Source organism: Rosa chinensis, chromosome 6 (genome assembly GCF_002994745.2).
Source record: "Rosa chinensis cultivar Old Blush chromosome 6, RchiOBHm-V2, whole genome shotgun sequence".
NCBI classification, from domain to species: domain Eukaryota; kingdom Viridiplantae; phylum Streptophyta; class Magnoliopsida; order Rosales; family Rosaceae; genus Rosa; species Rosa chinensis.
In genome coordinates this window covers 42,480,580-42,552,474 of record NC_037093.1, presented here as the reverse complement: position 1 = coordinate 42,552,474, position 71,895 = coordinate 42,480,580, and the positions used below count along the sequence as shown (strand labels likewise).

The 71,895-nt window shown below is 36.7% G+C and overlaps 5 protein-coding genes, 2 long non-coding RNA genes and 2 other non-coding genes across 13 annotated transcripts; 6 read left to right on the top strand and 3 right to left on the bottom strand.

The window, feature by feature from the left end:
- Positions 1 to 36,934: 36,934 nt before the first annotated feature.
- On the top strand, positions 36,935 to 44,422 carry LOC112171885 (transcriptional elongation regulator MINIYO). The gene is made up of 10 exons (XM_024309012.2): positions 36,935 to 37,226; positions 37,323 to 38,088; positions 38,741 to 38,835; positions 39,074 to 39,261; positions 39,603 to 39,708; positions 39,808 to 40,068; positions 40,676 to 40,864; positions 40,985 to 43,240; positions 43,346 to 43,555; positions 43,970 to 44,422. The coding sequence occupies exons 1-10, from the start codon at positions 37,017 to 37,019 to the stop codon at positions 44,159 to 44,161; spliced, it is 4,473 nt and encodes a 1,490-aa protein (XP_024164780.1). The 5' UTR covers positions 36,935 to 37,016; the 3' UTR covers positions 44,162 to 44,422.
- A 445-nt stretch (positions 44,423 to 44,867) lies between these two features.
- LOC112174928 lies at positions 44,868 to 45,019 on the top strand. Its single transcript, XR_002926239.1, has one exon. It is a non-coding gene; the product is annotated as a U4 spliceosomal RNA (small nuclear RNA).
- LOC112171368 lies at positions 44,921 to 46,976 on the bottom strand. Its single transcript, XM_024308566.1, is given in 3 exon segments — positions 44,921 to 44,981; positions 44,983 to 45,027; positions 46,945 to 46,976. Coding segments are annotated over 3 exon segments (138 nt in total).
- A 5,374-nt stretch (positions 46,977 to 52,350) lies between these two features.
- LOC121050020 (uncharacterized mitochondrial protein AtMg00810-like) lies at positions 52,351 to 53,196 on the top strand. Its single transcript, XM_040508553.1, has 2 exons — positions 52,351 to 52,446; positions 52,528 to 53,196. The coding sequence occupies exons 1-2, from the start codon at positions 52,351 to 52,353 to the stop codon at positions 53,194 to 53,196; spliced, it is 765 nt and encodes a 254-aa protein (XP_040364487.1).
- A 2,930-nt stretch (positions 53,197 to 56,126) lies between these two features.
- On the top strand, positions 56,127 to 57,018 carry LOC112172983. The gene is made up of 3 exons (XM_024310522.2): positions 56,127 to 56,286; positions 56,373 to 56,494; positions 56,608 to 57,018. The coding sequence occupies exons 1-3, from the start codon at positions 56,215 to 56,217 to the stop codon at positions 56,732 to 56,734; spliced, it is 321 nt and encodes a 106-aa protein (XP_024166290.1). The 5' UTR covers positions 56,127 to 56,214; the 3' UTR covers positions 56,735 to 57,018.
- Positions 57,019 to 57,208: 190 nt separating this feature from the next.
- On the bottom strand, positions 57,209 to 58,479 carry LOC112172986. The gene is made up of 2 exons (XR_002925419.2): positions 58,063 to 58,479; positions 57,209 to 57,885 (listed from the first exon to the last, which is right to left on the bottom strand). It is a non-coding gene; the product is annotated as an uncharacterized LOC112172986 (long non-coding RNA).
- A 184-nt stretch (positions 58,480 to 58,663) lies between these two features.
- LOC112172982 (acetylserotonin O-methyltransferase) lies at positions 58,664 to 60,541 on the top strand. Its single transcript, XM_024310521.2, has 2 exons — positions 58,664 to 59,566; positions 59,835 to 60,541. The coding sequence occupies exons 1-2, from the start codon at positions 58,787 to 58,789 to the stop codon at positions 60,072 to 60,074; spliced, it is 1,020 nt and encodes a 339-aa protein (XP_024166289.1). The 5' UTR covers positions 58,664 to 58,786; the 3' UTR covers positions 60,075 to 60,541.
- A 61-nt stretch (positions 60,542 to 60,602) lies between these two features.
- LOC112172984 lies at positions 60,603 to 64,497 on the bottom strand. 5 transcript variants are annotated; one of them, XR_002925414.2, is made up of 10 exons: positions 64,338 to 64,497; positions 63,889 to 64,239; positions 63,716 to 63,781; positions 63,495 to 63,565; positions 63,262 to 63,380; positions 62,858 to 62,901; positions 62,338 to 62,493; positions 62,049 to 62,223; positions 61,568 to 61,696; positions 60,603 to 60,851 (listed from the first exon to the last, which is right to left on the bottom strand). It is a non-coding gene; the product is annotated as an uncharacterized LOC112172984 (long non-coding RNA). The 5 variants fall into 5 exon arrangements; XR_002925413.2 differs by having other exon boundaries at positions 63,716 to 64,239; XR_002925415.2 differs by having other exon boundaries at positions 62,338 to 62,472; positions 63,716 to 64,239.
- A 4,250-nt stretch (positions 64,498 to 68,747) lies between these two features.
- Positions 68,748 to 68,864, top strand: LOC112174940. Its single transcript, XR_002926250.1, has one exon. It is a non-coding gene; the product is annotated as a U5 spliceosomal RNA (small nuclear RNA).
- Positions 68,865 to 71,895: the final 3,031 nt, after the last annotated feature.

Genomic DNA, 71,895 nt, shown 5'->3' with positions numbered 1-71,895 from the left:
ACTGTAGAGTGACTTTGGGAAGCTACACCCTTTACATATCAAGTTATTTGGAGCTAAAATTTTTCAGAGATGTGTCTTCATATGTCTTCTATATACAGCAGAAACAGTTTTTAATTTGAACCTTCTTAGCTTCAGATATAGAGTTCCAAGTAACAGGGGCCAGAAACAGGGCACAGCAGAAACTGCAGAACAGATCAGTGAGTTTGGAGGCCAACGATGTTTGATTCAGATATGATACTTTAGTGAAATTTTACCTTCAGATATATTCATGAGTCTACTTTCGTATCCAGTTGGTCTCACCCTATTTGCACCTCTGGAGCTTCAGATATTACAGTTTTGGTGACTGAGGGTCAGCAGAAAACTTCATGACAGATTGGCAAGTTTGACTAGCTTTAATTTTCATTTCAATTGGAGATGGGTGGCTAACTTTATATGGATAGAAAGCTCTATGAGTCTACTTTCCATTTCAAGTAGCCTCACCTACTTATCACTTTCTGATTTTGAGATATGGGCATTAAAAGACAAAAAGGTCATTGCTGATAGTTTTCTGCACTCACTAGTTTTGTTCACTCGGGTTGGTTGGACTTCTTCGCACTTCATTTCATCTTTGGAGGATAATCTATGGGCAGCTATGAGTTATTTGGGAGGTGGTCAAGGTCATGTGCTTAATGGAGGACCTTATCCTTATTCTTTGATGGCCTATTTATGACGCATTGCTCTTGGACACTACATATTTTTCAATGGAGTTGATCTTTTCACGAGCACCTTGAGCTAGTATGGAGCATACATAAAGGAAGTCAAGGGCTTGTGCCTTGAGGTTGGTGTCTCATGTTAGTCTTCTCCAAGGATCGTGAGCAATGGAGGGTCGACAAAGGGAGTTTTCCGTAACTTTACTCCGCATTTAGATTTTTATTTTCATAGTTAATTTTTGTGTGCCTTCGCCCGAACTTCACTCTCATGCCTAAATCCGACACGGATTTTAGCTTTCGAGCTCACTTTACAACATTGAGGACAATGTTGGTTTTAAGTGTGGGGGTGAGGGCTCGGGCTCGGGAGACTAACAAAAAAAAAAATAGATTAGCTTTATGTAATTATATTTTGGTGGTTAATGCCTTTTCCAACCCCAATGACGAGCCATGGACTTAACTTGTTATGATTGTGGATAGATTAAGCATGATCTAGGACTTTGAATTTGTTTTGTGATTGAGTGTATATGTGATCTATGCTTGATTATATGTGTGCACATAGCCTATGTTAGGTTCGTTTATCATAGTTAGAGAAGCATATAGATTATTTGATTAACTTGCATGCCTTATTTGTGAGCTTTTGAGCCTAATATAGTGTATGCATTGTTCATTCACTTTTTATTTCATGTGTGTACAATTTCATGACATTGCGTATCTAGAACTTGCTTGAGACCTCTCGAGGCTACTTTTAGCTTGCGACATGATAGAAAGGATGGAGGCATTAGGACTATATAACACCATGGCCAAAGAAGCATGTGCCCAAAAATATTTACCACTAGATTGCCACTTTGAGCCTATGTATATATTTTAGCCTTTTTGTTCATTACCACCACAAATCCCTACCTAGCCTAAACACTTTTATCCTACCCTTCCATGGTAGTTGGTGAAGCGATTCGAGAGAATGACTTTATGTTTGAGTGCTTCAAAAGAAAAGAAAAGTCAAAAGTGTGAGGTTACAAAAGAATAAGTGTGGGAGTGAGTGTTTTGTTTAGAAAAGAAAGTTCTCAAAAAAAAAAACAAAAAAAAAAAAAAAAAAAAGAAGAAAAAGAAAAAGAAGAAGAAGAAGTTGTGAAAATAAAAAGAAAGTTGAAAAAAAAAAAAAAGGGGAGAAAGAAAAAGTGTAAAAAAAAAAAAATAGATAGTATTATTTTTGTTTATAGAATAGTGTAGTGTGGGTTGTACATTGGGTTTAGAGTAAGTGAGTTAGCATTCGAAAGCAAAAGTCATATATCTCTACAAGAGAGAGTTGTTTCACGAGCTTCTATGGACTTTGTATTTCCTTATCCTTCATTTCTTATAGCCACTTGCCCTTAGCCCCATTACAACCAAATAAAAGACCTCTTAATCTTGAATGTTGTGGGTTACCTAGCGGAGAGGAGATCGAAGAGCAAGCATATGGTGACGCGTGTTGTGAAATTGCTTTTGAGTGAAACACATATAGCCCCTAAACACTTGAGCGGTAATATGTAGTGAACCTATGTGAGTTTAGCGGGTTATATCGGGTCTTCTATGTGCCTATTTGATTGTGGTGAATTGATTTGACACATGGTCAACACATGCATATACTTGAGCATTTTTCACATGTGCTTCTTAATTGCCTCACAAATTCAAAAATCTTATGTTGTGCTTACATCTACTTCATGGTCATGTACATAATTAGTTCTCCGAGGATTATGGTTGGAAAGGCTAATACCACACTTTCTTTATGTTTGAGCATTTGTGTTTGAGTTAATAGATTTTTGGCAATTAATTTACATTTAGTTTGCTTGGGGACAAGCAAAGTTCAAGTGTGAGGGTGTGATTATACGCATTTATATGCGTGTAATTATATCTAAAACACTATAAATAAGCAAATCCCCATGTCAATTAATATGTAATTAATCCATTTTTATTTATTTTGTAGAAAATAAGCGGAATTGCGGAAACGAGAGGAAATTGTGCGAAATTTGAGCTAATTGGAGTTTTCGACAAAAGGACGAAAATTGTCGACACGGTCAACCTTGATCAACGTCAACGAAAAGGCGTAACTCGATGACCCAAAAATAGTGTGTGCAATTATGTCCTGATGGGAAGGAGATTATGAAGAAAGAAAGAAAAACAAAATAATAATAAAATAAAAAATTGTAGAAAGAAGCTGCAGTTAAGCTTTGTTTAATTAAACTTTGGTTTAATTAAGGGAAAAAAATACAAACAGTACCCAACCTAAGGCCCATTCCGAATTTCTATACCTAAATTTTTGAAACTATCACAATGGTACCCAGAATAGCTAGCTCGACCCAATATTCGTACCTGCCGTCCATGACGGCGTTAAACCGCATGCCACGTGGTGTGTTTGATGGATATTTGTGTCATTTACTTACCCAGTCCTGTTCCTGAGTCCCCTTTCTTTCTCCCTCTCTTCGTTTCTTTGCCTCTGTCGTCTCTCTCTCTCTCTCTCTCTGAGCATGAACTCCATCGCTGTCTACACATACTTAAGCTCCTCATCATATTCTCCTCATTCCAAGCTACTTGAAACTCAAATCGAATCCATACATTAACCAACAATATCCCATCAGCTTTTGAATTACTATTACTATCAATCTCTCTCTCTCTCTCTCTCTCTCTCTCTCTCTCATATTACGAAACAAAGAAAGAAGCAATGGCTCTAGACCTTTATTGATGAACACTTCTTCTCTCTTTGAGTTCTTCATGTTATATTAGCAGCTTCCAAGAGAATTCATTACTTCATATTTATGTTGATGATGCTAATCATGAACCAACTGGCTCAGAGAGAATTATGAATGGATCTGTGGCTATATCAACTTGCATCTTAGAAAGGAATTGAAGTGGGTTCTTTTGGTGTCAGAATCTGGGTTACTAGAGGAAAATCCCATTAGCCTCTCAATCCAATCCATAAATTACATTCATACACTGAACCCACTTGGATTTGCATGTCCACAGGTCTAAAGAGAAGAAGAGCAGGACTTCGATCTACCATTCTACCAGATTTCTTTGACCAACAAAAAAATCAACCAGATTTCATGAATCAAAACCCATCACCCAAATCCCAGAATCCAAACCCGAATTTTATAAAGATGCACAATAACCTCATAATCTGCTTCCGGTCTGAACCTTGAGCTTGAATCTGAACTCGTAGATCTTCTTAGATAGGTTTAGGAACAAGAATGTAAAGCAAACAAAGCCTGACCCAGAACCCAGATTCAAGAACGTGTTCTCGGCGAAAGAAGGTAATAGTAGATTTTTGGGTTTTGAATTTCTCGCTGACGACGCCAAACACGGGGAGGGAGATCATCGGAAGTCCGTTCGGGAATTTGGGGAAGAAGAAGAGATAGAGAAGAAGCTGATTTCTTTCTTTTTTTTTTGAGAATAAAAACTGCCGGGCTTAAAAAATAGAGAGAGGAAATTTTTTTTTAAAAAAAAGTCTGAAGTGACCAAAATATCCCTTAAAATATGCCACCTATCACAAGAGTTGACGCCATCATTGACGGCGTGTACGAAAATTAGGTAGAATTGGGAACTCCAGGTACTAATGTGATAGTTTCGAAAATTTGGGTATAGAAATTCAGAGTGGACCTTAGGTTGGGTACTGTTTGTATTTTTTTCCCTTTAATTAAACTAAAGTTTAATTATTAGCCATATGAGCCAACCATGCACGTTGGTTTAATTGCCCCATTTAATTAACCTAACTATTGGTTAATTAACAAAACCATGCACGTGCAGATTGGTTTAATTGGTAGGCACCAATCCAAGCTTGACACGTGGCAGCCAATCCCTCATCCTTTTCTCTTTCACGCACACTGCATCAGTTTCATTCTTTCTTTCCTAACCGACACGTACCACTAAGACCACAAGAGCACAAGGCCTTATCCATCTTTTCACACATGATACAGTAGCCGACCACCCATTTTTTATTTATTTACCTCTTCCTCACCTGCAGCGGGGGCAGATCCATTTTACTCTCCCCAGATCCATTTTCTCTTTCTTCCTCTCAACAGCCGCACACTCCACTAACACCCCAGACCCCAAAATCCTATCTTCCTTCTTCTCCAACAGTGCCGAACCCATCTCCATCTCTCTTTCTCCACCATTTTTAAATCTCTTACCATTTTCACTCACCCATCATCTCACACTCTCTCCTCTTCCCTTCTTCATTTGGTAATTCCAATCTTTTGGGATTGGACACTCAAGACCTCAAGGGAATCATCATCAAGAGTACCACACCTTAATTTGGGTAGTTGGGTGAAGAAATAGCTTGATTCATACTAGCTCATAGCTAGAAGTGACCAAGCTAACTCTCCCCTCTCTTCCTTATTATCCATTTCATAATTTTTATATACTTTTGTTGATGAATTCTTGTATGGGTTGTGAGTAGTTTAATTTTGGGAGTTAGAGTTGTGAAGCCCTAACTCATCTTGTATAAATATTGATGCTTTAATTTTAATAAATGCAATTTCCATTGTGTATGCGTTAAATCCAAATTTATTGGTCCTTAGAAGCATGTTTCTAGGTTTTGTCACCCTTTGAAATTATGTTGTGGGCAATTGTGATGAATAGATTGATAAATTGACAACTTATTAGTCTTGTTGCATCTAGGATTTAAGTGTGGTGACCATTAGCTAGCTTAATTTAGCTAAGCTTGCTTGGGTCTCTATTATCTTGCACTCTAGGCCTCTAATTTTAGATATTGCGGCCTTAACCGGCGTAATGCCTAAATTAGAGAGTTGATTGTGGCCCTAACCGGCATAATCGATACACCGAAAGGATAATTGGTTTAGTAGCCTTGACCGGTACTAAATACGGGACTTAACACATCTAGGAAATGCATGCATTTGTGAAATTGGCGTCGATATTTGCAAGATAGTTAGTGTGAATCACCCGACACTCCCATGTTCCCATTAATTTGAAAATCTAAATTTAATTTCTTGCTTGATAATTAGTTGTTTGCTTTTATTTAGTTTGCATTTAATTTAGTTAATTCCCAATTCAAAACTCCCAAACAAAATTCTACCTTCCATTGTGCATAACTCATTTGGGCTACAAGTTAGTGGCTTTGATTAGGCTTAGTGTGAGCTAAGCCGAGCATTGCCGAGGCTTGGTGCCTTGTGAATAATCATTTTACTTTATTTTATTTTTATTTTTCATTGTATGCTTTTAAGTCACTCTAGCGCCAATTACCTCGGTTAGGTCCAACACCTAATCCCCGAGGTACGATAATCAAGGTTTTAATACTTCCCTTACTTGACAACGATTCATACGCTTACGAAGAGTTTATGAACCAAGTCATGCATCATAAAAAATCTTGAGAAATTTCACCAACCTAGCAGCCTTATCCCAATCCTCATTTCTAGGCAGCCCGACCCTTTTTCCTCCCCCAACCCTTTCCTGAAAGTAGTTTTCGTACTACTGGTCCTCATCTTCCAACCTCACGAAGGCCTGCCTATACTTCACAGCTATGTCTAACATGAAATAGGTGGAGTTCCACCTTGTGCACACATTTAAAGGCACAATCCCCCCCTTGTGTTCAACCTTCTCTCTAGATGCACACTTCCTAAATTTCTCGAGCCTTGCAGGTGAACTCCTAATAAACTTAATAGCGTTCCTAATTGCATCGATGGAGGAATCAAGCTCCTCCATCCCATCCCTCACAATCAGATTCAAAACATGGCATCAACACCTAACATGCAGAAAACTCCCACCTAACACTAACTGCTTCCAATTCCCAATCTTCTCCTTCATATACTCTATTGCAACCTGATTACTCGATGCATTGTCAACTACAATGCTGAAAACTCTCTCAATACCCTAATTAATCAAGCATGACTCCACCAATTTCCCTATTGTCTTAACCTTGTGATTCGGAATAACAGTGAAGTTTATTATTCTCTTGTGTAGTGCCCAAGTCTCATCTATGAAATGAGCTGTCAAGACAAGGTAATTGATATTCTGGACCGAAGTCCAGGTATCGGTGGTAAGAGAAACCCTTAGATTGTTCCTAGCTAAAAACTCTCGAATCTTTTCCTTCTCAAATTGGTAGATATCCCTAATATCTCTACCAATTGTCCTCCGAGAGGGAGGATCAAACCTTGGTGATGTAACTTTCATAAAATCAATAAAACCCTGCCCCTCTACATGACTAAATGGCAGCTCATCCCTCACAATCATTTTAGCACAAGCTCTTCTACATTCATCTGGGTCCCAACCCACCCCTAGCAACTAATTTACCACCACTATCAGCAAAATCAAAAGAAAGAAACTTTTGCTTCTTAGCCGATTGGTATGCCGGAGACTTCTTGTATTGGTAAAGCATATGAATCCTCATGGATGTCGTCCCATTTGATCTTGAGTCGCAAGCATACGTGGTGGGACAGTACTTGCACTTAGCCCTTGGTTTCGCCAACAGAGTACCATCCGGATTCTTCATCTTCTCAAAATGGTCCCATGCTGCAGATTGGTTCTTCCTCTTCACATACTCAGCTTCACGAATTGGAGCAGCAGCTGCAGAAGGTGGTGGGGGAGGAAGCATAAGCGGTGCAGCAGCTTCACTTGTAGCAGTTGGTGTTGTTCTGGTGCTGGACCTAGTTGGTGTCGCATTGGGAGTTTGCGATGCTCCACTTCCCTGATAAGAAAGTAAGAAAAAATCAAATCAGTAAAGAATAAGATACAAACGAAAACAACAGAGCAGCTCAAAAATTCTTTCAGACTAGTAAATCGAAACAAAAGTAATCAAACCACAATTCTCAAACAATCAGTAGCACTAATAACAAAACCAAACTGATCATGCTCATTTCAAAATCAAATTGATGCTCTCATGCTCATTAGAAGAACTGAAGAAGCAAGCAAGTAAGAAAGGAAAGATCACTTCGAAACAAGATGAAGTGCTGAACCCAAAATCGAACTGAAGAAGCAAGCAAGAAACTTAAGATCAAATCGAAACAAGTTGAACCCAAACGCATATCAATCCGAAACTGATGCTCCCAAACAAGCTGAACCCAAAATCAAACTCAAAATCAATTCAAAATCGAACTCCAAAAGTGATGAGATGAGATGAGAGCTGATGCTTTCCATACCGATTCCATCTACAGATGAGATAAGAGCTGAGAAGAGCCTTGGCGTTGTCGATCAGCTGAGAAAGTGCAGCAGATGAAGGAAGAAGACGTACTGTAATGAGCAAGAGAAGAAGAGATCAAAAGGAAGACCAACACAAAGAAAAAGATCATGAAAGAAAAGATCAAAGCACCAACTTCCTCTGATGGCTTTGAATCGATTGATTTCGACACCAAAGTGTTGGGGTTTGTCAAGATTGAGAGGCCACCGGCTTTTGATTTTGTCGATCGCCGGGATTCACTTGCTTCGAGTTGGGATTCAGGTTGGGACGGGGTGGGTGCGGATCGAACAGTTGGCTTTTGATTTCAGCATCTGTGGTTAGCTGTGTGTGTGAGTCGAGAGAGATGAGGGTTGGGAGAGATGAGGTTGTCGAAATGAGAGGCTGACTAAGTCAGCTAGGTTTTCTCTCATTGAGAGTAATCCAGTGCAGCAAGGACTAGCCAGGGAGTACTGTAACCTGATTTCCACCAATTAAAATTCGACACCCATTTAAAAATATATAAATAATACTAAATTAATTAAAATAATAATAATTTAAATAAATATTAAATATGGGAACCGGTTCGGTTATTTTCGGTCGGTTCTGAAGCTAAACCCGGTCCCCAACCGTTAAATTTCGGTCCGGTCCGTTTTTTTTTTTGCAGTCTTGTTTCATCCGGTTCGGTCCCCGAGCCGGTCTTCCGGGCCGGTTCGGCCTGTTTTTGATGTCCATTTCAGTTTCTGCTCTCCCCTGATGAAATCCTTCATACGAACCATAACCCCTCTTGATAAAACAAAGAAAGATCAATAAGAGCCATTCCAACTGGTCAACATTTTCTCACTTCATGAAGATTGAGTGGAAAATAAAAAATAAAAATATGTTGGAGAATGTGGGAGAGACTCCCACATCTAAGAAATGGTTTAAGGAATATGTCCTTTAATAAGGGTTCTTAAAACACTTATTAAATGGACAAAGAGAGGCAATGCCCAAAATTGGGAGGATGTAGACCTATGCCCTGTTGTAAATATATATATATATATATATATATATATATATATATATATTTAAATATCATAGATGGGCCTTGGGCCTTGGGGCACTTGGGACTTGGGCCAAACAAGGAAAATTTTTTGCGTTTGTTTCTGGTTCTTGTTTGATTTTCGGATAAATATCAAACAACAGTTATCAACAGTTACAACTGTTCATTGAGTTTGAAATTGGAACAAACAGTTACAACTGTTCGTCTGAGGTCTATATATGGAACGCAAGAAGAAACAGAATGCACGCTTCTCCTCTCCCCTCCTTCTTCTGAAAAGAGAAACACATAGTAAAGTTTGATAGGATTCAAGTCGAAGTGCTTCGACTTGAATCAGATAGTTGTATCCTGCAAGATAGACGTCCAAGGAACTACAAGCACAAGAGTAGGGACGAATTTCTGTCTTAGGAGATTGCTGCAAGCAAGCCTCTATCTATTATCAAGTCAGTGATTCAATTCTCTCTTTGTTTAATTTCAACAAAACTTATTCATTTTGTGTGTACATATATATATATATATATATATACATATATATTAGAATTGTTCGTGTATTAGGATTGATTTACTTTGGTCAATTGATTTCATAATTATATCAATATCTATATACAATTCTTTGTGGTATACGATCCTTTGCTTATTGTGCATTGTTCTAACAAAATACACAAGCAATTTCTCCTTCTGGGTTACTTTGTTCTCTCTCTATTTCCTCAGCTTTTATCTAGTGCTTTTAAGCCATGACTGAGAATCATGCAACTAATGAAAACCGTATTCTCAATGTTAAAGATGACAAACCTTGCTCCAATACAGACTAAGAATCAAGCAGTAGCTTTTTTTGTGTACCCATTATGCAGAAAGTGACATAAATCTTGTTATTTTCCCTTACTTTTTGGTTCAAGCACACTTGGAAATGTGATTTTTCAGTTTCAAAACCATTTCATCAAATGTTTGAAGTTGAAAACTTTAGATATTTTTATTTTCAGGTGATTGCTGAGATGTTGGGGACATACTCTTTGATATTTACAGATTGTTAGTGTTGGGGACATCATTGAATATGAAAATGTATGCAATTTATGAATGATGTGCCCTACTCTCAAGTATAGGAGGTCAAGTTTTATTAAAGGGAAAGTGAGAGTATCGTATCCAAAGGATTGAGTAACTCTACCCCAGCTAGATTACCGTGAAAATAAACCTAGAAAACACATGCAAGTCTACCTTTTTACAAATCAATAGTCTCGGCCATTTGGAAGCCAAAACTACCAAAAATGATATTCATAGTGGTAAAGTGGTGAATCGGATTGATTGATTTTAGAGTTTACGCAAACAAATTAAACTACACAAAAATAAAGTAAGCAAATAAAAATAGAGACTTTGATGTAAGAGAGAAATAGAGACTTAGGCATCACACCTAACCTTACTCATGCACATAATGTAACCCCAAATTAATGTAACAACATACTTTGATAAATTCGCCCTTAGTGCTTTGATGAAGCTACCAAGAAACCAACTAGTCATGCAATTTAACAATCTCTTCCGAAGCAAAGCTACAGTACACAATCTTTATACCATTCAAATCTTCCGGATCCTAAATGGCCTATGGTGTCGTGAGCCTAAATTCTTCAGGAACCTAAACTCATAACATCATGCTTTAATTTCAAGGTAAGAAATTCAAGCAACTTAGTTCTTTCCGTAGGAATAAGCTAAGCCACCACCTATTTAGCTACACATGCTCACGGAATCAAGAATTTATCAAGTTCATGTTTCCAATTCATTAATTTCCTAAAGCATGCTTCTCGGTGATAAATCTATGAACATACTTAGGATACATGAAAGTATAGTGGCCAAAAGATTCAAAACATGCATAAACATTAAAGAACATAGGAATTACATTATTTTGTGCACAAGTTAGCCCTAGCCCCAAATTCAACTACTCACAACTCATATTTATACAACTACAAGCCATAAACATCATAAATAACAAATAAAAGAGAGCAAAGAATGGAGAACAAGTGATATACCCATGGGTTTGACTCTTTTTGGAGCCAAACCAAAAGCACAAGATGTCTCCCTTGCCTCCTAGATGCCAAGGACTAAAAAATCGAAAGTTTCGGCAATATTTCGTCTAAATTTTCGTTTTGTTTGGGTGTCGATATTTCCGTGATCATCCAAGTATATTTCGACGGATATTTTAGAAATTTCCCGAAATTTCGAGAAATTGACGATATTTTTCGAAATTTTGGGTAATTTCCGAAACCTTCCGACTCTGCCTACCCTTTCTCACATCAGTCACACGCAAAGTCACCACCACTCGACCACCCTTTCTCACATCAGTCACATGCAACATCAACATCATGTGGTTGACATATAGTTGGCCAAAAATTCCAATAAAAAAAAATCAACAAAGTCACCAAGGCTCAAACCTTGGTCACTTCATTTCTCTTTGAGCAAGAGCCTTAGCCAACTCTGCTGCACCTACACTTGTGTTATCATTGCAACATTCTAATATATATTCATTTTGCCTACGAATCTGAAAACTTAGGTAAATGTTCAATCAATAACTAACATAGAACAATCAATTACATTTTGAATTTTGTACCTCATAAGTCTTCTACGTGATTCTAAGTTACTCATGCAATTCAAGGTGTAATGTATGATATGTACAAAGAATGTATATAATATGTAATGGCCTAGCCTCCCATTGGATTTCCGGCCATCAAAAAATTATTTCTAAAATTTTCAGAGTTGTAGGCGATTCAGCATTTACCGTTTCATCTTAAATTATTACAAATCACTATATAACAATGTTTATTAAGGTTTTCTTTTCATATATAGTAGACAATTGATTAAATAAACATATCTAAAAGTTTTACTTAAAATTTCCATGTTTTTCTTCAAATTTCCATCATTTTTCTTGATTATTTACCGAAATCGATATATCCTCGATATTTCCGTTTCCGGAACCATCGAAATTTCCTCGAAACTCGATATTTTGGTCCTTGCTAGATGCTATATGAGAAGAGAAATGCTTCAAAGTATAGGGATTTCGGTTTCTAGAACCGAAATCACTATACAAATCCACAAAATCTCAAGAACAAAGTAAGAACAAGGCTTGAATGTGTGAGAAACAACATAAGTGATTAATCAAAGTGTGTAGATACTTCGGTTTTGGTGAAACTCAAGTGGCTACACACTTTTCTCTTACACAAAACTCAAAGAACTATGTATATGGTATGAAAAACTAACCTAAAACCAGAGAAAATAGAGATTTTGATGCTCCAAAATGAGAGAGCCAAGGGGGTGCATGGTTTTGAGGAAAGAGAATGAGCTATTTAAAGGCCAAAGTAATTCAAATCAAGGGTGGAGATAAAAAGAAATGAAAGGCTAGATGTGATTGACAAATTTGTAACCACAAAATGTGGATTTAGTCTTTAACTCCACATAGAAATGACCTAGAAAGCCCATAAATATTTTTGTGATGGAGAAAAAGTAAGGGTAGAAGGGTCACTGTGTAAGGGAATAAGGTAATAAATGGGAGACAAAGGTGTAAGGTGTAAGAATCGGACCACTTGTCATCTTTCAAATTTTGAATTTCAAAATAACCTAGACCTAAAGTCTCTAACCCTAGTAAGCTCTTCCTTATCCTCCACACATGTTCTCAACCGGCCAACTCAGCCGGAAATGTCCGGATTTCTGCATTGACCACAAGTGACCCATTTTTTTGTCCGTTTGCGCACTTTCTTCTCCTTTCTTCTTTCAATTGAATCTCCACCGAGAGTTCGGAATTTGCCTTTGACTTCTTGATACCAATATTCCTCCATGAGTGTAGATCATCTTGGTAAAATTTCAGAGCTTAGTTCACAGTGGTTTGGCTAGAACTGCTGCCGGAATCCATGCAGGTCTGGTTTTACAGTTTTTATCTTTTAGTCAGAAACTTGGACCAATCTTTTGAAGGCCTTGCACTCTTCATACAAAATGATCCTTAATTAGGATGTCTAGAACAGATCTGAAAAGTTTCAACTCATTTGGAGTTCATTTGTTCAGTCTACCGCTCTTCCTTCCTTGTCTAGCTCGGTTTCTCCTAGACGGAGTAGGAAAATGTGCTAAAAGACTTTTTAGTGCATTTCCAAGATTCTCCATCATTTCCTAGTATGATAAGGAAAACATAATAAATATATATATAAATAAACACAAAGGTTAAGCAAAATTGTAAGATTAGGGGAATAATTACTAGGGATTATAGACCTAATAAAATACCTCACACTTATACTTTGCTTGTCCTCAAGCAAAAACATGAACTAAACTAGCACAAACAAACTAAAAGGCACACTTGCATCCTCGATGAAAATTTAACCATTTCCCTTAAAGATCCATGACTTTGTGGAATGACTTTCAATTAAGCAAGCTTAAAAACCAAAATTTCAAAATGCAAAGCTAATAATTGGATTTGGAAAGTCGTGCTCGACAAAATAGATTGAATGCATATGCCATGTGTGCCACCGTAAATGATTCACATGGGTTTAACTTAAACCGCATTTGTCTAACCATCAAACTCACATGGATATCACTTATTTTCACTCTAGTGTTTAATGGTTAGTGTTTGCACTCAAAAGCAATTCAATTGACATGCTTTCCATAGGCTTGCTCTTTCATATTTTCTCTACATGATCATAGCATGAGTTCTCTTGGATCACAAGGTCTTTTATTTAGGTTGTAATGGGGCTTAGGTGAGGGGTTAAAGAAATGAAGGGAAGGGAAATCATAAATTCTAAGCGTCCTAGTAAGCAATTCTCTTGTTGAGTTCATTTTTCTTTTGGCTCTAAGTGCTTGTAAAACCTGATTTTCTTTTCCACAAACCCAAAAACTAAGGGGGGTGTATTCAATCTTGATTTTAAATGATTTTGTCAAGCTTTATAAAATCCATGGATTCTACATAATCCACGGAATATTTTAATTCCATATGGATTTCAACAGATTCTAATGTATTATATTAGCAAGATTTGTTTGGATTATAATAAATCTATGGATTGTCTTAATAACAATAATAGTAAAGACCAAAATAAAATAATAATACAAGGTTGTGGAGGAAGAATTCATCACAAGACTGTTACAAGGTTGCATTGCAGGAATTGGATGGGATAAATGCATTACTGAAGATTGTGCCTTGTAGTTATAAAATTATGAAGAAAATGATGGTGCAATTGATCCACCTCCCAGAAAAGATTTTGAGTAAATAGTTAGATCCTTTTGCTGTAAACTTAAACAGAAAAAACTATTAAATCGCTTCACAAGGAATACAGATACAATTGTATAAAAATAAGAACAAGAAATAAATTAGAAATGGATCATGAACCTTTAAACTGAATGGTCACTCAATCCAAGCCTAAGTCTTCTGCACTGCATCTCAATATTTGGTATTCTTTGTATGGGGCAAGAGACTGTATTACCGAGAGCATATGAGAGAGTGCAGGGACCCAAGCTTTATATAGAGAATTGGATATTCTGTAACCTCCCATAAAGGAAACAATTCAAGTCCAAATCTCTATTGTAATTGCATATCATTTTAGGTTAACTTAATAACCATGTCATATTAGATTTCTCCATAATTTACGTGGATACACCATAAATAAAATATCGGATTAAAGTCTCAAGATTCTCCAATTACTTATTCTGCGTAAATTGGTAAGTTGTTGATGACTCGATGTAAACTAATGATAAAGTCCATTTTAGTCTTACATTCTCCCACTTGGACTATCATAAGTTTACTCAACAAGAATACCATTGTGATCAGATATAGTAATCAATTCTTTAGTGCGCACAAGAGAATCATGATCTTTTAAAATCTAATTCAAAACTCTGTCAAAGAACAACCACAACATAGAGCCAAGGAGGAGCTTTATGTTCAACAGAACACAAGACCTTCATAACTACTAATGTTGCAACTGTAATCTACATGAGTTACCAAACAAAAGATATATCCGTAATGTACAAAGGCTCCTCCATGTATCAAAACTTTATGCCTTGTACTTGGTCCTCTTAATGGTTTTGAATGATAAAACCTCAAAGAAACACAAGTTTCCAATGAAACTCAGTTGTATGTGTTCCTTACCATCTTGATAGATTCCATATGTTGCCTCTGCAATACGAGAACAACTAAAATCAAATAGCTATTTATATTTCAAAGCACATAATGCTTTAGCCGAAAACAACACTGCTGCAGCAAGAAATAAACATAATACCATGGAATTTTAATCATGAAATCCTTGGTAGAAAACTTCATCATAGAGCAGATATCCCAAACCAAATCTCAACAAGAAAATCATCAATCAGAAGAAGTTAATAGCTCCAGCTGAGATTATGAATTATCTCATCAGAGAGTTCTAACCTTAACGTTGCCTTAAAAATTCAAAGACAACATGAACAAAGAAAAGACTTTGAATATTCATAATCTGTGGATAATAACCAAAACCTTCTGGCATAAGAACTCGAGTCCATGGAAAAACTTAATCCAATAAATCTGGGAATGCACTTTCAAGATAATCGGCAACTTAACAAAAACAGTTGCTAAAGGAAGAACTGTAGGTCAGTAAGAAAGAAAGTACTCCCACTAAACCAAGGAAATTTAGAACTTCCACTAAAGAACATGAAAACAATCTTTATTCAGTGAAAATGGATCATAAAACAGACCACCAATTTCTTGATTTATCCTTACTTAATAGCAATATCTAAATAAGAAAATTTAACTTGTCCAAAATCTATAAGATTGGGAAAACTTCATAGGCTATTAAATAATGTCAAAACTTTAATGGAAATTTTTTTTTTTTTTGATAAAAGAATCAGGAATATCTTTTCTCATGAAAACTTAACTTGTGAAAGTAAATCCTTACTCCCACTGTCCCTTATCAAATCCGAGCATCCATATGACCATGAAAAATGGTGAAATTGTGAAACCATAAATTACCAAGTAGTAGATTTTAAGCAATCAAGTGATAAGCCACACAATTCTTTTACAGTAAACGACACACATATGTCAAATACTTTCCCCTGTGGAAAAAAAAAAAAATTGTTGTCTAAAAACAAAACTTTCGTATAGACAATAAGACACATAAACAAGGGAACTCTGTAGCCAAATGCTCGTTAGGATAAAAGGTGGTGATGCTATTTGAAATTTTCATGTCAATAGGCAAATCAAGTATCATAATATAAACATGCTCCTTATTGCAATTTGCATTTAGATCAAGTAACTAAGGAACTTAAACCATGTTTATACCTTGAAAAATATACCAAAACAACCTTGTCAAAACATGACAGCAATTTTCTTGACAAAAAAAAAAATATCAACATATACCAGATATATTGAATACCACTAAGCATCACATTAAACATGTGAATGATTCAAACAAATAGGTTCACACTCCAAGTACTTGGAAAATTTGCTATTGTAAATTGCCATGCTCAACTTAAACCATACTGATAATTTCAACATCCATGCCAACTTTAACGTTTCTGTAGTTTGCTAGTCTCACAGGCAATGGAAAAATAACAGACAGCTTAGCAAACAATATAAATATAGTGATCACATCAAACAAGATGTACCGTAGTAAGCCCCTTTAGACAATGTCAAGCAACACCTGTGTGGCAAGAAGACATGACATTCTGAAGTTTCTTATTCACAAAACCAAAATGGATAAAAATGCTATTTTGCTAAGATCAGTCAACACCTTTAATGGCAAGAGGAAAAGATCTAGGCAAACCAAATGCATTTGTATCAATTTTGTGATGTGCTGTATGTGCAAGTTAAAGCCATGTAAAGTTTGAACCTCCTTTGGGAGATACAGTCATGAAATTAAAATGCACAACACAAGTTTCTTGATCTTATAACCTTTAAAATCAATGAGAGATCCTAGTGGCGGTTTGCTGTGTGCAACATGTACCACTAAGACACCCCAGAGATCTAAGATCAAAGTTGGTTCCCGAAGTTTCGTCGAGCACAAGGCTTGATGAAAGACACCAACTGTGCTTACGGTAAAATTTAACAAGACTTATTTTGGGAGATATTTTCTTGTTATTTAATTTTACACCAGCAAATTGTACACAATGATTATCAACATATGCAAGATATTCCAGATCATACAAGAGCACTAGAGATAACATATTCACTGTAGTTATTATATGATCATCACATAATATATATCCTAGTTTTAAAATATTCAGGGTGCATCCCTGATACACTTTAAGCAATCACTTGATAATCAATGATAAAAATTTTCAAGAGTTCTTGAAAACATACCTTAATTGTCTCAAATCATGTTCAGCAGATGCATAGATATAACCTTCATAGCATCCAGAAATCTTTACAGTCTAATTTCAAGGAAAACTTATCAAAACACTTTTCTTTCAAAATATATCACTTAGTCTAAGAAGATATTGACTAACAACGTAGAGTAGTCAAGTTCTCCTTTGCAAGATAATTCAAAATCAGACATTAACACTTTTATGCTAAACTTGATTTATTACACAACAGAAAATGAATAGAACATATCTTTATCCAAGTTCATGATATAAATTCATTAAAAGGACTTCATATCATACATCAAAAATAGCCTTAAAATATAATTCCACGACAATAAACTCATTCATATGATTAGTCATATGAATCCTTCAGCTTATAACAATTCTTAGAAGGAAAAACCAGAGGATATGCATTGAAGGAAACTGATGCATAATCATCTGAACTTCGTGAGCCCAACTTGTGCACCGCACAATAACAGATGTGTATCCAATAACAGATACATTCATATGACATATTATAAACTTCATGAGCCTAGCATTTGTACCCATTTGTTGGCCAAATAAGTCATAAATTATAAACTTTTAAGTATAAGATAGAGACAAGCGTTAACCAGATTTTGGTTTTATTTTCAGCTGAGAGCATGTAAAGAGTAAAAAAAAAAAAAAAAACACATATGCAATATAACCCCTGAATGTATGTATATGAATACGTACGTACATAGCCTGACCAAAAACAAAACAATACATATAAGGGGAATATGCATACATATGCATCACAGCTTGCCATGGAAACATATTCGGCATGTTCATTTCATGGTAGCAAACCCTTCACATTGGTTCTCAAAATATCATGATCTTCATTTGGGATCATTCCTTCATGTTCTGTATTTCCAATGGAATTAAGCTACCATTACCCTATTAACTAGCACTTGGGTGACGTACACTTCACTCAAATAGCCGGCAATTTTGAAGCAAGCAAAAACAACTATACTAGTTTCTAGTAATCATGCATGTAACTTACAATCATGCTCACTGTATAAAATAACAAATATTTTTACCAACAACAAAATAGAATAGTTCGGCCAAGTTTCTGCAAACAGTAATACTATTTATCATAAATAGTCCAAGTGCCTGTTATGCAGTCATCCTCTATAAAAGTACATCCACTGCCATTTGCAGTTTCACGTATAGCAGAACTCAACATTGCACAAAAGAATTTTCAGAAATCCTTTTAAATGTCTAAAAACATACTCTTGATGGTAAAAAAATATCGTCATTAGTCTTGAGGAAATGTGGTTTCTTCGTTTTGTAATATAACAATTAATCAACAAGGAGAACCTCCACAATCAATTTTTCAAGACACTATGAAGGAAACCAAGAGAGATCCAAGTTTCCTTACAACTACATCATAGAAAGGAAGCCTGACATGCAAACTTTATCATGTAATTACCTCTAACAGGAGAATAAATAACCAGAAGATATATATTTTACTCATGCATATTCAAATGTACGTTGGATTGCAAGTTCCACAATGATCCTCGGTAAATACATGAAGAATTCAAATTTGCAGTGGGTAAGAACATGTCAATGATCTTATAATTTTGATTGACAATTTATTTATGTCCCAACCCCGGATATAATCATGTACAAGACAAAATTCAATGAAGTCCCAAAAATTAGTAATTTCAGCAGCCCCAGTTTCAAGAAAACAGGACCTAGATTTGGTCTTTCTTATAATGCGTTCTTGATAAGACATTACTTCCTCAGTTACCAAGCTATCAATTAGTCCATCTATTCAGTCATACACATTTGCAATCATGCTTATAAACAACATATAATACCTGAACAGAATATTCATGTGTAAAAGAAGCAATCCCTATGCAATTGCAAATACACAATGGCTGTTTGCCCAGATTAAGATGATCAATTCGTACTGTTTGTCAGAAAGTGTAAAATGCAAATATGCGAGTATTGGCATGAATATACTATATTAAAAGATCCATAGTCATAAGCCTTGCCAAAACAAGGACATGGCCTTATGTACGATTGATACATATATAACTCCTGCGTTCTTCAAAATAATGTAGGATTGAACTTAGGCCAAAATCTCAATCAACCAATTAGTTACTACTGTTCTCAGTAATAATCAAAAGCATCAACAATCCGTATATCAATATTGATACAAAACTAATGTTTATATTAAACAAGCTGCTTTAATTGCAAGATACGATTGCATCAATAACAATCAAATACACAGCATATAAATATTTTCAATCGGTCAGAAACCAAATTAGGATACTTAGCCTTAATAATTATCTGATAAGGAGAATAAAAAAAAAAAATCTAGGCTTTCACTGATATATATTCATAATGTGAAGTAATCAGTAGCATATTTTTAAAAACACATTTCATTCTTTCCATGCTGAAAAATCATTTAGTATGTGCAAATGCAAGAAACAAAGAAACAACCGTAAGAACACATGTTCTCAATTGTGTTCTTGATCAAGGACAAATGGTTTTCCAATTGCAAATAGTCATTTGCTGATCTCAAAGATAGACTCATACCCCTGATCATCAGTTAATTCAATAAATTTATATGCACAGACACATGTTTTCCTTCATTGAGGAACCACAATCCAAAACCAAGCTTGACAATAATAAACTGTGCAGAATATCTCAATATCGGCATTTTAAAGAGTATAAGACTTCAAAACAAAAGCAATATAAATTTGCTTATCTGTTCATTCCAGCTTTCTGAATTTGGGATTGCATGACGTTTCGACTCATCATCGTTGTCAGATCCCGCATAAGATTTCGATCACACTGTCCCCTTGACATTAGTTTGTTTCCATCACAGTCCACGGGGATAGTATTGGGTTTCATCTGGTTCAACTCTATATCCAATTATAGGCTAGATCATCTACTTCTTTGGTTCGTTGTGCAGAAATAGAGTCGAACCAGTTTTTGGTTTCCTCGCATCAAAAGAAGAAATACACATTAAAATTAAAAAGAATATATATATAATGACAAACTCAATCTGTAGTTAGTTTCCAGGCTAGGGTTTATGTAAAAACCATTTTCTTGTTACTGTAAAAATGAATATCGACAATGATCTATATTTTGTGAAGGTGGCTCTGATACCACATGTAAACTTAAACAGAAAAAACTATTAAATCGCTTCACAAGGAATACAGATACAATTGTATAAAAATAAGAACAAGAAATAAATTAGAAATGGATCATGAACCTTTAAACTGAATGGTCACTCAATCCAAGCCTAAGTCTTCTGCACTGCATCTCAATATTTGGTATTCTTTGTATGGGGCAAGAGACTGTATTACCGAGAGCATATGAGAGAGTGCAGGGACCCAAGCTTTATATAGAGAATTGGATATTCTGTAACCTCCCATAAAGGAAACAATTCAAGTCCAAATCTCTATTGTAATTGCATATCATTTTAGGTTAACTTAATAACCATGTCATATTAGATTTCTCCATAATTTACGTGGATACACCATAAATAAAATATCGGATTAAAGTCTCAAGATTCTCCAATTACTTATTCTGCGTAAATTGGTAAGTTGTTGATGACTCGATGTAAACTAATGATAAAGTCCATTTTAGTCTTACATTTGCTCCCATAGTTCTCATGAGTGTAAAATGTGAAAGAAACTACAAGCATGTTAGAACACCATATATCAAAATGGTATGGCATATAGCTCTGTAAGAGATCACTGTCTCCGACTTCAGTTTGAACACATGGTTCGGATAACATACATCCACTCTTTATGTATTCATGTTAACAACTAGTAACTTTCTTGTTGCTAATGGTACCTGGTAGGCAAGTTATAAGCAGAAAAATGAGCGAACAATGACAAAAGGAGAAAGCCAACTCCACTTTTATGAATCACAATGTACCGTCATAAGAGAGCATGTAAGTTATGAACATTAAACATGGTCTACAACATGATTGGTAAAATAAAGCTCTACCAGAATCATAAGTAATTTTTCTAGACACATATCATATAGATTGACTACTTCCAAGTTCTAAACTTGAGTAGATATGGTAAACCCACCAAAGTCCTTTAGCTGACCCTTGGTTAATTACAGGAAGTCTCCACTGCATACTGATAAGTATTGCATATAGCTCCGTAAGAGATCACCAACATGCCTCATCCGATCCACAAAGGTGATGAGATTGGTATGTCTTGGATTACTGTGATTTTGACCCTTGGTCTCAAAGGTAATTAAGGAAAACACGATCTTTGTGTTTTGTAAGCTTCTTTGCTAATTTAATCTGTAGGCAATTGGCTATTGGCCCATTTCCAAACTCAGTACATATGCTGACACTGCTACGAAGAGCATGGTGCAGAAGAGAAATGTCTAGTGTAAAGGCAATGCAGTCGTCATACCGGCTAGTGATGCGATAGTCATCTAAAAGAGCTTCTTTGCTAAACTGAGCAACGGATTGAATTCCATTGCCATTGAGAAGGTTGTAGAGGAAGAAAACACGGTCTCTGTTGAGGAAGAGATGGCATATCTTTCCCATCTTGTCTAGTGTTATTAAGAACCTCTTTTCTAAAAGATTCAAACCATTCTCTGTAGTTAAGAAAGGCCTTGAACTTCATATATATCTCTATATCTGTTTGTTTCTGTCTATCTTGTCGGCAAAACAATTGGAGGCAAAACAAGGAGGGGTTAGTATATGTATTTGCAGTGAAATGAGACTATTTTGAAATCCTAAAATGGTTCTTTAAAGCATCATTTTGGGACATAGTGCTAACATGTCTAATTGACAACAGAAATCACTATATGTTCAATTATCCTCAAAGATGGTAAACTTTTTCAACTTCTTTGTGAATCTTTGTATATGAGAACCATTCACTGTCAATGCCACTATTTCCTCAGTAATCAACATGACTATAATAATAGGATAAATAATTCTGTAGATTCCATTAAGCATAGTCCTCTTATACTTCAATGAGTTTACATATCTGGTATTACTCCTATCTGTTGTTATGTCCAAGGAGACACCCAACATTTCTCTCCAACAGATTTTCTCCTTCTATGTTGTTTTTCTGGGTTTTAGGTTTTCTATAGGCAAGCAGACTTCTTTATTTTCTTTATTCAACCATTTATATAATGTATTAGGATTTATCTTCCTGCAAAAAAAAAAAAAAAAAAAGATCAGTGTATTGATGCTAAACTGAAACCAAATTTCATAGGCTAAAACCATACTTAAACCAAATCCATAAATCTAATGATGCATTGTATTAAACTATTTGTAATTTGATGAATAATCTACCGACATATAGCATATGCTCCCATAACCATGACCAGGAAAATTTAAAGTTAACTTGAATCGAACAATTCAGCTAAATAAACTTAACAAGGTAATATAGAGGTAAAGTTTGACTTCTTTAACATCTATTTGGGTTGTGAGAAATTAGAGCAGTTTTTCATCTCGTTTCTACTTTCTATGATTTTAAATTGGGGAAATCCATAGATTCAACACGGTAGGGATCAACACGTCTAAACCCCTTTGCATTGGAGTTCTTTTCACCTTTCATTTTTCCATAATGAGCCTAGGGAATTTTCTTTGTCCCAGTGGGCCTGACATTGTTGTTCAAGAGAATCTCATTATGTCTCTCAGCCACTTGCAGTAGGCTTATCAACTTATTGAAGGTTGTGATTCTTTTGTTGTTATAATCCAACTGATACTGGTTCGCTAGTATAAAAGCTGAATTAGAAAAGGTGGTAAGAGTTTTGTAGATCATATCATCTTCTGTGATTTCCCTTCCACAAAAATTGATACGTGCATTTAAGCGCAACATGTCCTTGTTGAAGTCACTGACCTTTTTATAGTCAAGCAAGCGGATTCCATTCCACTGAATAGCTAGTTCTGGGAGTAAAGTGTCATGAATGTTCCCAAAACGTCCTTTAAGGGCATCCCACAATTCTTTGGGTGTCTTCAACTGAAGGTACTCCCAGCGTAGGCTAGGATCAATATGTCGCCTCAGAAACATTAAGGCATCTGCTTTCACCTTATGAGATAGTTCATCATCTTTGGGGTCAGTAATGGTGGCAGTGTAGTCTTTTGCCACAAAGGCAGTTTCCATATCGGAAACCCAACGATGGTACTCAAGTCCGTCTGAGTCCAAAATGTCAAACTCAGGTCGAGTTGGATCAACCATCTACATAAACAAGAGAGAAGAAATAAATTACGCAGTCATAAAGACATCCGCGTGAATTATTGTCCAAACGTATGAATTAGATTTCAAGACCAAGATTCGTAATGGTCACATTTTTTTTGATACTATGTGAAAATACTTTATCACAGTAAGTGTGTGTATAATGCGCATGAATTTTCATTATCATGGCAAAATGGAGTTTATATGTTGTATAGCATTCTAAAAATAAGCATAACACATTTAAACATAGCATATATAAGAAATAAACTACATGGCATGCTCAAATTTCACACATATACAATAAATTATATACTACACATAATAATTAGCAATAATGTATCATACATAAAATAAAATAAAAACAATAGCATAATATGAAGGTATGCTTAGGAATAATTATATGAGCGTAAATAAAATTCACAAAACATGCTCACAATTGCATAAATAATATATAATAAAATATATATGGCATGTTCAAAATAAAGTATAAACAATAGCATAACATGCTTAAATATAATTATGTAAAACATAAATAACAAGTCATGCTTCAAAGAATCAAAATTATCTAACTAAACATGCTCAAAAGTTCTAATTATAAATAATCAAATATATCATAGTATGAAATTAAATAAATAAAAGAGAACATACTTGGTTTGGAGAAAATAAAACAATCCTAGTACACGCGCGTGTTGATGCAGGCGTGCGTAGCAATGTTTTTGGACTTGAGAAAAACTGGGCTGCTTACTTTTTTTTTCAGCAGTGGGCCTTGTTTTTTTTTCTTTTGCTTTTTTTTCTTTTTTTTTTCTGGGCTGCAGGCCTATTCTTTCTTTTTTCTTGTCTGGGCCGCAGGGCCTCTCTTTTTTTCTCTGGGCCGCAAGGCCTGCTTAAGCAGTGGGCTGGGTCTTTTCTTTTATTGTTTTTTTTTTCTAGGCCGGGTGGCCTGTTTCTATATTTTTTTTTTCCTCTTTTTTTTTTCTTGGGCCGCAGTTTTTCTTTTCTGGGCTGGGTCACAGGTTTTTTTTTTTTTTTCTTGTTTTTTTTTTCCTTCTTTCTCTTTCTTTTTTTCCCTCTTTTTCTTCGTGTCTTCTTCTTCCCTACTGGTCTGCAGCAATGGATGTTTTGCATGGAGGCTGAGGCCCGTGTGGGCTAATGGGGACGGGGGACGAGTGAGCTGCTATGTCGTCGTCGATGTGGGTGCTGCAATAGTGGGGAGCGGATGATTCCGATCTAGGTGCTACGACGGTGGACTGATGCGGTGATGCGGGCTGGTGTCCGGATCGATCTGGAAAGGCAGCAGGCGCGAGCGTCCGGTGGAGTGATGTTTTCAGGCGGATCGACCTGGAAGGGTAGCAGTGCGCTGGGATGAGCGCGCACCGTGGCAGTGGATCGAGCGCCTGGGCTGGGCAGGGGCGCCTGGGTTGGGCAGAGGCTTGTGGAGGGGCGCGGTGTGTGCGCGCTGGGTTGGCGGTAGGGCTGGAGGCCGATGAAGTGAAGCCGGAGGGGTGAGACCGGTCTGGACGGGGAAGAGAAAAGATTTTTTTTTTTGTGTGTGGCAGAAGGGAAAAAAAAATTTAGGGTTTTTTTCGAAAACTAGGATTTTGTTTTCTCGGCTATTTGCTCTGAGCGTGCTGATAACTTGTAAAAGTAAAAATGGATTGGAATTGGTCTACTCATTTCATTCATAACCCCTTTAATTATATAGGGATAAGATTACAACGGAAATATCAATTACATTGATGATACTAAATGCTGATTGAGCTATGATTTGTAATTGCTTGATTCCCTCTTCGTCTGTTTCTTTGACGAAGGCACATAATGTGCTTTTCCTTTAACAATATATATATATATATATATATATATTTTTTAATTTTCTTTTCTTTGGTGACCCTAGTCCATATTGACTTGAATAATTCTTTTGATATCTTTGAATATGTTTCTAGGGTCACCCATTTTCTTTTCTTGGCTACAACCCGTAGCTCACACAGACAAATATTCTACCACACCTCACACTTATTCTTTTGTAATATCATCCAACCCATTTACAAGCACCAAACTAATAATAGGACTCACATTGCTTACCACTTGGCTTAGAAAGGGTAGGAAAAGTGTTTAAGTTTTTAAAAGGTAGACATTTTATGGTGGTGAAGAAATGAAAAGGCTAACACATTTTACAAAGGCTCAAATTGGCTTACTAATGAATTTTCATTTTAAAGGACAAAAGCTATTTGGCCATGGTGGATTCTTAATGCCTTGGTCTTCCCCAATAATAACTCATGCTTGATATAAAATCTTGAAAGATTTGGAGCAAGTTCTAGATTACATATGCAATGAATTGATCACACAATGAAAGAACTAGTGCATTTTGACTATGTATGCACTCTCTTAGGCTCAAAAGCTCACATAATTAGGCATAGATAGTTTCAACAAATTTGGTCATTATTTTTCCCACATGAATGCATCTAAAATGACATAGGCAATATGAGTTTAAATGCACGTGAGCACAAAATGCCAAATTCATTTATTAAATAAGCATTGATCTTCAATCGATTGCTAAACATGCTCAAAATCAATCAAACCAATTAGACATAAGTTCGGTTTCATCCTCAGGGGTTATTTCTCTATTTTGGAACTATGCAACCAAGCCAAAATCCTTTTGGAATTTTCAAAATTTTCAATTTTTATGGATTTTTCAATAAGAAAATGAAAAGAAAACAGAGGATTAGGAATGGAATTACTTAGCCTTACACCTCACAAATCACACATTGTCCTCAATGTGCTGTTATGAACAATTGTGAAACACGTACGAAGCTTAGGACAAAATAAAAACTTCCTAATGCTAGTCAACACAATTTCTTAACAATTAACAATGGCCAAACAAGCACCTCACACTTAAAACATCATATAGTCCTTAATGTATAATGAAGCTATTAAGATTCTATCAACATTTTGGGGAGCATGCATCATCAAAGGCCAAGACTATCATCAAAACAATTAAACTAACTACATGGCAAGATAATATGGGTAGCCACCTCACACTTGAACTTTGGATAATCCTTTCAACAAAAGCTAAATCTTTTGTATCTTATCCTTTGACCAAGGGTGAAATATCTATCCAAACCTCTTGAAGCCACAAATTTATTAACATAAATATATAAACACACAATTCATACTAGGAAAGATAAAAGTGAGACGCTAGAAAGCGCAAACTCTTTGAAGATCCCCTTTATGCTCCATAATGCACATTTCCTATGGTGATAACCTTACAAGGCCATGTTTGGCACTTGCCATCCATTAAGCTCCATGCATCAAGAACCGAAGGAACCTCACACTTGGATATTTGCACACTAGCATCTTCTCGGCCAAAACTCCTAACAATCCCAAATTTCTTCATCTTGATTTATCCTTTCTTTGATTTAGAGTTCGCCAATCTGGGTTTAAGTTTAAGGACATTAACAAGGTCCAATGTTCCTCATCTCAAAACAAAACAAACTAATAAAATTTGAACTTTAACAATTTCTAGAAAATTAGAACTCAAATTAGAATTTGTGAGTAGAAAAGAAAAAGGGAAAAGGAATCCAAATTTGGGTGTTGTCAAACACTCAACCATTCGGTAACTCCTCATAAAATACGACTAGATAAGAGTAAGAAGAGATTTTGGTGGAGCCGAAACTCACTTGAATACACTTCTCTCATTCAAATCTTACCTAGACATCGTATCCAATCAGATGAGCCTACCTGTGAAGAGTGAATAAACTCAACGTTACAAAGATGAAATCCAAATCCTATTTACTTAAAAATTACAAGCTCTAATCAAATTCTAATTCAAAGAAATAAGTTAAAGCACTATTTATTTAAATAACAAATTTTAAATAAGTAACTAAAAGGTGAAATTGCACAAGTAATAAGCAAAGAGTAAATAGGCAAAACTATTTTATCATTTTCATTATGCTCAAAATTTTTTCGTTAGTCTTTCTATTACCACAATTTACCAATATCTTTTCCTACTGTAACATTCCGGTCAACCAAACAGGGCCTAATGAAACTTACAAGCTATATATAGCTACATTTTTAAACTATAGTAAAATTATCCATTACCGTAAAACTTTGAATAGTCATATAAATTATAAATTATCGATTAGTAATAAAGAGAGTCCATGGTTCAAAGATATATATTTTAAAAGAAAGTGCACCAAGACTTTGAAACTTCTAGGATTTACTTAAGTACTTAACCAATAATTTGATTTGCTGATAGATTCGTGTACCAAGATATATATATATATATATATATATATTTTAATCCTGAATATTATTCTAGAGTAATTTTGCAGTGTTAGGATGATTCTAAAGGTGCTTAGATCTAATTGGTATAGCAAAAATAGTTTAATATTGGGTGTTGTAAGCTACTGGCCACCAATACCCAATTTTGGGGAGTATTTTAGCCGAAATTCCCAAGGTTTCCAACGTCGGTTGATTTCACTCAAGAGTCTTGAGATTCATGAGCATAGTGCGTGATGCGTTGGAGACATCTGTGACATGTACCCCTCCCATGACACCAACAGTTTCCACATTAACCAAGTGTCTATAGTTCCAAACAGAGCATCCCCTGATTTAATAGCCTTCTTAATAGTATTAACATTCTCCATCAACCATAGCAGCTTCATAGCACTGAAATAGGTGCTTATGGGCAAACTAAGGGCTTGTCCGGTAACGTTTTTAAAAATGATTTTTCAAAAACCGATTTTGAAAATAAAAACGAGAAAACAAGATTGGATTTTTGAGATCAGAAAATGTGTCCGGTAGCTTATTCCGAAAACAATTTTCAAAAACGAGAGAAGATTGCGACTAGAGATGAGAGAAAGACCTAAGAAGAAGATAGAGACATGAGAATATGGAAGAAGAGAGCACATTCTTTTTTTCTTTGTTTTGGAAAATATATCTCCATGTTTTCTAAAATATGAGAATGAAAAGGTGAAAACGTCTATTTGTCGTTTTCCTGTTTTACGAGTAAAATAAAAAATTATTTTCAAAAATTATTTTCTGCATTTTTGAAAACAGACCAACGAACGCATTTTCAAGCCATTTTCATTTTATAAAATGAAAAAGATGACTTGAAAACCTTACCGAACGCCACCTAAATATCTTTGAAAAATGAGTTCTTCCCCCAGATAATTCTTTCTCCAATTTTTCTGGCAGCAAAACAACCACAAACACACAACCATTATTCTCCATAGGAAATCAAAAATTACAACAAGAAATTGTATTTACTTAATCCAAACATGCTCACAATTGTGCATTAAGAAAATTAAAGCCAGCTTGCCATAAATGGTTTCAGATGTTATTTTCAAAGTACCTGCAAACAAAACTGGTACCAGCATCCATCCAAACAACATCATTGTAAAGAGGACAGCCAGTGGATTTGCTCCAAACGAGAGTGATCTCTCTCTGATTGGTCAACCCAATCGCCTTCAATCTACCATCGATGTTGTGCCCGTTGGCTGTGGCTTTGTCTAGAGCCATAGCCATACAAAGTGTCACACTCTCCAATATCTCCATTGGATCATGCTCCACCCATCTATCTCATCATAACAGACAAACATAACACATAAATCAGTGACAATTCCAATTTAAATTCAGTGCAACAAAAAAATAAATAAATTGGGAGGAATATTATCAACCAATGCCTTCAATCACCAAATTGGGAGGAATATTAGTAAGAGCGCATACAGTTTCAATATGATGCATACTCTCTTTAGCCAGAAAATTAGCTTCCATATAACCTTTCCTGTGAATATGGTTTAGGTATAAGCATAGATGTATAGCAACATATAGCTACATTTTTATATAGCTACATATAATACTACATTTTTAAACTATAAAAAAATTATCCATTTCTGTAAAATTTTGAACAGTCATATAAATTATAAATTATCGATTAGTAATAAAGAGAGTCCATCGTTCAAAGATATATATTTTAAAAGAAAGTGCACATAGACTTGAAACTTTTAGGATTCACTTAACCAATAATTTGATTTGCTGATAGATTCGTGTACCAAGATATATATATATATATATATATGTATATATTTTAATCCTGATTATTATTCTAGAGTAATTTTGCGGTGTTAGGATGATTCTAAAGGTGCTTAGATCTAATTGATAAAGTAAATATAGTTTAATATTGGGTGTTGTAAGCCTCTGGGCACCAAAGTTTATTATTTAGAAGGGTCAAATTAATCAAATTATTTGCATATATAGCTTATAGTATGAGAAAAAACAAAGTTTCATAAACAAATTAATCAAGATATATGGATCTCGCTTTTCTAGTTGGTTTGTTTTCAAGGCGATTGCCTCCATTCCATTGTAACAAAAAACAAAAGGTCGTTCTCTTAAACAATTTGAAAATTTGAAAATTGACATTATTATCTTTAAAAGAATGATGACTTTCTTTATTATTGCATAATGATCTCCTTTGGGGTGAAAGTCCTCCGCACGAGGAGCACCAAGTCAACTCACAAAAAAATTTGAAAAGAAAGTAAGAGATGCCTTGTGGCAGTATATGAGAGTTGAACGTAGGTCAGCTAACCTGAAAGTAGCGAAATGAACCTTCATGTGGAATTTAACCGGTGGTGTCATGGGAGGGGTACATGTAACGGATGTCTCCAATGCATCACGCACTATGCTCATGAATCTCAAGACTCTTGAGTGGGATCAACCCATGTTGGAAACCTTGAGAATTTTGGCTAAAATACTCCCCAAAATTGTCAGCAACTCTGAGGTCGTTGGAAATATTGCATTGGATGGCCAATTACTGGGATCCCAATTTCTGGATGTTTAGGTGATCAATATGCAGCAATGTTAGGTCAGGCTTGCAGGAAGGTGAGGCCAAAAGCACTTATGGAACTACTGGTTTTATTCTTCTCAACACTGGTGAAGAGATAACTCTATCGAAGCATGGGCTTCTAAGCACTTTGTCATTCAAACTTGAACCTAAAGCTCCGGTAAATTATGCTCTAGAAGGATCTATTGCTATTGCTGGAGCTGCAGTTCAATAGCTTAGAGACAGTCTTGGGATTATTAAGACTGCAAAGGAGATTGAGGCATTGGCATCACTGGTTGAGTCTACTGGTGGGGTTTATTTTGTGTATGCATTTAACTGATTATTTGCTCCCTAGTGGCATGATGATGCTCGTGGGGTTTGTATTGGTATGACAAGGTTTACAAACAAGGCTCACCTTGCTCGGGCAGTGCTTGAGAGTATGGCCCCATTTGGATAGCAGGAAATCATGGTATGGAATGTGAATTAATTTCATTTTCCCTTCAGATGTGCCATTTGGTTGTAATTAGAGATTGAAAATGAAAGAAAAAATGAGCTCTGACTGGAAATTGACTCCCTCATAAAGCCTGAATAGAATTACCCAGTCAGGGGTGGAATTAATTCTATTTCCATTTCCCACTGTCAAAGGCAAAATTAAATTAATTATCCCTATAACAAATTTATATTCTTCCACCAATATTCCTTATAAGTTGATATCATATATGTACTTTAATTAGTAAAAGGAGTTATTGAAAATTTAAATTTCCTCTTTACTATCTACTCAAGCAATCTTCCAGTTAAAACCCTAGCCTAGGGTTTGTGCAAATTGGCGGCGTTTGACCGTGGTTAGTCACCGGTATAGGCCGGACCTGAATGGTTGCTAGGCCCCCCCCCCTAACAGTGCGTGGAGCGAGATTAAGGTTTCTGGGTTGCTTGGGCTATTTTGGCCGATGAGGATAGCGGGTTTGATTTGGCTGTTTCGTCGGCTTAAGGTCCTTTGGCCGGCAAGGAAAAAGCGCAGTGGAGTGATCCATTCAGTGGCTAGGCGTCTGTGTAGCAACAAGCTTTGGCGGCTGGGGCTTAAACCTAGCAACAGAGTCGGGATCATTCTTTGGGTGGGTGGGCCTACCCTGAGATGTGACCTACTTGGGCTTTTCTATGGTCTTCAAAGTGCCAGTTGTAATTCAAATCATGGTTCTATGAAATTGGTAATTATCTTGAATTGGATGGGAGGAAGCGGCTTATAGATGAGGAATCAACTCCTATATGTTTGCTGGGAATTAGCTTTCTTTTCGTACCACAATTGCGTGCCTGCCGGATAGAAGGTTAGAAGATGATTTTTCCACCGAAGACACAGAGTTGTTTGTTATTTATGGGTTCGCTTCAATAGCGAGCTCAACTTGACTTGTAATGAGTTTGCTAGTGCTTAGATAGGAACGTGTTGTTCTTTCTTTAAGTGTCTTAGATTTTGGCTTTTTAGCTGGTCATCTAATGCAATGAACATTTTCTTCAAAAAAGAAGAAGAAGAAGGCGTCATTGAAAATTATAATTTGTTTAAGGAAAACGAAATTGGGAGAGAAAAAACTGTGCATTTCATTGATAATAGGGGCATCTTTATATAGAGTTACAAGCATAGAATCAGAGTTGTACATGGAAATATAATCGTACAATGAATGGATATCTACGAAGATATATTCGAGATTATCTCTAAGATTAACCTTATTACAACTCAGACAAGTAACTAGAGTTTGGGCCAGACATATAATTCAGATATACTTGAACACTCCCTCTTGTGTCTCCCACACGTGGTGCTCCTCTCGTTGCCTCGTCAAAAACCTTGCCAATTAACAAAAACCTTGTGAGACAAAAATAACTTCGGTCGAAGGAGAAAAAGAGTACAACACACCTTTATGTTTTGAGACCAAACATGTAGACATCCCCCTAATGTCTGCGTCTCCCGCTAATGACTACGATCATAGGAGTTCAGATAACTTCTGCAAACCAACGCTTGCAACATGTTTCTCGAACGTGGATTTAGGCAATAACTTAATAAACAAGTCTGCCAAATTGTTCTTAGATCGAACCTGGTTCACTTTGATCTTGAGGAGCTTCTATTGTTGCTGATTGTAGAAGAATTGGGCATTATATGCTTGGTGTTGTCAACTTTGATGTAGCCTTGTTTTATTTGTTCAATGCAAGCAGTATTATCCTCATAAATGTTGGTAGACTCATCTGTAGTAGATTTCGAACCACAATTGCTTCGAACATGCGTAATTATGGATCTAAGCCATATATATTCACTAACTGCTTCGTGAAGAGCAATAATCTTTGCATGATTCAAAGAGGTAGCGACAAGGGAGATTGGTGTGCACAACCAATGTCTGGTTTGGCTGATCAATCAGTGGCTATGCAGGGGAATAATTTAGGTATTTCACTTTTAAAAAGTGGGGTAATTTTTTTAATTTTTAATTGATCAGCCGCACCGCCACGTAATACAGCTAACGTACGCATTTCTCAACAAATAACTCATTCATTAGATAGAACACGTATTACAAATGCAATACAAAGAAAACAAGAGTTTTAATCCCAAAGACTTAATAGACAAATTAAAACATAACTAAACTAAAACATAACGACAAGCCGAAGTTGAAAAGCCCCAAAAATCAGAAAACCTTAGATCTAAAACCAAAGTTTTCATCGCAACACAAAGACAAGCCGCCATGGCAGTAAACATGACGAAGTGAGTCTTGATAAAATCTTGACTTCCAGAGGCCAAACATCTATCCATCATTATTCTCCACTTCCCAATTGCATGCATTGGAAGAACAGAAAAAACAAGAAATATACTAAAGAACTTGGTAAAGGTAGTCGTGGAGGTGGAGACCACCAAGCAACACCTGGTCTGGCGACATCCACAAGCTTCGATGGTTTGCCGGTACGATGGCAATTGTTAAGTGTGAAGTTAAGTGAATAAATCCTTGTTGAGACTTCAAGGATTGAATGTGAAGATTAGTTATGAAAGTCCTTGTTATCGGTTGTGCATTTATCGTGATTAAATAAAATAAATTAAACGAGCGCTCAAATTTTTATTCTTTCTACATAAGTAGGTGTAAAATTATCAAGATGCCTATTTAATTAATTACAATATATTCTATTATTCGGTATTTTTAATTACGTTTTGGAGCAATTTTTTTTTTGAGTAGAAGAGGTTATCCATTATGCAGCTCAGCAAGCAGTACAAAAACGATCCCCCCCTATGGGGGAAACAGAAAGAACCATTCCGTAGAAACTACTACAAAGCCAACCCTAACTAAAAGAGCAAACCAAACTAGCAATCTCCTAGTACACCCACCTTCTAAGATTAAGCCCGAACAAAGAAGAGTAGAGCCCTGAGGAATTAAAAATAACATCCCAAGAAGCGGGGCTCAACAAGGTCTCTCTTTTCTTTGCGATCTTTCCCACTCAAAGCAAGAAATAAACAAGCCCATCATCTTTCAGAACAAAAAGATGAAGGCCTAAACTGAAAATAAAAATGGAAAACAACACAGCTATCCAAGCCCAAAACAAAGCCCTCGCAGCCCAATTCCAATACTAGGCCCAGTCAACCCACCTAGGGCAAACTCTAAGAGAGAAGACAACCCTTCCCCCGCCACCGACTGCCACTCGCCGGAGGACGTCGCCCGTACTTCCACCATCACTGGTAGCATGTCGACCCGATTCCGGGCTAAACAGCTCAGCCGACAAGCAATCCACCATAGGCCCGAGATCACCCCAATTCTGCCAACGATCTCCTCAGCAATCTGTACATATACCAATTTTAAACCTCGCAACCATCATCCCGGCCACCGGGTTACCACCATCAAAGGCAGATTCCTCCGACAAGCAGAGCGAAGTTATCCTCCTCGCCAACAAAAGGTCCAAATCCGAGGGAAGCAGAGCCGACCTCACCTCCGGCAACCTTGGACCCCCATCAGCAGTAGCAGTCCTCGAGGTTGAGCAAACCATCACATCATCACCCTCCACGACAGCAAGATCACCAGCATTCCAAAAATCAGCATGTGATCGGAACCGAACCTTCCGAACAGATCTAAACCAACCCAAGATCGGATCGCCGCTCATCTGCCACCTAGATGCCATCCCCGCCAACAAGGCCACATCTTTCACGTTACCATCGGGCTTGGACTCAGAAACAACCGCATCCCCGTCCCACGAAATCAACATAGCCTCAGCCCCACCTAGCTCAATGAAGAAAATAATAAGCAGACCCAGATCTGCCATAACCACCATTGACAAGCAACAGTGACAATACGAGAAGCCGCCGCCCTGAGGGAGAGGATTCTTAAACCTTAGCATAGCGCTAGGTTGTAGGGAGAGAAATTTTTTAATTAGAGCGCATTATATCTCTAACCTGCTCATGTTTGCTTTTGATCGAAAAGAATACGTTTTGGAGCAATTAGCAAACTCCTTGACTTTTTATTCTTTATAATTTTTTCTTTTGTATTCTATCTCTCTTTTCCTTTCTCTTTTCTCGTCTCTCTCTTATTGCTCAATCAACCAGACTGAACCCCTAGATCAAGAAAAAAAATTATAATCAAATTTTAGACACAAGAAATTTAATGAAATTAAAATTTATTAAATAATTCTTTTGACACTTGAAATAGCGACCAACCAAGCCTAGATTGCGCGTGGTCCCACAAAATGTACACGTGGCTTATGAGTCACCAAAACCAAGTAGGCTCGGAGGATGACACATATCGATACACTAAAGGGGTCCATCCGCAATAAATGAATGCATCCCGATTAAATTAGGGGTGCGGCTATTGCCACCCTATTATTTTCTTTGTTCACCCTACTTGCTCATTACACCCTGCATTTTAATTTCAATTATTAAATTTTCTTATCTAACCCATTTCTCTTTCCAGAAATATCCTTATATGACATATTCAATTAAAAAAGAAATTTTTTTTTAACAAAAATCTCTCATTTACTTTATATCAATTAAAATATATATATATATATATATTAAAGTTTCCTAATAAAATCATAATTTGATTTACTTCCATTTTTTTAATTTTTACATTCAGTTTTAATGTTCGTCTATTTTAATCTATATAAAAAAATTAGTAAGTTAACAACTATGAGCAATGAAAGAAGAGATTGCTTTTTTTCTTCGTGTTTTAAATTTTTACTTTCGGTATTCATAAAGGATATTCAAAGATTTTGATGAAGTTAACACTAATGGTTTTGTGAATTGAATAATGAATTAACGATGAAGATGCACCAAAAAGACAGAATAACAGTAACAAATTCAAATTTGGATGGAGAAAATGAAGACTAATGTTATTTGATAAGAAATTAAGTAGTTTTATATTTAATTAATTAATTATGTATTTAGTTTTCCTTACAGATTAATTTGGATTTAGAAAATTAGTGTACTTATTTGTAATTTTACATTTGGGTAATATAGTCTTTCAATAATTTACATATTTGTAGGGTGAACAAAGAAAATGGTAGGGTGGCAATAGCCGCACCCTTAAATTAGTTGATATTAAGACGGATCAATTAAATTAAATTTGTTGATTCCGTAAAAAATAAAGCATTAAATGCAGTATACTGAATATATATCAATCAAAATTAATTGATTGATCAAGATGAACATGCTTCGTTTTAACGGTTTTGTGACATAAAATGGACAGAGGTACGACGTTAATAAGAAAAAATGAGTTCATGTATCATGTTGATAAGTTTTAAAGTTCGGGTATTATATTGATGGTAGAAAAAGAAAAGCTGGAGATGGTCAAATCCACGTGGAGGGCAAAACGGTAACAAATGACTGATGAAACACTCCTCCAACCCATAGGTCATACACGTGGATTTGACATTGAGTCTTGCTCTGTCAAATTTGACACACCAACTCTCTCTATCTTTTTTTTTTTTAATTGTTTCTTTCTCGCCTCTCTCTCTCTCTCTCTCTCACACACACACACACACACACACACACACACACATCCTACCCAGACTAAAGCAACTCATAAAAAACCTTCATGAATCCTTCTGGGCTTTGAGAATCAAGCAGATTTTGATTGATCTGGGCTTTGATTGATCAATAATTTGGGCGTTGGTCAAGGAAGGAGTATTCCCAGTGACTGACAAGGGGTGGGGTGTGTTTGGATGGCTAGATTGGCGGATCATATTGCTTTTAGGCTGGATCGATTTGGTTTCATACCGAATCTGGGTTTGCTTGATCGGTCTGCCCCCGAGTCTGTCAAGCCGGCTTGTGGCTCTTCATCAAGGGCTAATGATGGTGATGGTTGGATGAGGTATGGCGGCAATGAGTGCCTTGCTTTTGTTTTTGCGGAATCTGGGCTGGGGGAGGGTGGTTGTGACAAATGGCGTCTGCCTTTGATGGAGGTGCGACAATGGTGGGGTGGCTATGGGGATGGTCCGATGGTGGTGGTGGGTGGGACTTGATTACAGAGAGAGAGAAAAGAAAGAAGATACTGAAAAGAAACAAAAGAAGCAGAGAAAAAGTCTTTTTTTTTCATATTAATTTTTTATACTGAGGAAAACAAAATAAATAGAACAAAATATATTAAAATAACATACAATTTTAACATATCGGTTTGAATAAGATTAGGCAAAAATGAAGGTTTTGCCATATCACATGTCAAATTTGAATTTGGCATGAGCTAAAAGAAAACTCCATTGGAGATGCTCTAAATAGACCATTGGATCTAATAATATGCACGTGTGATCATGTCCTTTAAAGTTTAGGTAACTCAGGAGAGGATCCTCTTCCCTAATATAAACCAGCCCGCCCAAATTCCTTGCCCTACTTTCACAGTGAAGCTCAGGCTCCATGGAGAAGAAGCAGAGCACTACGCGCAAGAACAATAAGAAGAAGATCTTCGGCAACACGGCGCTTCAATTAAACGATGTAGACGCTTCGTGCATGGTCGGTGGTATCGTCGAGAAAGGCTATTCCGATAAGCCGGTTTTGGGGCCCGTTGCTCCGCCCCGGCCCAGCGTTCTTCACTTCCCTGCTGCTCGCCACCGCTCCGAGGGCCCGGTAAGCTCTGATTAGTACTTCATTTCATCATCACTGTAAAAAATTTAGTGAAAATTGAAGAAATAGTGGTGACTGGTAATTGGTTTTTGTTTACAGCATTGGAGTCCGGTGAATAGTAAAATGGATGGTGAGGAGGGTGAGGGTGATAGTGAGGATGATGAAGCTGTTATGGACTTTGATGTTGTAAAACCTTATGCAAAGCCAATAGTGAGGAAGAGTAAAAAAGACATGAACTTTAGCAAGAGGGTAGAGATGGAGGTTGATGAGAATAGGACAAGTACAGTTAGGGAAACCATGAGAACTAGTGTTAGGAAGAATAGCTCGAATCAACTGCGTCACCGGACAAAGCCTGTGTTGGCTAACTTGAAGAATGAGCAGGAATCAGTGTTGGACAACAATGACATGGAAATTGATGTGATCCCAAAGTCGCCTGCTGTTGATATTCGAGAAGAACAAGTGCCTGTTTTGCTTGAGAGTGAGATTGATGCGGAGAACCGTGCTCGGTTGCAAGGAATGTCAACCGAGGAGATTGCACAGGCACAGGATGAGATAATGGGGAGATTGGACCCTGCATTACTCCAAGTACTCAAAAGGAGGGGTGAAGAGAAACTGAAGAAGGAAAGAACCTCCAGCTCAGATAAAAAGGACCGAAAACCTTACCCTAGTTCTCACACTGCTATGCCTCATGTGACCGCAGTGAATACCTCAAACCATACATGGACTGATGGTTTAGTGCCGATTTCAGGCCAAGCCAAGGGCAAGCTGTGGAATGCTTGGAGTGAGAGAGTCGAGGCCGTAAGGGGATTAAGGTTTTCCTCAGATGGGACTGTTGTTGGAAATTCTTTGCAGCAGATGCCTCAAGGTAGTAATCTATATTAATTATTCTTTTACTCCGATTGTTTCTTTCACTTAATGGTTCCAACTTTATCGTCTGGCTTTGCTTTCTTATCCAAATAAAGCATTTTACTCTTCCAACTGTGTACACTGTTGGCTCCTGTTTGTAAGAGTTCATCTACATGCTGAGTTTGTTTCTTGTGTTGGATTATAGTGTAATTTTTGGTGCCAGCTTATCACTTTTGAATTAATAGGGCAGGTCATCAACTTATTCTAGCACTGATTCCTTTTAGTGGTCCAAGGCTGAAATTTTTTACTTTGATTTTCATACTATTATAGATCACTCGACTAAGATTTCCTAATAATAAGTGTCTGAACTGTCTGGTAGGAGGTCATTTGTATAAGAGTTTACTAGTAGTTTATATGCTTTTGTGCTTAAGCAATATTTTTCAGTCTATTTTTGCTGAGATTGTGCATCCCTCCTTCCCTTGTTTTCGATTCTTTTAATGTTTTATGTTTTCTAGACTTATAGTGTAGGACTTAATTACGCAGTTAACATATTCTATGTCTATGAACTTTATAGCTGCAGTAATGTTTCTCTCTAGACATTGCAATTGCACTAAAAGATATTTCTTGAAGAAAGCATATGAACTAATTCTTTATTCCATCCAATGCTACAGTTAATCTTGCGGGGCGTGACTACCTGCGTACTGAGGGAGATCCTGGTGCTGCTGGTTATACAATTAAAGAAGCAGTGTCACTCACTAGGAGTTTGGTCAGTTTATTATTTCTATCACCTTTATTTTCCTGTTCGGCCTCAAGTTTAATCATGCTTCTTAATTGCTGTAATTCTAGCCAACTGATTGGGTGATGCTTTTCTCAAATATTCCTAAGTCTTTAGATGTAGGATGTTCATGGATCTCTACCATTCTACATATGAGATCTATAGGTGTTGGTTTTGCTTTCTGATTTCAACTAGTTCTTTTACCATTTGCTATTTTTGGTTGCTTTAGATTGCAGGACAACGGGACCTAGCATTGGCTCTTCTTTCAAACGTGCTCAATAAGGCATTACAAAATATTCATCAAAACCATGTTCAAATTACCAGACAAGATGCTAATAAAGTTGACAGATCTGTCGACTGGGAGGCTATCTGGGCTTATGCACTTGGCCCAGAACCTGAACTTGTTTTAGCTCTCAGGTGAGTTACATTTGGATGTTTATATACTATATCTTAGTTAGAAGTATGCCTGATTATCTGTCTTGAACTTCTAAACTTACTGTTGTGTAAACAAGTTTTTCTTTTTTTACCCTCTGTTATTGCATGTTGTGTGATGGTTTCGGAAAAGAAATTAAAAGCATAATTTTTCTTGCAGTTCACCACTTGTAAATTGCAATACTGGTTTCAAACATGACTTAAAAGGCACCATTTTTGTTACAATTCATCATTTTTAATATCCTGAGATTTCATATCCATTTGAATCTGATGTTTTTGATGTCATGAACTCATAATGTTGCATTTTAACCTATGATTTATTGTAGGATGTGTCTCGATGATAACCATAAATCCGTGGTTCGAATGTGTGCCAAAGTTATTTACTATGTATTGAGCTGTGATGTGAATGAGAACTTCTTCGATGTCTCGGAGGTAAAGTCTTTCTTTTGTATTTTTCCCACAATTTTGGTTCTATACATCTTTCTTTGTTCTTATTTCAGTTACATAAAGCTTAACATATCTTCCTTCCAGAAATTAGCACCTATTCATAAGGATACTTTTACTGCCCCTGTATTTCGAAGCAAACCGGAGATTGATGTTGGTTTCCTTCATGGTGGGTTCTGGAAGTACAATGCTAAACCTTCTAATGTTCTTGCTCTTGATGAGGATATTATTGATGATGAGATTGAAGGGAAGCGTACAATTCAGGACGACATTGTTGTTGCTGGACAAGATTTTGCTGCAGGTTTGGTGCGGATGGGAATCCTTCCAGCGCTTTGCTATCTTTTGGAGGTTAGTCTTTATGAAAGAGAATTACACACTAGTCTAAATTCAGATGCTTAACTCCTTCTTCTTTAGGGGACTTTGACGTTATATTCCATATTGATAGCAGTATTGCTGTATTGGTACCATATCACCATGTGTAACCTCTTTCATTAGTTGATATACAGAGGTTATTTTATGTATTTAAGTTTAAAGTATTACTTCATAATCACAATCCTTGGTGTTAAAACATAATTTTGCCTACTTTGACAGGGTTTCCTGTGTGTCTTATGTGTGTGTGTATATCTGTTCACCTGTCCATGCATTTTCTATGTTATATATCTGTTAATGCACCTGCATGAGTTCATCATTTCTGAGCTATATGCCTTTAAGTAGAGGAACCATTTTCTTTTACCCTTTCCTCATTCTTCTAACTGGTTAGTAAATGTGGGTTTGTGTATTGATAATGTCAAAACACTGAATCACCTAGTAATGGTGTTATATGATATGGTGACATCCTAGAGAAAATTTAGATGAGGACTTTCTTTTCTGATTAAATTGATCAAGGGACTTTTTATGAAGTTGAAAAACGACAGTTTGCAGTTTCCTGAAGTTGTATTGTTTTGTGTGGTTTCAGTCAGACCCTACAGCAGCTTTGGAAGAATACATTCTTTCTATACTTATTGCTATAGCAAGGCATTCCCCAAAATGTGCGAATGCAATTATGATTTGCGAAAGGCTTCTCCAAACAGTGGTCAGCAGATTCATTGCAAAAGACAATATAGAAATTCAGCCTTCTAAAATTAAGTCTGTTAGACTTCTAAAGGTAACTGGTCTCTGTTAATTAATCTCACTATTTATTTGTATTAAACTAGATGAGAGTTATTCCTGCATCTGCTTACAGATGAATCTAATACTGTTATCTTTGTTTTTGTAAATTCAACAGGTGTTGGCACAATCTGATCGGAAGAGGTGTTTTGATTTTATAAAGAATGGGAGCTTCCAAACTCTGACGTGGCATTTGTATCAACCTGCATCCTTCCTTGACAACTGGGTAAAATCTGGAAAGGAAAAGTGTAGACTTTCATCAGCTCTGATGGTTGAACAACTGCGGTTTTGGAAGGTCTGCATTCAGCATGGATATTGTGTGTCATACTTCTCAGAAATTTTTCCGTACTTATGCCTGTGGCTGAATCCACCTATGCTTGAAAAACTTATAGAGAACGGTGTTCTTTGCGAGTTTGCTTCCATCTCTAAAGAGGCCTACCTTGTATTGGAGGCTTTGGCTAGAAGACTTCCAAATTTGTTCGCACAGAAGCATCACAGGAATCAAATCTCAGAGGATTCTGGTGATGACGCTGATTTCTGGTCTTGGAGTCATGTTGGTCCAATGGTTGAAATAGCTCTGAAGTGGATAGTATGGAAGAATGATCCCAGTGTATGTAAATTGTTTGACAGGGAAGAACGAATTTCTGGTCATCTTGTTTCCCAAGATTTATCAGTGACTTCCTTGTTGTGGGTCTATTCAGCTGTCTTGCATATGCTTTCCAGAGTGCTTGAGAGAGTGATCCCAGATGATACTGTCCACTTGCATGAAAGTAGTAGTCTTGTGCCATGGCTTCCAGAATTTGTTCCTAAAGTTGGCCTTGAAATTATTAAGAATGGGTTTGTTGGAATATATTCTAATGCAGGTTGCTCCTTCATTGAGAAATTGTGTAATTTGAGACAGCAAGGTGATTATGAAACATCGTTGGCTACTGTATGTTGCTTACATGGGTTGCTGGGGATTATCATTAACATTGATAAGTTGATAACTTTAGCCAGGGCAAGCGTACAAACGCTTCCCCAAAATAATACTTCATCAAGAGAAGAGAAAATACTCAAGGACGGTATACTTAAGGGGTCATTGGTTGAATTGAGAAGTGCGAAAAATATGTTTGTGAAGTTAGTTGCTTCAGAGTGGCACCTTGTGCAATCCATAGAAAAATTTGGTAGGGGAGGTCCTGCTCCTGGGGTGGGAGTTGGCTGGGGTGCTTCTGGTGGAGGATATTGGTCTGGTACTGTTTTGTTGGCCCAGGCAGATGCGAGGTTTCTCACTGACCTGATTGAAACGTTGAAAATTGTCCCTGATTATGATATCCACACAGAAGAAGAAATGATGTTCATTATACTGGCAATCAATTCATCTCTAGGAGTCTGTGTAACTGCTGGGCCAACAGATGGTACTTTTGTGAAAAAGGCAATAAATAGTTTGCTGGACGTCTCTGTTTTGAAGTATCTGGATATCTGTATTCGTCGTTTTCTCTCAAGTAGGGGAGCTAAGCTGTTCAATTGGGATGATAAAGAAGAGGATTACCTGCTCTTGAGTAGAACATTAGCTTCTCATTTCAGTAATAGATGGTTATCTGTAAAGAAAAAGCTTGAAGATAGTGACAGCAAGAATATATCATACAGTAAATCACATAAGAAAGGCAAGAGTTCCCTCAACACCATATATGAGGACATTGACACATCAGGTATAACCAGTCAAGATTTGGTAGTAGAGTGGGCTCACCAGAGACTACCGCTACCTGTTTGCTGGTTTCTCAGTCCAGTCTCAACCCTTTGTGATGGCAAGACCGCTGGTCTTAAAAAATCTTCCAAGTTGCAGGATCTCATGCAGGATCCGGGTGATTTTCTTGTAGTTGCTAGAGCTGGGCTTTTCTTCCTTTTGGGTATTGAAGCACTGGCTAGTTTCCTACCTGCTGGCATCCACTCCCCCGTTAAGAGTGTACCGTTAGTTTGGAAATTGCATTCTCTGTCTGTACTCTTACTTGTTGGGATGGGCGTGCTTGAGGAGGAGAAGAGCCGGGTTAGTTATGAAGCTTTGCAAGATCTCTATGGGAATCTTCTTCATCAGGCAAGGTCCCGTACCTTATCGTCAGAACCGAGAAATAAAAATAACTTGGAAATTCTGGCATTTGAATCAGAGATTCATGGGACATACTCAACATTTATTGAAACTCTTGTGGAGCAGTTTTCTGCTGTATCTTATGGTGATCTGATTTATGGCCGGCAAGTTGCAGTTTATCTTCATCGTTGTGTTGAAGCTCCTGTGCGACTTGCTGCCTGGAATACACTAACTAATTCTCGTGTTCTTGAACTTCTGCCACCTTTAGAGAATTGCTTTACTGATGCAGAGGGGTACCTTGAACCTGTTGAGGTACTGCTGACTAGTTAATGATTTTGTTTGTTTTTCTGTTCAATATAAATGGTCCTTTTATTGCAATGGTGATGAATTTATATATCTAATCTGGTGTCTGTGCAGGATAATTCTGATAATTTGTTGGCTTACGTGAAATCATGGACTTCTGGTGCCCTGGACAGGGCTGCAAGTCGAGGATCACTTGCATATACGCTTGTTCTCCATCACCTTTCAGCTTTCATATTTGAGTCGTACACAGGTGATAAATTATTGCTTCGGAATAAGCTCTCAAGGTCTCTTTTGCAAGATTTCTCCTCAAAGCAACACCATGAGGTATGTAAATCCTTTCAAGGTTGTTAAACTCTTCATGTGTTTCATGTTAAGCAAGTTAAGGATAATGCCTTAAAAGAGAAGGAAAACCATGGTGTACGGCAGAGTAGCAGACCGATTTTTTTATTTTTTATTTTTATTTCTTTTAGAAAGGGTACCAAGTAGTTGTATTACATATTAGAATGACCTTTCATAAACCTCTTTGTGTGACAAATTGGTTCTAAGCAGACAATCATGGCTACCTTCCATGCTACCTCACCTTATAGTTGGATAAATACACTATGATATGAAATTGAAGTTCACAACTGTTTATATTATATCAATGCCCCTATTTCAGCTACCTTTTCTCCATTTTTCACTTCTCTCATAAATCAGTACTTTGGGAGTATCTAATGAGAATGGTATGCGTTATTGCAGGCTATGATGTTGACTCTTATTCAATATAGCAAGCCATCTGCATCACAAACAATCAAGCAAGAGGATGGAGCACCAGCAGGGACTGCCATTGTGAAGAGGCTCGAGTTATTAATTGAAGCTTGTGAAGGAAGTTCTTCACTTTTGAATGCTGTCGAGCGGCTGAAGTCTTCCTTAAAGATCAGTCAGTTATGAGCATGTGCCCGCACGTATACGGAGAGAGAGTGACAGAGAGAGACTTGGTTAGTGACGTTTTGCATAGATGAACAATTTTTCTAACTTGTGAACGACTGAACTAACTTTTGTAACTTCTGTACATAATGAAAGTTCAGCAGAATGCTATTTACAATGATTGGACACCGACTAAATCTTTTGTCCTGTTGCTAATGTTGCCTTGCTTTTTTGCAAAGCTTTTGAGCCATCCAAGTTATATAGTATCATAAACCTTTGAGCCAACTGTCCCTCTATTATATGCATCAACAACTGATGTCCAATAAGGAAGAGTGCAAGGTTTATGGAGTAGCTGTATCAGTGCTGGAATTTGACTCTTGTATTCACTCTTTAAGACCTTTCGTTGATATATTATTTTAGGCTGTCTTTGAACCAAAAAGAAGTGTTTGTCCTCCCAAATTGGTATATGCTAGTTCTTGATAAGGATCCAATGTGATGTTAATTCAAGGGTATTTGACAACTGCTGTCCATTTAAAACTATCAATATCACTGAACATATAGAAAGAGGAACGAAAATAAAGTGCATTCACCTCTGCTCAGTAGTATGAGGGCCATCTATTGGAATTGAATGGCTTAGATAGTTGTACAATTGGTGATCCCACATCGGGAGAGAGGCAAAGGCTGAGTTCTCCAGCGCATATAAAAGAGGAATCACACAGCCGAGTAAAGCATCTTTGCGCTTGGGGCAATGACGCAGCTAATGAGGTTCTAACCGAGGCGCGTCTATTGCTGGTTGAAAACTATTTCCAAACCCCCTCCTGGGCCTGGGTTCAGCCCAGTGCCCTCGAGAATTTCTGGAAGGGCTCCCTTCGGGGTAAAGCCCTACAATTCTAAGTTAAATGTTTCTAGCTTAAAAATCTCGAAATATGTTCTGTGACTATGACTGGTCTGTATTTGATTAATAAACAGCTGTAGTTTGTTATGTTGTTACTTGTTGAGTTCTAAATAACCTTAGAGTTGCGACGATTGCTAAATAACATCTTACTTTGTGCTAGTTAAAATTGTGTTATACAGATCAAACCTCTCACAGGCATACCCTACCAAATCTGGTTCGAATCTTGGTCGTATTATTAATATGCATTTTTACACCATGATTACCAAATTATTAATAAACATGTTTACACCATGATTTAAACATGTTTACACCAGGCATTCCCTACCAAATTATTAATAAACATTTTTACACCAGGCATTCATTTTTACACCATTCCCTACCAAATCTGGTTCGAATCTTGGTCGTATTATTTAGGGATTAAATATTTTTACACCATGATTTGCACCTTATCAAACAAATATTGGTAAATATAAGTGTTATAGGACATTTAGACAACATACGTAATAATTCAAACAAGTGCAATCCACATCAGATGATGTTTTGTTTTTGCTTCGATTTTAGTTTGACAAACAGTTTATTGTATTCTTATTATTACTATTAGTTGTGGGCCATTATGTGAAGTACTGTTAGCTGATATTATTGTTCATATTTCCCACGTGATACTGATTGCTTGTATTGTAGTTACCAACATTACTGAAATAATCCTTGAATGGCTGTATATCATAGCCTACGTTGTTCCAGTTGTTGCCCTAACCACAAAACAGAAGAACATACGTATGGAATGCCACGCATTTGAAAATTCTGAGAGTTCGAAATAAATACGGCTGCTTGATGAAACAAATAATTGAGGCACAAATTCTTATTCTTTGGCCTTGAATCAAAGCTTAAATGAGCTCGACTTTGCACTTGGGGCAACGATGGAGCTGATGAAGTTCCAAGCTCGTTGCATGCTTGTGTTATTTCAGATCTTCTACATATCGAAGATGCGATGGGTTTTGTCTGCTCTGCCTAATTAAAATAAGGGGGCCTTTGCTACGCGTGATAAAAATGTGCTCAAATTTGGAGTTGTTTTTGTTGGAAAATTTGGTCGATGGATGCTACTTCCGTCACTAGATTTCACCTCCTACAAGATCTAAAAAATACAATATATTAATAACAAATAATAATCATAATATTATTGTCATAATAGATTAAATAATAAGGATTATAGTACTTATCTCTTAGATTTATAGGCTTCCGAATGACACATTACTCGAAAATAGTTTAAGGTTAAGGCGTGTAAACACTGCCCTTAAGAGTAGATTTTGCCCCTCGGAAACAATGTCTCGGTGTAGCAGGTTTGTGGCGCCCTACCCTCTAAGGTACAACAACCGTTAATCCTTATAAGCATACACTCGCAAACTTGGATCCTAGAACTGCATGGCAAAATGTAAAATAGTTAAACTCTCAAAACTTTACAACAAAAAATAATTCAATAGAGAGAGAGAGAGAGAGAGAGAGAGAGAGAGAGAGAGAGACTGATTTTGAAAGAGATGATGAAAGATAAAGAATATGTGTCATTGTGGAGCAAGTGGTGTTTTGGCTTATAAAGGAGTTGCTAGCTAGTATAATTATACAAATCATAAAGAGATTGAATGATAATAGAGGGGTTACAAAATTGGTAAACAAGATAACCCCCATGTATGAAACAATTATCAGATAGGTTATGATCATAATGAGTCAATTCTTAATTTATAATCCCCAATAAATGCTCTAAAAACATAACGGAAATTCACAACTCTAAAATTTAAATTGACGCATTTAGAAAATAAGGCAAACACCTTCCACCATATAGTTGTGTATTTTGAAATATCAACTAAAATTCTATTGAGAATTGAGAATTGTCATATCTTGGTGTTACTTACCACCATACCTTGTGTTAGGTTGTGTGGTGATTACCACCATGCTTAGTTGGTATATACTGTTGATGTAACTAGTCTAATTATAGGGAATGGTCATTAGGAAAAGTATGGTGATAGGTATGGGCTTGTTTGGAGAAGGTGTGTTGTACCTCTCCCTATATATGTGTAATCTTACCTCTTGGAATTAATACAGAAAATTCATCTCAACCAGTTCTTCATGGTATTGGAGCAGGATTTATTTCTAGCCTGACTCCTTCTTTTGTGTTGTGTCTGAAAAATGGCTGAGGGAGATAGCTCCATTTCCTCTTCCTCTATACCCAGAAGTTCTGAGAGTGATTTAAACCCAAACCAACGTCTATGTTCAGTGTTACTCAATGAGTTCAACTATATATCCTGGTCAAGAGCGATCATTCTTGCTCTTGGAGGAAGGTCCAAGCTTGGTTACATTAATGGTGACATTCAAATCCCACCACCTCTATCCGCTGATTATGAAGCATGGCTCAGCAAAGATCTCAGCTAGTCATGTCATGGCTCCTAAACTCTATGGAGCCATCTGTTGCTGCCATCTTTAGCTATTCTGAGTCTTCTCAGCATATTTGGAAAGCTGTAAAGGAGATGTATGGTAACCAAAATAATTGTGCCAGAATTTTTCAATTTCAAAGAGACATTACCAGTCTCAAGCAAGGAGCAAACTCTTTTGTTCATCATCTTGGCAATATGAAAAGCATGTGGAATGAGGTAAACATCTATAGACCTCACACCACAGATGCAGCTATTCTACAAAAAAGGGTTAAAGAAGATAAAGTGTTCCAGCTCCTAGCTAGTTTAGGACCTGAGTATGAAGATCTTCGCAGCCACATACTCATGAGTCCTGAACTACCATCCTTGACCAGCATCTGCTCTACCATTCAGCGTGAAGAGACTAGGAGGAAGGCCATGAATGAAGATTCAAAGACATCTGTATCTGAAGCTAGAGCTTTTGCAAGTGATCTTAAGCTAGCTGAGAAGAAACCTTATAGAGGTAAACGCCCTGATCTCCACTGTACTTATTGTGATCATCCCGGACATCTCAGAGAGAGGTGCTGGATACTGCATCCTGAACTCAAACCCAAATTTGAGAAACAAGCTAGAGATACCAAGTGTAATACCCCAGAAATTCATTATTAATTTATGATGGTTTCCAGAATTAATAAAGTGTTCGTTAGTACGATTTCGTGGTTTGAGGGTGGAGCGGAAATTATTTCGAACCATTATTTGCTCATAATGCTTCGATTAGAGGGTTGACTTTTTATACGTTAGGATTCTGTAGAAACTTCCTTCACATAAATTGTAGAGCGCGTCGATACAAGTTCATAGACATATGGAACGCAACAATCGGAGTTCGTATGAAAAAGTTATGGCATTCGGAAGAAGTTTCCATTTTTGAATAAATAGAAATTTTGGGGAATTTTTCAGAAAAATCCTAAATTTCCGAAAATAGAAATCTGAGCTCTCTTCTCTCTCCTCCGATTGGAAATCGCCCGATTCCTTCCACCGGAGATTTCTTCCTCCTCCAGCCACCGTTGGACGTGAAAATTCTTGGGTTAGGATCGCCTCGACCTTGCGCAGCTGCCAGTGGCAGCCTTGCTCTGCGGCACGATCTGTAGCGGTGACGGGAAGCTCGACCCGTTTTGGGTCCAAAATCAAGTCAACGCCGATATCTCGAGTTTCCGGCTACCAATCTTCGAGATTCTTGGCTTGTTGAACTCGCCTTGAGCTGCTGGACAAGCATTACGAAGGATCGGGCCGAGTGGTGGACGTTTTCACGTTCGTCGGAGCTGTCACCGGTTTCTGCAAATTTTCCAACCAAACCGAAGCTTGCGAGGTGATTAACGGAGCGTATTCGATAACTTATCTGCTGTAAGAGAAGACGCAGCGGGATTTAGAGGTGAGTAAATCTCACGTGGTTCATTTACGAACCAAGTTATTTAATTGTCAGAATTGATTGATAATTGTAAATCGTTTTCGAAAATAAAGATTTGTTTGAAATAATATGAACTCGATCGACTATAGTTCATAGGGCTAAGGCTCACAGGTAAAAAAATGAATTTAAGTATAAAATGAATTTCTTGGTTTTAATACGTATGAACTATAGTTGGTATTAGTGGTCATTCCTGTGTGGATGACTACGTATATATATATATATATATTTACGTGGAATATATATATTGGATGGTGTGACATTGGTGAAGTAACGATTGAGAGTTGATTGAATTGTTATTTCGAGCATTTCTCTTATGAGCATACCAATTATCATGATGTGTTGATTATTGTGTAAAAGTGTGTTTTGCTTGAGGAAAGTATTTGAGTCAAGTGGACTTTCAAATGTTCGATTGAGTATCGTTTATCACATTGGTGATCGAGGCAAGTAATATCGTAGGTTTGAACCTCGGCCGAGGTGACAGGCTACCATTCAGTTAGAGCTCTAGTCTGTCTGCTAATATACTTCTTGGGGAATAACTTTGAGTTATTGTGTGCCTTTGAGTACAATGTACTTCTTGGGGGATGACTGTGAGTTATCGTGTGCCCATGGGTATATTTTGTTTTAAAAGAGTGTCTATGTCCTTTTTTTTGTCATCCATGTGGGACTTGTTTTCGAATGAATTGTGGAGGTGATCACGTTTGTTGCTTTAATTAAATTTTGGTTTGAAAAATGATTAAACTGAGATTGTTGATTTATCTCGTCTCGAGTTTACTCATACGAGCTTCACAAGCTTACCGGGTTTGTTGTTTGCAATCCCGGTGCACTATTCCATTGTGTAGCGGTTATTCCTGCAGGTGAGGACCACCAGGGCTGAGTACGAGGGCGTGGTTGCAGCAGTGTAGGTTCAGAACCTATTTTTGTTAGTGTACTGCTGTTTTTGGTGTTCTCCTAGTGAGCGTTTACATTTGTATATCAGTTCTCTCGAGTTTTGTAAACACTTGTTAATGTGATATTTGACTTAAGTGATCGAGTCTTTATTGACGTTTTGTTGTTGCTTAGATTAAATGGAAAAAGTTTCTATGTAAATTTCGGGAAGTTGGTTAAGTTATCGCGTTTCAGATTCGAATATCTTTATTCAAAATTCGGGGCGTGACACCAAGTCCTTTCCAAAAAATCATGGCCACAAGGCAAATCATGTCGCTTCTTCCACTGAGGGATTACTAAACTTCACTGCAAATCCAGCTGCATTGATAAATGAATTTGCATGAGACTACCTCCAACTGAAGCAAGGAAATGAACAAGAGGCTGTTTCTGAAGACCCAACAGCCTTACTTAGAAAATTTGGTGGTTTCCTAGCAGAAGCAGATGGAATAACTTAGCATGAGATGCCAGGTATCTTAAAAGCTTTCTCTACAGCCTTACATGCAAGTAGTATGAATGATTTTTGGATAATAGATTCGGGTGCCATTGATCACATGACAAACCAAAACTCTACGCTTCAAAATTTTGAAAAATTGTCAACTCCTTCTCATGTCTCTGTTCCAAATGGCAGAGGTGTGCCAGTTTTAGGAAAAGGAAAAATAAACATTCTTTCAGAAACCATAAAGTCCACAGCCTTGTATGTACCATCCTTTCCTTTCAAATCAATGTCAGTTGGAAGGATTACCAATTCTCTAAAATGCCTTGCCATTTTTTTTATCCTGACAAGGTTATTTTCCAGGATCTTGCCACCAAGAAGCAGATTGGTGAAGGTTTTTTTATCTCAATGGACTGTACTACCTCTCAAAGAATTTTAGAGTTCCCAATGTCTCCCAAGCTAATGTTAGTGTAGCTCAAGAACATCAGCTATGGCGTCAGCGTTTGGCTCATTCCTCAGAACATGTAATTTGTCTTCTGTATTTCCAAATCTGTGTAAAGAACCTTTTGAATGTGAAATATGCCACCTACCTAAGTCTACTAGACTTCCTTTTAGTTCATCTGTATCTCGAGCTAGCAAACCTTTTGAAATTGTACACTATGATATCTGGGGACCAGCTCCTTTAGATTCTTTTGATGGTTATAAGTACTTTGTTACCTTTGTTGATGATTTTTCTCGTGTCACTTGGTTATATCTTCTGAAGCTTAAGAGTGATTTAGTGCTTGTCTTCAAAGATTTTCATAATCTTGACACAACAATGTTCTCAACTAAAATCCACACTCTCAGATCAGATAATGGCACCGAATATCTGTCTAAAATCATGTCACAATTCCTGAACACAAATGGCATCTTACACCAGACAAGTTATGTAGGAACACCACAACAAAATGGTGTTGTTGAGAGAAAAAATAGGGACCTCCTTGAAAAAACAAGATCAATAATGTTTCAAATGAATGTCCCTAAGAGATTCTTATCTCAAGGAGTACTCACTGCTGCGTACCACATAAACAGATTGCCAAGTAGAGTCCTTAATTTCAAATCACCCTTATGAAGTTTTGAAAGGAAGAAAACTTGACATTACACACTCAAAGTTTTTGGTTGTGTTTGCTATGTGCATGTACAATCTGCTCATAGGGATAAATTAGATCCCAAGGCTACAAAGTGCATCTTTTTGGGACATTCATCTACTCAGAAGGGATATAAGTGTTTTGATCCAAACAAGAAGAAGCTGTCTGTATCAAGAGATGTTTGATTTGTTGAAAACGTTCCTTTTTTTAATGTTCTCGATTCCTCTCCTCAGGGGGAGTTCTTTATTCATTTCCTCTCTTTGCCAATTTCTGGATCAACCTTAGAGGATAGCAGAACCCCTCAGTTGGAAGTACCAAGAGATGATGTTGCGATACAACAAATGGGAACAGATCTCACTGCTCCAAACGTACCAAATATATCATCTTCTCCAGAAACCCACTCTTCTCTTGCTCAGGACAATGGTGACTATCAAAATGATGTTCTTGATGACCCAGAAGAAGTTATTCCAGAACCAGGACCAGCTATTCCCATTCCAAGAAGGTATCCTGCTCGAACGAGGAGACCTCCTCTCAAGCTGCAGGACTACAAAGTGTACACCACTAAGTATCCCTTGAAGAACTTTGTATCTTACAATAAATCTCAAAGGCTTATGCTGCTTTTTTCTCTGAAATCTCTATTGCATCAGAACCTAAAAGCTATCAAGAGGCCAAACACCAAACTATTTGGACTGCTACTATGAAAGAAGAACTGAGAGCTTTGGATGAAAATCAAACTGGGAGCGTGGTTAAACTTCCTGAAGGAAAAAGAGTGGTAGGCAGCAAATGGATTTTCAAAACAAAGTTCAAGTCAAATGGAGAAATCGAAAGACACAAAGCTCGGTTGGTAGCGAGAGGATTCATGCAGACTTTTGGTGTTGATTATAAGGAGACATTTGCTCCAGTTGCCAAAATGAACACAGTTTGAGTTCTACTATCTGTTGCAGTTAATAATGCTTGGCCATTATATCAGATGGATGTAAAAAATGCTTTTCTCCATGGGGATCTTGAAGAAGAGGTCTATATGCAGCTTCCTCTAGGTCATCCCCAAGAAGGTGATCCTAGTTTGGTCTGTAGACTTCGCAAATCCTTATATGGATTAAAACAGTCTCCTTGAGCATGGTACTCTAAGCTCAATTTTGTTCTGGAGGCAAATGGTTTCAGGAGAAGCAGTGCAGACTCATCTATGTTTGTTCGAAGTGGTAGTTCGGGGAGATTAGTGGTGCTTGTCTATGTTGATGATCTTATCATTACAGGAGAGAATGAAGAAGAGATCAACACTCTTAAGAAATCCTTGCATCATAAATTTTCCATTAATGATTTGGGAGTGTTGAAGTACTTTCTTGGTATTGAAATGGCCACATCTTCGAAGGGGCTATTTCTCAACCAAAGAAAGTATTTAATGGATCTTCTGGAAGAAGCTGAGATGATGGATAGCAAGCCTTGTGCCACACTTCTTGAGAGCAAATTGGAACTAAAACTGGAAGGTGACAAACTTAGTAATATGAGTGAGTATCAAAGACTTGTTGGAAAATTGATTTACCTCACCATTACAAGACCAGACATTACTTTTGCAGTAAGTTTGGTAAGCCAATTTATGCATGCACCCATGGAAGCATATCTGTCGATTGTCAAAAGAATTCTTAGATATCTCAAGGGTTCCATTGGAAGAGGAATACTAATGCAGAATAATCAACATACAAAGATAATGGGGTACTCTGATGCAGATTGGGCTGGAAATGCTTGTGATCGGAAGTCTACCACTGGTTATTGCACTTTTGTTGGTGGAAATTTAGTGTCTTGGAATAGCAAGAAATAGACTGTAATTGCTCGATCGAGTGCTGAGGCTGAATATAGGGCTATGGCCTCTACTGCTTGTGAGTTGATATGGTTGAAATATCTCCTATCTGATTTAGTAATCAACCATGATTAACCTATTCCTATGTTTTGTGACAATCAAGCAGCAATGCACATTGCTGCCAATCCAGTTTTTCATGAGCGCACCAAGCATATCGAAGTAGATTGCCACTATGTTAGATCTCAAGTTCAGAACAAGGTGATTGATACTGTATACACTCGAAGCCATGATCGACTTGCAGACATCTTCACAAAATCTCTTCCTTCCGCACAGTTTCTCACGTTGCTTTCCAAGCTTGGATCCATTAATCTTTTGGATCCAGCTTGAGGGGGAGTATTGAGAATTGAGAATTGAGAATGGTCATATCTTAGTGTTACTTACCACCATACCTTGTGTTAGGTTGTGTGGTGATTACCACCATGCTTAGTTGGTATATACTGTTGATGTAACTAGTCTAATTATAGGGAATGGTCATTAGGAAAAGTATGGTGATAGGTGTGGGCTTGTTTGGAGAAGGTGTGTTGTACCTCTCCCTATATATGTGTAATCTTACCTCTTGGAATTAATACAAAAAATTCATCTCAACCATTTCTTCAAATTCCAACAGTTTTCCGTTGTTTTGTGCTATAAAAATGCATCAGTTTAGCTAATCAGAATGTATCAGATATCTTTAATTGAAAATATTTCTTAAACATTGAGTAATCCGATCTTGTAAAATCTCTATGAAAATGATAGATTACTCAGACCATACAAAAATTTTGTATATATACATTTCTTGAACTATATCCTGGGTTCAGCCCAGTGCCCTCGAGAACCTACAATTCTTAGTCTTAACTTTATTAGCTTAAAAAATGGTAATATTATGCTTGATAGTAAATCGTTTTGATTAATAAATGGGGAAAATTCTACAATGTCTTAACGTATGACATGCATACAATTGCCTTAAAAGTGGTAAAATGAGTCTTCAAAATAGTAATATTAGTCCTTAAAGAAGTAACATGAGTCCTTAAAGTGGTAAATTTTCTTAGTTACCACATGAGTCCTCAAAATAGTAATATTAGTCCTCAAAGTGGTAACATAAGTCCTTAAAGTGGCAAATTTTCTTAGTTTACCATATTATTAGTCCTCAAAGTGGTAACATGAGTCCTTAAAGGGATAAAAATAGTTGATGTATGAGAAATGTTAACATACCATAACTTTACCCAATAAATAGTTGCAGTTTGTTTTGTTGTTTGTTCTGAATAACCTCGACTCTGTAATGGTTTGGGTGCTCAATGACGATTGTTAAGTAACCTGAACTTTGTGCTAGTTAAAATTTGAAACAAAACATTTACTTGTTATACAGATCAAACCTCTCTCACCACCTTTTATGGTTAGCTCTCCTGAAATCATCTGCGGTGCCTTATGCCTTGTCGAGTTATGTTATGCTACTGCGTTGCACACCAGGCATACCCTACCAAATCTGGTTCGAATCATTGTCGGATTATTTATAAACATTTTTACACCATGATTTGCCCCTTATCAAATCCGATTAAAATCTTCGTAAATATAATTTATAAGACATTTTAGACAACATCTAATTATTTATTCCCATACTAGATTTGTAGGGCAGATGATATTTTGTTTTTGCTTCAGTTTTAGTTTGATAAACAGTTTATTGTATTATTATTATTAATTGTCGGCCATTCTACGAAGTACTGTTAGCTGATATTATTGTTCATATTTCCCAAGTGATACTGATTGCTTGTATTGTAGTTACCAACATTACTGAAGCAATCCTTGAATGGTTGTATATCATAGCCTACGTTGTTCTAATCGTTGCTCTAACCACAAAAAAAGAACATATATAAGGAATGCCAAGCATTTGAAAATTCTGAGAGTTCAAAAAAAAAAAAGGATGCTTCAAGCAAAGATGAAACAAATAATTGCGGCACAAATTCTTATTCTTTGGCCTTGAATCAAAGCTTAAATGAGCTCAACTTTTCACTTGGGGCAACTGGAAATATAAGGACATAATATGTTTTCTGGAAAATGGGGATTGCAGTATACGGATCAGTCCCTACTGGGCAGAAATCAGAGATAACGAACCAAACTCCAGATTTTTGGTTACGCAGTGAAAATCTCAAATATGAGATTAAAAATACTGCGGGGCTCTTACTCTTGAAAACCCAAAAATAAGAACAATTGAATTATGATGAAGGATATGTTCTTTACAACTTCAAATAGCACTAGCGCGGCTACAATGAATAGACAAAACTAATATGCAGTTTGTCTTCAATCTCGAACTCCTTCTTCACTTGATTAATGTTCTTCGATTTTTCCTTTTCTTGCTTCACAGCAACTCTTCAGATCACAAGTAACTCCATACGCATGAGCAACTGACCTATAACACTTAGCCAAGGAACAAGTGTTTAGGATTTTTATCACTACACAATATCAAGCAAGACTCTCAATTATTCTTGCATTCCTCATCCGCTGCCTGTGCAGTTTGCATCCTCTATATATGTGTAGAAGCAACGCACCCTAATAGACTCCTAATAGGAAAGGATCTTGGTGATTGAATATTGACCAAATAAAATATCAAGTCCTAGAAAACTTAGGATTACACTACATCACCTTAAAAGCCACGGGAATACCTTTTCTAAATAAACATTGAAACCAAAAGATAATTTCCCTTAACAGCATCTTTAAAACAACATATTAGTTTTCATCTCAAAAAAAAAAAAAAAAACAACATATTAGTTTGTATAGGAATGCCAATAAAAAAACCGTATACCAACAGCAACGATGCAGCTGATGAAGTTCCAAGCTCGATGCGTGTGTTATATCATATCTTCTATGGATCCGGCTTCTCTGCTAGAAAGGTGATTGCTAGGATCTGCTTGGATAATTGTGTGAGCCCGCCACGTCAGCCCACCTCAATCCAATGGCTGTCAAACCGACAGCAAATATGAATAAGAAAAAAAGCCTTGGGACGAGATGGAGACCTGCCTTCAATCTCTCTTGATTTCCCAGTTCAGAATCGCCTCCTCCATCATCCTCAGGTTGCAGGTCTCCTATAACAACCCCAACTCTCTTCTCTTCTTTTTGTTTTTTAATCTCTTAAATTTGGGAGGTTATTGTTGGGGTTTGATCAGGTGCTTCAAGATTCAACCAACTACGGTGGTGGCTTGAATGGAGTTGCCCACATTCAAGAGGCCGTGCTGCTCAAGCAGATGGAGTCTTTGCAAAAGCTCTTGCTTTCCATGAACAACACCATGTAACTTGTCTCTTTCTCTGACATTTTTTTTCTCTCTATGTTTTTCGTTCTGTTTTTGTCAGAAAGATTGAATCTTTGGCCTGTGATTGTTGGGAATTTTGGATTTTCTGTAGGGGGTTTTGTGATTTTGGTTCCAGAATGTTGGTGGGGATGAAAACTTGGCCCTTGAAACTCTTTGCTCCGGTTAGCGAAAAGGAAAAGCTTTCACAGATGACAGCAGCTAGCTACCAGCAGATTTAATCTTAATTAAAGTATATATATTACATATGCCACCCACCTTAAGAGGCTGGGAATTATACCGACATAAAGGTTTAGTTGGATACAAGGATTTCTTGGTTTAGTTCATATCATCGTTTCTTGTTTTCTCTTGTATTCCTGCAGACTTGCATTCTTTCTATCCTCATTAACCTCTCATCTTCTGAGGCAAGTGCTTCTATGACATTGATTTGCTTTTCTGCAAGCTGCTTTTGTTGCAAGGATGGTGTACTGGATCCAATTGTGTTAATTGGCAAGGAAATGTGCTTGTTTGTTGTTGGATTTATAACCGCGAGTACTATACTCCCTAGTGCTTGGTCTTATTGGTTAAAATGTGAAGCGTGTTCTCTTTGGTATCTTTAGTTTGAGTCTATTTCAGTAATCTGTGTGTTCAATTATCATTTTCTAGTGAGTATCATTACTATTGTAGCTTCGAAAATAGAATACTATCTCGCATACTAACAGCAAAAATTTGGCTCTTGCCTGCCATCGCTCTCAATTAAAGAGTTGGCAAATATAAGACTGAAAATGAACATATTGATGGGAAATGAAACACATTTTGAAGAAGGAAGCATTTAATAACAATGGTAAACAGCAACCCTCCTTTGAGGAGGTTGACATATCACAAAGAAAACCATTGCTAACACAATGGCCAGCACCAGCCCCAGCAACAGTGCATCGTCCGGATCCGAGCAGCACCTTCCCATTCTTCACTTCACTTCCCGAACTCTGATCTCCAAAATTCGAATAAAACTTTGCAAATAGCCAAAGAAGATCTCAACAAGAAGAAAAGAAGCGTTTCAAACTTTCAGTGACTTGAGAGTGAGCTTAAGCAATAATATGAGGGAGAAAATACGACCTTCTATGTTCTTTGCATTGTAATTGTGACAGTAATAGTCTTGTGTTATGAATATCAGGGAACAGTTCTTGCCGGCCCTATTCTTCCCTTGATTTTGTCTCAAATTATGGTTTCTCTTATTAACACGCCGGCCCTGTTCTTCAAGGGCCATGGCCACCGCCATTGAAATCCAGCCAGAGTCTTGTGTTATGAATATCAGGGAACAATTTCATGAATATCAACGAAATTGGGCTGCCCAAGAACTTCCCGGCAAGTGCACAAACCCGGTCTAACTCAGCTGCACACACTTAAACCACATTCAAACAAAACCCAACATTCTGGAACCAAAATCACAAAACCCCCTACAGAAAATCCAAAATTCCCAACAATCACAGGCCAAAGATTCAATCTTTCTGACAAAAACAGAATGAAAAACATAGAGAGAAAAAAAATGTCAGAGAAAGAGACAAGTTACATGGTGTTGTTCATGGAAAGCAAGAGCTTTTGCAAAGACTCCATCTGCTTGAGCAGCACGGCCTCTTGAATGTGGGCAACTCCATTCAAGCCACCACCGTAGTTGGTTGAATCTTGAAGCACCTGATCAAACCCCAACAATAAACTCCCAAATTTAAGAGATTAAAAAACAAAAAGAAGAGAAGAGAGTTGGGGTTGTTATAGGAGACCTACAACCTGAGGATGATGGAGGAGGCGATTCTGAACTGGGAAATCAAGAGAGATTGAAGGCAGGTCTCCATCTCGTCCCAAGGCTTTTTTTCTTATTCATATTTGCTGTCGGTTTGACAGCCATTGGATTGAGGTGGGCTGACGTGGCGGGCTCACATAATTATCCAAGCAGATCCTAGCAATCCTCTTTCTAGCAGAGAAGCCGGATCCATCTTCTATATATCCAAGATGCGATGGGTTTTGTCTGCTGTGCCTAATTAAATTAAAATAAGGGGGCCTTTTCTACGCATGATAAAAATGTGCTCAAATTTTGGAGTTGTTTTGTGCTATAAAAATGCCTCAGTTTAGTCAGAATGTATCAGATACCTTTAATTGGAAATATTTCTTAAACAATTAGTAATTCGATCTTGTAAAATCTCTATGAAAATGATGGATTACTCAGACTGTATACAAAAATTGTGTATATAACTTGCTAAGAGCATAGAACAAGCACACACAAACACACAATAAAAAAGATGGAAGATACACAAAGAGAGCCTATTTTGGAAGAGAAAGGAGAGGAACGTGCCAAAGTGGAAGTGTGGAATTATGTGCTTGGGTTTTCAAAAATTGCAGTGGTAAAATGTGCCATTGAGCTTGGAATAGCTGATGCTATTGAAAGCCATGGAAGCCCCATGACACTCTTAGAGCTATCGACAACTCTTAAGTGCGATCCTTCTTCCCTTTACCGCATCATGAGGTTCCTAGTTCACCAGAAAATATTCAAAGAAGTCCAACCCAAAATCCCATCAGGCCCCAAAATTTATGCTCAATCACCTTTGTCCCGCTGCCTGCTAAAATCCGGTGAACCTAGCATGGCTGCATTGATTTTGCTGGAGAGTAGTCCGGTAATGCTAGCATCATGGCATGGCCTTAGTGCCCGTATTCTAGGCAATGGCACCAGTACTCCCGCATTTAAGGCAGTACATGGTGAGGATTTATGGAGCTTTGCAGCGGCTAATCCCGGTCACAGCAAGCTTATCAATGAAGCAATGGCTTGTGATGCAAGCTTGGCACTGCCTGCACTGATTGAGAGTTGTTTAGAGGTTTTCAATGGGATTGAGACCATAGTAGATGTGGGTGGTGGTAATGGAACTACTTTAGGCATGTTGGTTAAGGCCTGTCCTTGGATTACTCGAGGGATCAATTTTGATCTTCCTCATGTTGTATCTGTTGCTGAGGAGAGTGATCGAGTGGAGAATGTTGGAGGAGACATGTTTGATCGTATTCCAAAGGCCGATGCTGCAATTATCAAAGTCAGTATTTATATACTGTCCTCAATCTTGCTTAGTACTCAAGCTATATAAGAAATGTTTGTGACTTCTTTCTTTTTTGTTTTATTTTTTTAATCCATCATTAACTTACCGTTTGTGTGATTCTTTAAATTAAAGATACTTACGCTGCTAATAACATAAATGCCTAAGCTACATCATCTGTATGATCTGCTAATGCGGTTTAGAAAATATCGTTGGCATCTAGCATTAATTATTTGTATAAATTTTGATTATTCTTATGTGTATTTAGTGGGTTCTTCATGATTGGGGAGATGAGGAGTGTATCCGTATACTGAAGAAATGTAAGGAAGCAATTCCTGAGGACAAAGGGAAGGTGATAATTCTGGAAGCTGTTATTGAAGAAGATGAGATCAAAGACGAGCTAACCAATGTGAGATTGATGCTAGACATGGTGATGATGGCTCATACTAGCACTGGCAAAGAGAGGACCTTCACTACTAGCAAAACAACAATTACCCACGGATTTTAATCTGTGGGTAATAAGACTTTTACACACGGATATCAGTGTGTGATAGCCTTTACACACAGTGCACGCACAGATTGGTGTTACTGTGCGGTTTGGAGGGGGGTAATGCTCATCTCACACGGATTATGTTGTCCGTGTGAAATACTAACGTGGGCCCCACTATAATTCCATAAATCTAAATTACCGGAATGGAACGCAATCCGTGAGAACAACTCTATTTCACACGAATTTCTGTGGCAAATGTTTACCTATCTCACACGGATTTCTGTGTCAAATATGTACTCATCTCACACGGATTATTTTGTCCGTGTGAATATTAGATGTGGGCCCCACTATCTTTCCATGAATATAAATTACCGTAATGAAATACAATCCGTGTGAATAACTTCCTATCTCACACGGATTTCTGTGTCAAATATGTACCTATCTCACACGGATTTCTGTGTCAAATTCTTTTACCCTAACTCTCACTGATTTCTGTGTGTAAAAGTGATAGCATTTATAAAAAATATATATATATATGCTAATTAATTAGGAACCAATGAAGATTCTGCATTACTTGAAGAAAAAAAATATCATTCTAAAGATGTCAATAACAGTTGATAATACAACTTATGAAATGATCAGCGTTTCTGCATATGCCCCTAAATTCGAAAGATTGGTCGAGCTTCTGTTCTGGTGAACTAAAAATCTCCTTTAATTCTCTCTTCACTCCATCATCAGCAAATATAAACTTGCACGAATTTCTCGTTAGCTGAAATATTTCCCTCCTTCCAAGACCTAAGAATTCATGAAACGGGCATCAGTTGTGAGCTTCTGTTCTATTTTATATTAAATGCACTAGTGACATCGGTCATACCAAATGGATTCAAAAAACATAGGAATCCTAATTATTTGGAATCATTGAACAATCTTCATAAAGAACATACTAACATACTAACATTCTAACATACTAACTACCAGCTTCTTGATCACTAAAATACTAACATACTAACTACCAGCTTCTTGATCACTAAAATTACCCAATTGGTAACATACTAACATAACCTCATCCATTACTGCATGCTCTATCTATACAGAAACTTGCATATATAGAAACATCAAATGCTATACTCATGAACATATTCGTCTCAATCTGCAAATCAAGTGAAGGCAACTATTGCTGAAGTAGGCAATGCCATATATAAGCTTTCACTATGAGAATCATCACGATCATAAGAATATCCACACATATGCCAATATCACACATTTTTAATATACTTGTAAAAGTAACATGCAACACAAATATTACACCCCATCTGTATATCGATTTGCACGCACAACTACACAAGACAGTCAATTTTTCTGAAATTAGGAACTTATCTCCATGTATATAATTATTCGAAAATGGAAATTACAAACCAGTTTAGTTCATTAGTAAAATTCGTCCTCTTCTAAATTCCACTAATAAGTGTATCCACCATTAGAAAGATTACCCCCAAAAAAGATTCACTTACTTGATCAAACTCCCTGAGAAAAGTAATCTCCTGCTCAGTCTTGTTCTTCATCTTAGCCCTAAACTGACAGAAGCTCTGAAACCGGTACACGAACTCATCCATCATGTCCCACAGCCACTGATTCGGCAGCTGCATGTTGACCACGCCATTTAAAGAAGTGCATATTGATTATAAAACTAATTTCTAATCCAACATCATTACGTCTTGTCTGAACTTTTCATGAGCAAGATTTGTTGTCAAAAAGAGTATCACTTTCAAAGAATTCATTCAATTTGTAAACTAAGGAACTTTCACTCTCAGAACTTAAAATAGGGTCATAAGTCAGCTAGAAATTTCTTATATATATTTCCCCGTCCCACTGCATAACAAAATAGGAACCCCAAAAAGAAAAATAAAAATAAAAAGAAAATAGATAATGCAGAAACCAAGATTACTGAATTAATGTAACTGATTCTATTGAAAATGTATAGAGTAACTATACCTATTAAAAGCAAAGCTCCATCTTAAGTTTTCTTCGATTTATTCCTTGTACCAGCAGCTCTTCTGGTAGTCATTCAGTACTTGATAGTCCTTTCCGTTCACTCCATTTCTATTTCCATTCACATTCGCATTGCCATTGGAATAAGAATGACGCACAGTTTCCTATAATTGCCAAACTGTAAGATGAATACACGATGAGAAAGAGAACCATTCGAGATAGATCACTTGGTATAAAATGATTAACATCTTCAATAACACATGTAAATGAAAACATAAGTGTGGAACTGAACCTGGAGAAATTGACAGCTGATAACTGGTCTTAAACGGCTTCATCAGCTTGCTGTCCAATAAAAGATACAAAGCCTCCAAACCAATCTCCAGCTCCTCCATCAGCAACCTCATAAACTGATACAGCACCGTCCTGACTTGAAACAGAATTCTAGTTCCTGATATTGTATATGAGAAGTATAGCTTGAATACAGAATTTTAAAGGAAGAATGACTAATAAGCAGACAGTTAACTACTTTTTTCAGATACCTGAATTAAAAAAAAATTAATATAAAATAGTACACTACACATACTATAAGGAAAAGGTAGGCTACTAAAAAAAATTGAAAAAATAAAATAAAATAATCAACTACTGAAATAGTGAGGGCATTAGGTAAATAGCGCTAAAATTTTCAAATAAAAAGAAACCAATATGTTGTGCAGTGAATAACTTCTAAACAAACATCATTGTCAAGTCATATAAACAAACATCACAGAATGAACACAAATACAAATAAAAATAGTAAATATTAAATGAGTTACCACTTATATTGAACACTCTCAGCGAAATTACGTACACGGAGTAGCTGCACATAAATAAATCAAAGCAGATTTTAGTAAAAAGAAGAAAAATTCGTATAAACAATAAATATTTGTATTATACTTGGACTCATGGAGTTAAAAAATACGAAACATAAATAAAGAAAATCAATAAAAATGTACTCTTTTTGAAACTGGTATAACAATATTCAGTAACAGAACACTGACAGAGGAGAAATATCCTACAGATTGATTTGAAAGTTAAAAAGTAGGAGAAATTTGTATACACAGATCACCAAACTCTATATGCTGTATGATGTTCATCAGCAACTTAAAACATAATATAACTTAAACATGAAACAACAGAAAAGAACACCTATTCTTCATTCTTCACAGAAGGAACTTACCTATCATTGAAGATTTTGAATCACTACAAATTGAATACGTTATTTACAATATTCAAGAAGGTAACTTCAAGCAGAGCTGCTGTGTGAAACAAATGGTACGGAGAGGCCATTTGCCAAACCTACCCATGATCAATCAAATGCATAAAGTTTTAGAACTCAGATACCAAACAATCAAATATAATGACTCAAATGAACAAAAATCAAATGGGCAAAAACTTAAATAGAATATAGACCTCTTTGTAAACTGGGTTTCTGGGTTTAAAGCCATCGGCACCATATATGCCCAACCCAAGAGCTGCCATTCCTGTGTATCACAAAATCACAAATTGGGGTTTTCTCAGATTGATACAAAATCACCAGACAAACACACTTTGCTACAAAAGTCATCACAAAACAGAGAATAAAAATGATAACTTTTCTAGTATGAGAGAAGAATCAGAAGATGAGGTAGTACTAGAGACTGCAGCTACTTCGTGCCATAGTATAGGATTCATTGCTGTTTCTTCCCTTGCTTGGTTTCCTTTCGGAGATTTGATACAAACCACCAAATAAAAACCCGAAAATTAAAGATTCAAAAATCAGCAAAATTCTTAAACCAAAACCAAGTAAATAAAAGACCAGCCTCACCTCCTGGGCATCATCCTCTTCCTCCTCATCTTCACCATCTTCTTCTTCATCCTCTTCATCCTCCTTGTCATTCTCATATTCCTCTGCTTCCGTAGCCTTTATATTAAAGAAACCATCCTCGATTTCGTTCTTGCCTCCACCTTCTTCTTCTTCTAGATTTTCTTCTTCTTCCTCCTCCTCCTCATCTTCATCTTCTTCTTCTTCATTTTCCGCCACTTCATCATCATCAGACTCCTCCAATTCGTCATCAAATTCCTCGCCGTCCTCCTCCTTGGCTCACTCCATTTTCCTCATCAAATTAAAAAATGGGCTCACACTTCTTCAACACCAGCTGCATGTTCTTCCTTAGATCTGAAGGAATTCAAAAAAAACAAAAAAAATATCAGAAACAAGACCCAATTGAGTTTGGGAGAGATGAGAGAGAAGTACTCGCCCGATGATGGGCTCACCTGATGACCGGATTATTGGCATCGGCCTTTTCATCAATGAGTGGGGATGAAGAGAAGAAGAGGAAACAAGATGAGAGATGAAGGGAGAGATCTGTGTTTGCGGTTAGGTTTCATTTTTTCCAAAAGAATGTTTAAGTAAGGTGGGAAATTAGAATTTAGTAAGGCGGGATTCTAAATTATAAGTAGAATTCTCACGGAAATCCGTGTGAAATACATATACACTTGCAACTGATATACGTGTGTATTTACTTCGGTATCTAATAACGGTCATGTTAATTGTCATTCGATTGTTTACACAGAATTCTGTCTCTAATAGAGTTTTTCACACGGATTTCTGTAGCTAATGGTTCTTTTCACACGGATTTCCGTGTTAACATTTCACACAGATATCCGTGTGTATTACTCATTTCACACAGATATCTGTACCAAAAACCGGTCAACCCTTTAAACGCTTCTACTTCCCTAAGGGGAGCCGACCCTTGAGGAGATAAAATTTCAAAAAATTTTACATTAGTTGATATAGCTTCTACCCATGAGAGCATGAGAGTTTACAGATCAAAAAAATAAGTTATGAGTGAGCGGTTATGAGCATATTAGTTTTATGTAGTATTTAAAGTTTAGGGTTGACCTACTAGATCGAAACCCAAACGACGACGAAAATAGCTGAAATTTTCAACACAACCATTTATTCTTATCATGATAACATCCTACGGTCGATTTTGATAAAGTCTATTTCCTACGCATTGTTGCTTATGGAAGGTATACTTTTCATTATAACTAATAAACTAGTTATACCACATTAGTAGACATATAAGAATTTTGTGCAATCTAAAAAATAAAAATTGAAAATTGATAAATTTGACATTACCCATCTATTTATAGCGTATTAATAGGTATGGTGTAAAAAAATTAACTCAATCCGCCGTTCTTTCAATATCAAATAAAGTGGTTAACCTTATATACACCTATACTTCCTTAAGGGGAGTAAAATCACGAGGAGATAAACTTTTCAAAATTTTTATATTATTTGGTATACCTCATATTCATGAGAGTATGAGAGCTGACAGATCGAAAAAATAAGTTGCGAATGAGCGGTTATGAGCATATTAGTTTTAACATAAGTATTTAGAGTTCATGGTTGATATAGTAGATCGAGACCTAAATGATAACAAAAATAGCTGAAATTTTGACCATAACTATTTATTCTAATCATGACAACATCCAACGGTCGATTTTGATAAAGTCTATTTTCTCCACATTGTTGCTCATGGAAGGTATACTTTTATGTACAACTAATAAACTAGTTATACCACATTAGTAGACATATAAGAATTTTGTGCCATCGAAAAAATAAAAATTAAAAATTGATAAAGTTGACATTACTCATCTATTTATAGCGTATTAATAGGTATGGTGTAAAAAAATTAACTCAATCTGCTGTTATTTCGATATCAAATAAGTGATCAACCTTATATACACGTATACTTTTTCACACGGAATTTTGTAGCTAATTGTTCTTTTCACACGGATATCCGTGTGAAAAGGTTTTAATTTTTACACAGACATCCGTTACTGATATTCATTTCACACAGAAATCTGTACCAAAAACTTATTGTAACGGAAATCCGTCCCTCCATAAATCACATAACATAAAAAATTAACGATTTCTAAATAAACTAATTTATAATACGTACAGAAATCTGTCTGAAATACATTTTTAGCAAATGTAAGATGTCCGTGTGTTATCCTTTTTTTGTTTTTTTTTACAACAGTATCCACAGTAATCTATGGGAATATTCAAATATTGAGCGGGAATAAATTAATTAGCCCGCCCTTATTTTTTGAAATAAATAATTAGTCATTAGCTTTTATTTTTATTGATAATAATTTTCTTTCAAGTTATTTTGCCACAGAAATCCGTGTGAAATACTTATATAACCACGGAAATCCGTGTGAAATACTTACACATTTGCAACTGATTTCCGTGTGTATTTACCTCGATAACCACTAACTGTTATGTTAATTGTCAGTCGATTATTTACACGGAATTCTGTGTGTAGTCTCCTTTTTCACACGGAATTCTGTAGCCAATTGTTCTTTTGACACAGATATCTGTGTCAATATTTTCACACGGAAATCTGTGTGTATTACTGATTCCACACAGAAATCTGTATCAAATACTTATGGTCACGCAAATCTGTCCCTCCGTAATTCACATAACAAAAAAAAAAATCATTATTTCGAAATAAACTAATTTCTAATACATACAGAAATCAGTGTGAATTGATCTTCACACATATATCCGTGTAAAAATATTTTACCGTTTACACCGACATCTGTCACTGATGTTTATTCACACGAATTTCCGTCGATATTGTTATTGTATAAATTACTGTGAGCCTAATTATGCTCTTTTCACACGGATATCTGTGTCAACATATCACACAGATATTTGTGTGTTACTCATTTCACACAGAAATCTGTATCAAATACTTATTGTAACGGAAATCCGTCCCTCCATAATTCACATAACATAAAAAATTAATGATTTTGAAATAAACTAATTTATAATACATACAGAAATCAGTGTGAATTGATTTTCACACAGATATCCGTGTGAAAATGTTTTAGTTTTTACACAGATAACTGTTATTAATGTTTATACACACGGATTTCCGTCGATATTGTTATTGTGTAAATTACTGAAGGGCCCAATTATGCTCTTTTCACACGGATGACTGTGTCCACATTTTCACACGGAAATCCGTGTGTATTACTCATTTCACACAGAAATCTGTATCAAATACTTATTGTAACGGAAATCCGTCCCTCCATAATTCACATAACATAAAAAATTAATGATTTTGAAATAAACTAATTTATAATACATACAGAAATCAGTGTGAATTGATTTTCACACAGATATCCGTGTGAAAATGTTTTAGTTTTTACACAGATATCTGTTATTATTGTTTATACACACGGATTTCCGTCGATATTGTTATTGTGTAAATTACTGAAGGGCCCAATTATGCTCTTTTCACACGGATTACTGTGTCAACATTTTCACACGGAAATCCGTGTGTATTACTCATTTCACACAGAAATCTGTATCAAATACTTATTGTAACGGAAATCCGTCCCTCCATAATTCACATAACATAAAAAATTAATGATTTCGAGATAAACTAATTTATAATACATACAGAAATCCGTGTGAATTGTTTTTCACACAGATATCCGTGTGCAAATGTTTTAGTTTTTACACAGATATCTGTGACTGTTGTTTATTCACACGGATATCCGTTGATATTGTTATTGTATAAATTATTGTGGGCCCCATTATGCTCATTTCACACGGATTTCTGTCAGTATTTCTATTTCACACGGATATCTGTGGCTTTTAACTACAGTAAATCCGTGTGTGTTGTTATTTTGCTAGTAGTGCTTGAAGGAATGGGGATATGTTCTTGGGGAAGCTGGCTTTAGCCAACACACGGTCACACCTATTAATGCTGTCCAATCTGTTATCCAGGCTTTTCCATAATGTTCGAAAAATTGTGGGATTTGAAGTCCTGAATTTCGTGTATTATTGTATTGTTCAAGTTATACTTGCTGGTATCTCTTTGTAGTTTTTGTGTGGACAATAATATGGTTTGTGCTAATCTCTTTCAATCCTAATTCTGATGGGAAGTGAATTAATGTTAAGTGAGGGATGTATATACTGTGAGATTCGTAAGTTGAGCCTTGAACTGAAACTATGAGTCCAACATATCTTGGACTAGAAAAGTAGCTAGCTAGTCGGCGAATCTTGCAGTTACAAAATGAAGCAGGCAGGAGACCGTACGGCCCTGATTAAACATTTTTCTGGTAGTGTGCTTCGTTGTCAAAGATGCTAAACTTAGGCCTTTGATTGAGCCTCAGACCAAAAGAAAAAAGGTCTTTATTGAGTCACGGCCACCACTGACAAACTTTCAAAGGGTTCTCGTGGTTCAGCTATAACTATCTATGTAATGTAGAGATTATATCCAGAATGCAATCAAGAAAACCACTCAGGGAAAAGTAGCCTCGTGGAGCTATCAACAAGCTCAAGGAATTACGTCGATCAAGTAAAGTTGCAGGCTTGCATGAATCACATCAGTTGATCTTGGAGCACAATATTCAATTTCTACAAGCATGTGTATACAACTAAACTTTCATAAAAGTACATTATATGTAGTTGATGGGTAATTACTACATCAATAATTAAGGCCATTACTTACTTCCCTGAAATTGGTAATTGTAGTCTGTGGAGAAGTGAAAGCGGGAGTAATAAGTCTGGGGTCCATGCGTCCCACCTCGCCTATGGAAGAGAAACTGTCAAGTAGGAGAGGTATAAATTGAAGTAGCTGGCCTTTGTGAAACTCACGGAGCCATGCGTTGAGCACAGAGCGAACTATTCTTTCGCCTTTTACTAAAGAATACCGTGTGCGCGGCGCTTTAAATGGCATACGCCTATTTTTGGAAGGGTGCACCTCTGTGGGTGCCCCTCAGATTGTAGTAATCAATGGTTGTACTTTACTTACGTTAATATCATGCCAAGAATTGGCGTATTCAAATGGATTGGCTCGCCCCTAAACCCTAAACACCAGATAAACACGAGCGTTTGTTTGAAGGTGGGAGAGTGGTTACCACACCATACTACTACTGCAAGGTTTGGCTCGCCCCTACCAAGTCCAGTTCAAGTTACAATCGTTGGGCTGCTTACCACAAAGATGATTTTCCCTTGCTCTCGTTGCATTATGTGTAGTATATTTTTGTTCTGAATATGTGAAGAGATGAGAGATATTGTTCTTAATTACAGCAATTAACATATGGCTAGTCATTGTTGTTCATAACATATGATAAATATTGAAAACTTTAAACTTTTCAGCTTTCTGTGGTAAAGTTTGGTTGGCAAGCACTCAGCTTCAATACTGGATAACTGTTATTGGTTATTTGACCACTTTAAGTATGCTGCTGTTGAGTTTTTGGCCATTTGTTATAAAATTCAAAGTCTTCTGTATTAGGTGGAATATCAACTTTCATTGATTTTGTTTTGAATGTTCGTCGCTTTGCAAAAGTGATGAACATTTCGCTTTGCTTCTAAAAGTTTGTGATACACACTGTGGAAGTTCACATCCTTCAGGTTATTCACTTATGGAAGACTCCACGGCTTGGTTTTTCATTATTTTATGTGATAAGCAATAGAAAACGTATCTATTTCACCTAGCATTACTCATGCTATTTTGACATTATACTTCCGATATTTGTTTAGTTTAATATGCAGTTCTGGTCTTCTAAGGATATCGAGTTTAGATAAGTTTAGCTTGTGGATGGTATAAAGTTGCAACCGAACTTTAACTTCACATGTAAGAGCAACTACTTTGGCTCTTGATTTGCATAATTTTTGCACTAAAACTGTTCTTGTTGAGCTTCTAATGGCAACACTGTTATTGGATTGGAATTCAGTTCCCCAAGCGGGCTACAAGCTTAACTAAGCATGCCATCTCTAGTGAGTCCTAAAAGAAGAGCTGTGCTACGACTTTTGGAGCTCCAGTGTTCATACAGATCCTGGCAAAGTTTTAAGGTAGTTCTTTTATAAGGTTGAGGAGCTATTAAGTGAAACACCTAATTAATAGTTATACACTTCAACATTTGCATGAAATTGCTATTCCACTGCGTCTGAGCCGTTGTCCACCTAGATAACTATATTCGACTGATGCATATCTGGAGAAAGGGACATCAAATTGCTTCCTAGCAACTGAAGCATATATGGAAATAGGGATACTCTTAATGCTAAACATCATTTAGAAACTGAAGCATATTGATCTAGCATTATTTGGCATCTAATTTGGGAGCTCGTCATCTTAAGTCTAATTTTATCCTATATAACTAGGTTGATTCAAACACTGAAAGCGAGTCAGCTCAAGAGATTGTAGCTGTTCCATATCTTCCAGAAACCCCAAAATATGCTTTACTATCTCAACCTATCAGAAACGTCACGATAGAGTACCCTTTTAACTGTACGTCTGTACTTATGAGTGCATTCAGGAATCCCCTTTCCATTCTGTATCAAAATTTGACTGTCATGCAGTTTTGGTTCCCCTCTTTCCATTTTTACATGGACGTGTAAGAGTTCTAAAATCTAAACAAGCTGAGACTAGTTTGTCATTCTTGCTCAGGTAGCTCATATAGTTTTTCTATTGATCACTTTTCATAGGTCTGTAAACAGAAAACAATGGAGTGCGTACGACTTTTGCTGGTCAGAATAGAAAGACCAAATAATTGTAGATGAGGACACGGTTATTCAAGGATCAATATGTAGATGGAGTTATTAACTGCTTCAAGTCACAAGAAAATAAAATGTATGTGCAGTAGCTAGCAGGCTCTCACTTTCATAGGAACGTGCAGCTGCTGTAACAAAATTGGAGCACCACAGAATTAACTCTTCCTCAATGAGCAGTTGAGCACCTAAAACAGAACTGCATAAAAAGATTCCTCTGCTCTATATAGGAAGTTAGGAACTAAGAAACAAGAAAGGGCTTGTCAGGTGTGTGCTGCTCTATGGGCTGCACGTGCAGAAGGGAGAAACATAGAATCATGGAATCATGGATAACGTCATGGCTAATTAATAAAGGAAGATCAACAGATCTACCAACCTCTACTAATAGCTCGCGTCAGATCAAGGTTTCTCGCGTCAGATCAAGGTTGTCTTTTGGTTCTTTACTGCAGCAGCAGCAGCAGCTCTTGTCAGAAAGTATAGAAATAAGAAAAAGTCAATACAGGCCAAGAGTTGTCTCAATTATTAATGAAAAAACGCGTAAAGACAAATAACCTTAATTGTTTGATGATCTTCTGCCACACCAAAGACAAAAGGCAACGAAGCAAGCAAGGAAGTTGAGAGTTGGCAGCCGAGTATAGAGTATTGAAGAAGACAGGATTGACAATCAAGTATGAGGAGGCCTTTATTTATATTGAAAGACTAGAGTTCCTTACGCAAGGAATTTCCTATTTGAGACTAGGAAAATATGGAAAGAATCAAAATTTCTGCTATATATGGCACCAAATTTGTGTGATGATTATAGATATCAATTGCTGAAATTTTGCGGGTGAATATCTTTCATAAGGAAAAGTCAAGAAATAAGGAAAAACCAAGAAGTGATTCCATAATATTTATGTTATGGGTTTTCATTGCTATTTGAAATCCGTAATATATTTATTAAATTAAATCACGATGTTTTTGTGGAGTGTCTATGACTGTGGAGTTCTACAAGCTAGCTCCGTTAAAGCAAAGCATTACGACAAGCTAAAATAGAAAAGCCGTCAAAGTCAAGGTGACCGAAAAAAAAAGAAAAAAAAAAGAAGTCAAATTCAAAACTTCAAGTCACACCTCCAACACGTGACAACATGTTTACGGAGCACCTTGAAGTGGGGGCATTTGTAGACACCAAAAATTTAATGAAAAATAAAATTCATTAAATAATGCGGTCAACACTTGAAATTATGACCGAACAAATTTAGTCGGCATGTGGGTCTC

Excerpts from the sequence above, each read along its gene's own strand:
- LOC112172982 (XM_024310521.2), top strand. The coding sequence starts at position 58,787 with ATGGAAGATACACAAAGAGAGCCTATTTTGGAAGAGAAAGGAGAGGAA. Across the intron at positions 59,567-59,834 it reads CCGATGCTGCAATTATCAAA|TGGGTTCTTCATGATTGGGG; the intron begins GTCAGTATTTAT and ends ATGTGTATTTAG.
- LOC112172983 (XM_024310522.2), top strand. The coding sequence starts at position 56,215 with ATGGAGACCTGCCTTCAATCTCTCTTGATTTCCCAGTTCAGAATCGCC. Across the intron at positions 56,287-56,372 it reads CCATCATCCTCAGGTTGCAG|GTGCTTCAAGATTCAACCAA; the intron begins GTCTCCTATAAC and ends GGGTTTGATCAG. Across the intron at positions 56,495-56,607 it reads CTTTCCATGAACAACACCAT|GGGGTTTTGTGATTTTGGTT; the intron begins GTAACTTGTCTC and ends GATTTTCTGTAG.
- LOC112171885 (XM_024309012.2), top strand. The coding sequence starts at position 37,017 with ATGGAGAAGAAGCAGAGCACTACGCGCAAGAACAATAAGAAGAAGATC. Across the intron at positions 37,227-37,322 it reads GCCACCGCTCCGAGGGCCCG|CATTGGAGTCCGGTGAATAG; the intron begins GTAAGCTCTGAT and ends TTTTGTTTACAG. Across the intron at positions 38,089-38,740 it reads TTTGCAGCAGATGCCTCAAG|TTAATCTTGCGGGGCGTGAC; the intron begins GTAGTAATCTAT and ends CCAATGCTACAG.
- LOC121050020 (XM_040508553.1), top strand. The coding sequence starts at position 52,351 with ATGGATGTAAAAAATGCTTTTCTCCATGGGGATCTTGAAGAAGAGGTC. Across the intron at positions 52,447-52,527 it reads AAGAAGGTGATCCTAGTTTG|GCAAATGGTTTCAGGAGAAG; the intron begins GTCTGTAGACTT and ends TTTGTTCTGGAG.